Source organism: Rattus norvegicus, chromosome 4 (assembly GCF_021556685.1).
Source record: "Rattus norvegicus strain SHRSP/BbbUtx chromosome 4, alternate assembly SHRSP_T2T, whole genome shotgun sequence".
Taxonomy (NCBI): Eukaryota; Metazoa; Chordata; class Mammalia; order Rodentia; family Muridae; genus Rattus; species Rattus norvegicus.
In genome coordinates this window covers 119,996,402-120,046,902 of record NC_141537.1, presented here as the reverse complement: position 1 = coordinate 120,046,902, position 50,501 = coordinate 119,996,402, and the positions used below count along the sequence as shown (strand labels likewise).

The following is a 50,501-nucleotide window of genomic DNA, read 5'->3' as shown; positions in this document are numbered from 1 at the left end:
GTTCATGTGAAACGACAGCTCACCCAACAACCTTAAAATGATTATTATTTTTGCTAGCAATCAGGTTCTCCACAAATACTCATGGCTCTGTCACTTGCCCAGATGTACCAGCCTGCCAGGGGGTGGCATGGGAAAGACAACCCACGGCAGGGAGCAGCCGTGTGGATTTATTTTCCATGCTGGCAGGTGGACTGCTTCGAGTCACAGCCGACTGTCCCGATGACGGGCCTCACCTGCTCGCTCTGTGACACATTCTTTCCACTTGGATCATAGAACGCTGTTGGGTCTCCACCAGCTCAGAGTCCACTTACCAGCCTCCAGCCCTGACTCACGCAGCCTTTGGTGCTGACAATCTGACTGCTGTAACTAGAATTTTTCTTCTTACCACCTTCAGCTTGAAGCAAGCAGTCTCCCACTCCTCTGCGCCCTGCACAGAGAACACTGGACAGTTGAACAGGGATGCCTTTCTAAGGTGAAACAGTGGAGAGGAATAGAGTGGAGGTATCGAGGCTGGCGTTTGAGGGAGATAAAAACAACGGCAGAGGAAGACAGACAACCTCACCCATCACAGATTGTACATGTCACAATAGCATGTGTAGAGAGAGAACTCCCACCAAATCTCCAAAGGTCAAGGAAGGAGGGGCTACGTAAACGACCTATAAAAGTTGGAGACACAGGCCTTTGAGTCTTGGACTTACCCTGATCATCCACTCCCACTTTTAGAAATGCTTTTTGCTCTATTGTTCTCTGTCCCAATTTCTTCTTTCTCTCTCTCCCTCCCTCCCCTTCTGTGAGTGTGTGTAGACACATATGTGAACTTGCATATATGTGTACATATGCAATTATGCTCATACATACAGGTGCCTGCAGAGGCCAAAGGTGTCAGACCTTCTGGAGCTAGAGTTACAGGTAGTTGTGAACAATAGGACATAGGTGGTGGAACTGAATTCGGGCCCTCTGGAGAAACAGCATTTACTCTTAACCACCGAGCCATCTCGTCAGCCCCCCTTTTATCTTTCTTAATAAATGGTTTCTATTCCTATCACTATCCATTTATCCCTGGTCTAATTTCTTGTTCCTGTTTAGTGGAGCGTAGCTATCTCAGCAGGTGACTGGAGTTTAGTCTGTGCACAGATGGTGCTCTGAAGCCGTGTGTATTCTGATGCTAAATACTGGCTGTCAAAACCCGGCTGCCCCCATGAGTAGGTCCTCATGTAAGGCAAGCTATTCTGTGTAAACCTTGCTCACCCATTTAACTGGTCATGGAAGGCTAGAGCCTGTGATTGGGCAGTAGAGAGAGAAAGGTGGGACTTGGGGATCAATCAAGTGAGGGGTTGCTGGGAGAGAGAGTGAGAGGGAGAGTGAGAGGGAGAGTGAGAGGGAGAGGGAAAGGGAGAGGGAGAGGGGGTGCAGAGAGAGAGAGAGGAGAAGGCATGGCGGTAGAGGAGGCTGCGTGAGAGGAGATGGAGCACGAGCACATGATAATAAGGGACATTATGGCTGGGAAATAGGTCAGAATAACTCCAAACCTGCCCAATCTCAGCTTACAGTTTGTAAATAAAATGCCTGGATTGCTTGTCTTTTATATGGGCTAGCTAGAATTATAAATTCATTTTACACATATATATTCTATGAGGGGGTGGATATTATTCATGGGAAAGAGCTTCTTTTGATTTTTTTTTTTTTTTTTTGAGAGAATTTGGCTCTGTAGCCTAGGCTGGCCTAGAACTGGTGATTATAGCCCGCACACATGTGTGAGTAAAGCCAAAGTCTGAGGACAGTTTTTGGGAGGTGCTTTTCTCCTTCCTTCTGAGGCAGGGTCTTTTTTGTTTCTCCTGCACTGGATACTCTAGCCTAGCTGCCTACCAGCTTCCCGGTGATTCTCCTGTCCCCACTGCCCATTTTGCTATAGGAATGCTGGGCTGCAGGTGTGTGCAGCTAAGTCCAGCTGTTTAAAGTGGGTTCTGGGCCTTGAATTCAGACCATCAGGCTTGTGCTGTGAGCACTTTTACCCATCTCACCAGCCTCTGTTAATTCTTTTTGAGGCAGACTGTGTAGCCCAAGCTGGTCTTGAACTTCTGGTCTTCCAGCCTCTACCTCCTGAGTACTGAGTATTACCGGGATGTGCCACCAAGTTTTATGTCCCCCTGGGACGGAAGCTAGGGCTCTGAGCATGCTAGTCAAGCATTCTACCATCAGAGCGACATCCAACCATGGCTTCCCGTTCTAGTCTCTTCTCTCTCTATACTTCTCGAATTCTGTATCTTGATTGCAGATTGCCTTGTTGAAAAAGACAAATAAGAAACAAAGGAAGAGCCTGACAGATAGTGGGAGGATAATTGCTTTTCACTCTCCTGGTCCTGGACAGATCATCATGGCTACAGTCTCTAGAAAAACAGAAATGAGATGCACCTTTAAAAAGTGATGCGAACCACTGAGACGGCCCAGTGAATTTCAAATCCATGATTCCCATGATTTCTGGGCTAAGGGCTAAAGTGAAGCTTTGGGTCCCAGCCCTCTGATCCTGTAAGTTTGAACAGTGGACGGATAATCTGCATTTCAGCTATGTTCCAAGTGATTCCGAGATAGGAGGCTCAAAGAGAAACGTACCATGAAAATACCTAAGAAGTCCCATTCATGTGACAGAGCTAGCTCGGAGAAGTCCACAGTGCCACCCTCTATAGTCAGAATACATCAGAGCCATAGCAAGCATTGTTATGGGAGTCGCTTTTGCTCTTGTTCTCACAGGCAGATGAACTCCTACCCTCTCCTAGTTGTGGGACAAAGCTGGAGAGCCTCCCTGTGACTGGCTCTTGGGATCTCTGATGGTTAACCTCAATTGTCAGCTTGAAAGGATCTGTAACCACCTAAGAGACAAATCTCTGGATTTGTCCTTAAGGGAGTATCTAGATTAGGTTAACTGAGGTAGGAAGACCCAACCCAGCTGGAGGTGAGCCCACTTGACAGGGAGGATTCCCAGCTTGAATTAAAAAGAAGAAAGCAAGTTGAATGGAACAATGTGACCGGGGGCTGCCTCATGCCTCTGGTGCTAGGCCTCCCCACCATAATGGACGATATCTTTAAACTGTGAGCTGAAATAAATCCTCCCTCCCTCCCTCCTCCTCCCTCCTTCCCTTCATTTTCCCTCCCTCTCTTCCCTCCCTCCTTCCCTCCTTCCCTTCATCTTCCCTCCCTCCTTCCCTCCCTCCTCCCACTCTTCCTTCAGTAGCCTTGGCTATGTGTATTGCTTCAGTATTGAGAAGATTAAGTAATATAGGGTCCTTGGGTTCACAGCCCCTTGGCATACTAAGATAATACCAAGATTAGCCTTAGAGGGGTTGGTTTTTGTAACTTCTGGGATTGTAACAACAATTTCACTTCTCAGAACTCTAAAGTTTTTACATAATTCATAGAAACAAGTACATTTCCTTTTTGTGGGCTGGGCACTGACCTCAGGGTCCTGTGCATGCTGAGTGATTTCTCTACCATGGCTATGCTTAGTCTAACGGGCCCCACTTTTTTTTAAATGTCTCTTTTACAATTTTTATTTATATGACATCTCACTTTTAGTCATTTTACATTAGTTTGTTACCTTTAGTACTCTTTTAGAAATGTTTTAAGTTGGAATAGAATTATATCACTTCCGTTCTTCCTTTCCTCCCTCCAGTCCTCCCTGTTACCCTCCTTCGAACCCTCCATTCTCTCCTAGAGTTGATAACTCCTTTATCTTTGATTATTTGCTCTATATATTACATACATGTATACATATATCAGGACCTGCTGTGTTTGTTTTTGTTGTTTGTGTGTATATGGTTTCCAGGCTGACCACCCTGCATTGGACAATCAATTAAAGGGCTCATCCCTGGGAGATGCTAACTCTCCCCCCCCACCCCCCCCCCCCCCGCGCCGGCTGTCAATGCTTGCCTGCTGCTTTTTGTCCAGGAGACACCATACGATTTTCCACGTTAACAGGCTCACTGATGTTGCTGTTATTCTGGTCTTGTTTCTGTAGTCATTTTTAGGAGAGACTCTTTCACAGCAGATTTCCTGGTATTTTGACTTAGAATTTTTCCACTCCCTTTCCTACCATGTTCCCTGAACTATAAATCCTGGAGCTGTGATGCAGATGTAAATGTTGGGGCGTGGCTTCCCACGATCCATTGATCTCTGCACTCTGTTGAGTTGTGGTTTTCTGTGGTGGGCTCTGTTTGTTGTAAAGAGAAGCTTTTCTAATGAGAGATGGTGGCTACATTTACCTGTGGTGTAAGACTAGGATTTAGAGCCAGGCATGGTGGCTGCCATTCTTTTTTAAAAAAAGGAAGTGAGAAACAATTATAAATTTAATAAATGTGACCGATAAGTTATAGCAGCAGCTCTGAGACCAAAGTTGTCTCAAGAAGCAAGGGTTGTGAAAGACTTCAAGCTGCTGCTGGAGAGGAAGCTCTGAGTCCACAATTGTGAAAGACTGTGAAGGCCGTCAGGGCAAGAGTGGAGGCCAGGCTAAGGGTCATAGGCCATGGGCATACAGCAAACTACAGTGTGAGGCTAAGTCAATGAGGGCTGCTGGTGCTGGTGCTCCCACTATGAGTTCCTCAGTCCAAACTGGCTATGAGTAGGAGCAGCTCACAAAAGGCACTGCCGTTGAGGCCTTTCAGACCCAACTTGCTCTTGACAAGGGCACTACTGCTCTTGAGTTGTTTGAAGCAGACTTGGTACTTGTGCAGCCTCTCCTCTTGGCTGGTGTCCACACCTACAGAGGGCGGGACTGCCAAAATGCCAGTGATAGGGCCAGAAACGGCTGCAGAATCAGTTTCAGGGAGGTGCACCCAGTCTGGACATACGCTCATACTTAATCTGTAGAAGTTTCTCCATCTGTGGAAGCAAGGCGGTGCACAGGTCCAGCTTCCACAGGGAAGCTTTCTTTTGACAATGTACAGGAGATCCACCACCACAGATGGGTCATTGATGGCTACTGGAGTCCACTGATGTCCTCTGATATCTTTTTTTTGTTGTTTTCTTTTTTTCGGAGCTGGGGACCGAACCCAGGACCTTGCGCTTCCTAGGTAAGCGCTCTACCACTGAGCTAAATCCCCAGCCCCTGTCCTCTGATATCTTGATACATCCTGTGGTGCACATGGCATATATAGTGTTCAGATCCTTGTGGTGGCCGGTGAGCAGCACAGAGATGGTATCATGGCCTCTACCTACCTGTGACGTGTCATTCTCATCTACTAGCTCTGCCTGCTGGGGAACCTTCACAGCAGGCAAGAAGTCAGATTAGGCCAATGGGCTCATTCTGAATGGCAGGGATAGTGATGGCTCACTCTTAGGTGCAGGAATGGAAGTCATGACTGGAGGTCAGGCTGGGACCTCGAGATCTGGCCCCAGCAACTGCACATCCATGCCTGGGCTGGGTTTTGAGGCCTCCTTTGCTGTGACTGTGTCATTGTCTGGGAATACTGGGAAGGGCTCACTTCTCCAGTGTGGTGTCCGACTGATGCTGTCCTTGGGCTGGAAGAGCTCGTTGTAGTCCTCAGTATTCTGGATCCCGGCCTGGGACTCATGCTTGTCCCTGTCGTCTTCATTGTTGGTGCTGTGCTGCTCACTCTCTGAGCTGCGATCTACCCTCTGAGGCTTGCTGCAGGTCATGATGGGCCACCCACAGATGTGGTGGAGGGACACACCGGGGTTTAGGGTCAGCCGTTTCTGTTGTTTCCCTCCCAAACTTCCCCAACAGCACGGCCCCTTTATGCTTTCCTGGTTTCCGAGGTCATTCCATGTTTATTAATTTGCATCATGATTACATTTTTCTTTACAGACGAATAGCATTATTCCACAGTGTACATGTACCACGTTTTCACTGTCCGTTCATCCGTTGAAGGACATTCTATTTCTTAGATAGTATAAATAGGGGAGGAGGAAGCATTGCTTAGCAAGGGCCTAGGGAGTAGGACGTCCAGTGTTTTGGGCAGATGCCCAGGAGTGGCACAGCCCGATCATACGATGGTTTGACGTGGATTCTTTACAGTGATTTCCAGAGTAGTTGGACCAATTACATTCCTGTCGACAGTTGACCAGGGTCCGTCTTCTTTCTCCACAACCCAGCAGCATTTGCTGTCAGTTGTTTTGCTGATCTGATGGGGGTGAGACAAGATCTCAGAGTTGTTTTAATGCACATTTCCCTGCTCACTCAGGATGATGAACAGGTTTGATGTACCTCTTAGCCATTTTTATTTCTTCTGTTGAGAACTCTCTATTCAGATTCCTAGCCTACTTCTTTTTTTTCCCCTTTTTTTCTTTATTAACTTGAGTATTTCTTATTTACATTTCGAATGTTATTCCCTTTCCCGGTTTCCGGGCCCAACATCCCCCTAACCCCTCCCCCTCCCCTTCTATATGGGTGTTCCCCTCCCCATCCTCCCCCCATTACCGCCCTCCCCCAACAATCACATTCACTGGGGGTTCGGTCTTAGCAGGACCCAGGGCTTCCCCTTCCACTGGTACTCTTACTAGGATATTCATTGCTACCTATGAGGTCAGAGTCCAGGGTCAGTCCATGTATAGTCTTTAGGTAGTGGCTTAGTCCCTGGAAGCTCTGGTTGGTTGGCATTGTTGTACATATGGGGTCTCGAGCCCATTCAAGCTCTTCTAGTCCTTTCTCTGATTCCTTCAACGGGGGTCCCATTCTCAGTTCAGTGGTTTGCTGCTGGCATTCGCCTATGTATTTGCTGTATTCTGGCTGTGTCTCTCAGGAGCAATCTACATCCGGTTCCTGTCAGCCTGCACTTCTTTGCTTCATCCATCTTGTCTAATTGGGTGACTGTATATGTATGGGCCACATGTGGGGCAGGCCCTGAATGGGTGTTCCTTCTGCCTCTGTTTTAATCTTTGCCTCCCTATTCCCTGCCAAGGGTATTCTTGTTCCCCTTTTAAAGAAGGAGTGAAGCATTCGCATTTTGATCATCGGTCTTGAGTTTCAAGTGTTCTGTCCTAGCCTACTTCTTAAGTGGGTGGGTTTCACCAATGGTTTCGGGACTCATGCACGGAAGCAAATGTTGATTGACAGTCTCTCAGTATCACCTCGATCACTCCATTTTCATCCCATTCTTCTCCCTTCCGCTTCCCCTCGAGGCACACAGAGAACTGGTTTCACGGTCGCTGTTCTCAGTGCTGGTTGCTGCACGCCAGATCTCCTCTGCGGGCTGAGCAGACGGCTCGGCAGTTACCTGCACAAACTGCTCTTGCAGAGGACCCGAGGTCAGTTCCCACCACCCACAGAGGATGGCTCACAACTGCCTGTACCTGCAGCTCCAGGGTATCCAACACTCCCTTCTCACCTCTCTGGACACCCACACAAATGTTCACCTACACACAGATACACACACATGCACTTAAATCAAAAACCCAAAACAAAACATCTTGGTCTACAGATAAGTTACCCCGAGTGTATCCAAACTTGTTTGACTTTAGAAGCTAAGCAGGGTCAGGCCTGGTTAGTACTTGGGTAGATGAAAAACAAACAAACAAACAAACAAACAAAAAAACCAAAACCTCACAGTGTAGCAGCTCACGGGCTGGGAAGATGGCACAGTTGGTAAAGCGCTTGCTACACAAACTCGAGGAGGTTCTGAGTTTGAGTTCCGAGTGTAGCTGAAAGCGATGGTCACTGTGATGCGCATGTGTGCTCTTTGTTCTGGACAGACAGAGACCAGCAGGTCCCTGAGGCCTGATAGCCACAAGGCCTAGCCAAACCGGTGACTCTGCAGGTCCCAGTAAGAGACCCAGTCTCAAGAAAAAAAAAGGCTAAGGAGTCACTGAGGAATAATACCTTTGTCTGACCTCTGGCCTTTCGATGTACCACACAGACACAGACACAGAAACAGACACAAGCATAGACATACCCACCCACCCACCCACATACATTAATACTTTAAACAGTAATTTTATTGTCTTTCATGTTTTCCGTGGGGCAGGACTTTGAAAAGGACTCAGTTGGACTGTTCTGATGGTCTCTTCACTTTAGTAAGTAAACTGGGGCTGCCCCAGAATGGCCTGAATTGTCTTGTCTCTCTCCACTGGCATTTTCTGCAGGCTTTGTGCATGGTTGCATTCCTCACAGAATGCCAGCCTAAGGGCGCTGCCACTGCTGAAGCTGTGACAGGGCCCCAAGAACCCAGCAAAAGTTAGCTAAGCTTTGGAAGTCACATAGCATCGCTTCCACCATGACCTCAAACCTATCAGACAAGAGGAAGCAACTGCATCTCACAGTGGATGGATGACACAGCACTGTTGTGAGCTGAAGGCTAGGATGGGGGAGAGCCCCACCCACCGAGGGCAGCAGTGTGTTTGAAAGACATTCCTCAAGAGGGCACTGTTGTCCCAAGACAATCAATCATTCTAGCTCAGGAGACTGGCAGAGAGGAAGCTGGACTTGGCCTTGGTCATCTTTCCTGTTCCGTGTAGCCTATGGTGACAGGAACAACTTATGTGGCCATGTGTGTGTCCTGATGGAAGAGAACTCAGCCAGCAAGTAGCATGCATGTAAGGGGACTCTTCACAAAGATCTACTTTGAAAGCTAGGCAAGTGGTGCCTGTTGGTCCCAGGCAGAGGCCCAAGCTTTGGGTAGGATGTACTAGTATTTTTGCAGAAGCCACAATCCGTAGCACCATCGCTGGAAAGGACGGCTTGGAAGACTGGTGGAGACAGTGAGTGGATGAGGTTGTCTACTGAGGGTCTAAAGTCAGAAGGAAAAGGGCCACAGAGAGAAAGCCAGAGGCCATTAATGTTTGTAGAGAAGAGCTGGAAAGGAAGACTTAAACTTAAGAGGGTGTTGTCAGAGAAGTGGAAGGAAGCCACCATGTGATCAGTGACTAGGGCTGAGTCAGTTTCTGGGAAGAGGGGGTGGTCCTCACGGTCAAGGCAGTGTGGCTCAGTGGGTAGAGTTCTTGTCTCACATGCACAGAGCCATGGATTAAATTTGTAGTACCTCATAGTAAACCAGGTACGATGGTGTAGTGCTGGTATACCCTCCCCCAAGAAGATAGAGGCAGGAGGATCAGAAGTTCATGGTTGTCCTTGGCCTTGTATTTGTTTGGAGGCCAAACCTGGGCTGCACCAGATCCAGGCTCAGAAGAACAGCAGAAGATCTGAAAACAAGGAGGTCACTGATGACTTCGATGATGACATTTGTAGGAAACCAGGCAGGTAGTCATTAGCCAGACTATAGGGAAGGATGGTAGGGAAGGAAGGAGGGTCAAGGTCTATGGGCTATTATCGCTTTTTTGTTTGTTTACTTTTTTTTTTTTTTTTTGAGAGAGATTCTCTGCAATGCTGGCTGACCTAGAACTTGCTATGTAAATCACGAGGGCCTCAAAGTCACAGTAATCCTCCTGCTTCAGCTTTCCAAGTGCTAGGATCACAGGCACGAACCATCACATCAGACACAAAAGATGACTGTTTTAAAGTCTTGGGTAAGAGCTGATGAGATGGCCCAGTGGATGAAGTGCTCATTGCCAATACTGACTAATTGAGTTCCGTCTCCAGAACTCACATGGTGGGAGGAAAGACTCAGTCCTCACAGGCTGCCCTCTGACCTCCATATGTGCACACCCCCACCCCATAAACAAATAAATGTAACTAAAATGTATTTAAACATAAAACAAAGGTTTGGGTAACACTGAGCTTCGGTACAGGCAAGGGAAGGGTCAGGGCGAGAAGTCAAGGCTGGAAGAGGAACATTTGAGGTGCTTTGGCCTGGGAAGAAGTGGAGTCTAATATCAGGTGAAGGCCTGAGCCTTAGGAGGGTTGAATGGTCCTCCTTCAAGGAGCTGCAGCCTGGGAATAGTTGGAGATGTGTGAGTGTGTGCGTGTGTGTGTGAGTGTGTGTGTATGTGAGTGTGTGAGTATGTGTGAGTGTGTGTATGTGAGTGTGTGAGCGTGTGAGTATGTGTGAGTGTGTGTATGTGAGTGTGTGAGCATGTGAGTGTGTGAGTGTGTGAGTGTGCATGTGTGTGAGTGTGCATGTGTGAGTGTGTGTGAGAGTGTGTGAGTGTGTGTGAATGTGCGTGTGAGTGTGTATGAATGTGCGTGTGAGTGTGTATGTGGGTGTGTGAGTGTGTGTATGTGAATGTGTGAGTGTGTGAGTGTGTGAGTGTGCATGTGTGTGTGAGTGTGCATGTGTGAGAGTGTGTGAGTGTGTGTGAGAGTGTGTGAGTGTGTGTGAATGTGCGTGTGAGTGTGTGAGTGTGTGAGTGTGCATGTGTGTGTGAGTGTGCATGAGAGTGTGTGAGTGTGTGTGACTGTGTGTGAATGTGCGTGTGAGTGTGTGTATGTGGGTGTGTGAGTGTGTGTATGTGAATGTGTGAGTGTGTGAGTGTGTGAGTGTGTGAGTGTGTGCGTGTGTGTGGCGGGGTGGGGGCAGGCAGTTTGCTGAGCCAGCTCAAGTGTGCATGGTGAGCAGTGCAGGGAGGGCATGGGTGCTGAAGGAAAATGTCCCTCCCAGGACATGCGCAGGTTCGGTCCACACCGGCTCTGTATACTTTGCTAATGCTTATTCCATTGTGGTTCCACACAAATTATTTTCTCCTAACAACAATATGGAGACGAGAAGGCAGGGCTATCTGAGGCCCTGGCCACTTTCTGGTTGAGGTCCTTGCTTCACAGAGGCATGAAAAGAATGTGTTTGTGAGGGAAGGGGAGACATTCCGGGTCAGTCCTGCAGCTCAGAGCATCACGGGGCTGGAGCTTTGCTGAGTCACGGTGCCTAGGCAAAGGGAAATAGCAGCTGTGGCGCTGCATGTCTGGGAGGAGAGGCTGGTGTGAAGAGTGTGTCCTGATGAGTGTTGCCCTGGGAATAGCGGAGGGAGGAGGGAAGGATGGTGGGAGCTGGGTAGTTGTATGTGGGGATTGAGGAGGTCCACTGGGGCTGGATGGTGCAGTGGAATGATATGGCTTGTGTGTTTGTGTGTGTGTAAATGTGCATGCATGTTATCCAAGCGTGTGTGTGTGTGAATGTATGTTATCCAAGCATGTGTGTGTATGTGTGTGTGTTTGCATGTGTGTGGGACACGTGTGTGGAAGTGTGGTCACATGGATGGGTTTGGAGGCACAGGTTGCTGCTGGGATTATTCTTTTTTTTTTTGGTTCTTTTTTTCGGAGCTGGGGACCGAACCCAGGGCCTTGCGCTTCCTAGGCAAGCGCTCTACCACTGAGCTAAATCTCCAGCCCCGCTGCTGGGATTATTCTTAATAATCCTCCTATTTTATTCACAGAGACAGGGTGTCAAGTCACACCCAGAAATTACTGATACAGTCCTCTTAGCCCGCTTGCACTAGGGATCCCTGTCTGCAACTTCCTGGCTGAAATGACAGGTGGGTCACAATGCCCGTGCAGACTTTACTGAGATCTGGGGATCTGAACTTTGGTCCTCACGTTTGTGTAGAAAGTGCTTTAACTGCTCTGGCATTGCCTCTGGCTGGCCTTTGGTTCTTATTAGCTTTGTGCTCTTGGACGTGACACTTAACACTGAACCTAGGATGCTTTCGTAAAGCCTTGAGGGTTTTATTGAACTCGTGCAGCTGTGGAATACAGGGGGACTTAGGTGTGGGTTATAAGCATGTTTGGGCACACATGCTCATCCATCTGACTGAAGGCTGGATCCAATCCCTTAGGTGCTGACTGGATTGGACGTCTGATGCCGTGGTTAGTGTCTTTCATGCTCACGGGTAACAGACTCTGAACCCGCTCCTTCCTGCTGAGCAGTTCTGATGCTGGGCAGTCTGGTGGGAAGGAACACAAAGCAGATGCTTAGCCAATCAGGACGCTGCACTCATTTGCCCACAGTAAGGAGTGGGCTGGAGGTGAGTGTGTGATCTAAACAGGGCCAAGCAGAATCCTTCCTTGGATCTTCTATGCAGAAGCAGGTCTGAGGAGCTCGGGAGGTGGTGGTAACTCAACCAGCTTCAACACCTGCTGTGAGAACTGGGAAACCCTGGTCTTAGTCATCGTTCTCTTGCTGGATAGAGACACCATGACCACGCTAACTCTTATAAAAGAACTAATTGGGATTGGCTTATAGTTTCAGAGGGTTGGTCCATTTTCTCATGGTGGGGAGCATGGCTATACACAGGTAGACGCGCTGTGGGAGAAGGAGCTGAGAATTCTACATTGGGATCTACGGGCAGCAGGTTAAGGGAGAGACACTGGGCCTGGCTTCGCCTTTCGAAAATCTCAAAGCCCACCTCCAGTGATACACTTTCTCCACCAAGGCCACAACCCCTGATCCTTTCAAATAGTGTCACTACTCCCTGGTGACCAAGCATTCAAATCTATGAGCCTATGGGGGCTCATCCTTATTCAAACCACCAAAACCCCCTTCACCAGGAGGAAGGGAAAAGACCTCAGGCGGCTCAGTTGGCAAAGGCTGACTGACTTTTACAACAGCCCTAGCTGGTGTTATTTCCCTCAGCTCTCCCTTTTAATAAGAAGGCACTAAGAAAAACCTGAGAAGCCACTGACGGCTTGCTGCCAGCCGGCAGAGAAAGGGTTAAGCCGAGGCAGTAGTCTCTAGAAGCCTTGTCATAACGTTATATTACCCTTCCACAGATGGCACAGTCATGGAGGCTCCAACAGCCTCTCGATGGTACCCTTCACCTGTCAGGTGAACGACCACCACCGTTTTGAGCCATGACTGCTCTCTGGGGTGAGCATTTTGCCGGAGGGTTAAAGAGTGGGTGTGTTCTCAGCTCACAGATGAACACTGGCAAAGCCCACCTGATGGCCACAGTATACATCGTGCTGAAGGTGGGCAGGCTCTTTCAGAAGCCTGAGGCTTCAGACCCAAGAGGCCTGGCAGAAAAATGCCTCGGCTCTGGAGGGCATGTGGGAATAGCACGCCTCAGGGGATGGTGGGCAGCACTTTTTCCATTAAGTTGTCTCTCCTCCTTTAATTACCTTCCTCTGGGAGGCTGGAAAGGTCAGGCAGCAGGGACTGCATCCCCCTCGCACACCCCCTACCCCAGCACAGGACCTCAGCTCAGGCTTCTCGGCTCGGAGATGAAATTTATCTTTCTTCCTCTTCTCAGAGAAGGATGAGCTCACTAGTGACAAGAGTGGCCTTCTTTCCTTCCTTTTCCCCAAATACTGAGAGAAGTGGGAGGCCAGCCTGCAAATGTCACAGAAGCCTATAAAATGCTGAGCTCAGACGGATGCCAGGCATAGCTGGGGTTGCTGGGCTGATGAGATGGGCGACTCCATCATCTGCTAAGAATCCATTGTTCTGCAGCGGCTTGGACACAATGGTGAGGCTGAGGCAGGGGAGACAGAGGGGGGCAGGGTGGGTACAGTGACTAGGCGTTTCTCTTCGAACCCCGGCTTTTCGTGGGGGGGTGTGTGTGTAGAGGGGCAGGGCAGGGTTAGTCAACAGGCAGTCAGTCCATGGGTGGGATGAGAACACCCCAAACCAGGGCCACAAATTCCCCACCTTACAAAGCAGAGCAAAACAAAACAAAACAAAACAACCAACACCCAAACAAAGAAAGGGAGGCGGGAGGCATCTCTTTGGAAAGATTTTGATGTTCTTTGCTTAAAAGGAAACTTCGAAGTCTCTAAGGGCAAATCTAGAATTTTCCTCAGTGTTTCATGTTTGGAGTTCCAGATGGTAGGTGGGCTTCATGAACTCCACAGGGCGAAGGCACGTTGTGGATTATGAGTGCGTGCAGTCAAGGAAGACCTTGAAATTCTGCTGGGATTACAGTGGTGCACCTCCATGTCCGGTTCATGCTGCACTGGGGATGGAGCCCAGGACTTTGTACATGCTAGACAAGTGCTCCACCAACGGTCACATCCCCAGCCCTGGGCTAGGACTGCTACTGGGTTTACTGGTGCTGGGATTCCCTTGTGGGCAGGAGATGGTTTGACAAGCAGGCTGTGAGTGGCCCTAACAGACATACCCCCTCCCCCCCGGATGGGTAGAGATTTTATCTTTAATTTTTTTTTTTTTTAAATTTTTTTTTTTTAGATTTATTTATTTATTATATATAAGTACACTGTAGCTGTCTTCAGATACACCAGAAGAGGGCATCGGATCTCTTTACAGATGGTTGTGAGCCACCATGTGGTTGCTGGGAATTGAACTCATGACCTCTGTAAGAGCAGTCGGGTGCTCTTAACCGCTGAGCCATCTCTCCAGCCCTTATCTTTAATTTTAATCATTTTTATGATTTATTTTACTTATATGACTGTTTAGACTGCATACATGTATTTATACCACATGCGTGCCCAGTGCTGGATAAAATCAAAAGGTCAAAAGGTCAAAATGAGGCCTTGGATTCCTTAGAATTGGAGTTACAGATGGTTGTGAGGAACCATGTGGGTCCTGGGAATGGAGCACAGGTCCTCCACACGAACCCTTAAGTGCTCAGCCCTCTCCAGCCCTGGAACACACGTTTGATCCTCTCCAAAGGGCTGGCACTTCAGGCAGGATTGGATGCTGCTTTGTTCTTTTTTACTTCGGTGTGCTTTTTTTTTCCCAGAAGTTTTGCATATACATTTATCAATGTTAAATTATATAATATGTGGTTATATTCTTCTTATGCAAGGAACCGAGGAGATGGCTGTGAGTGAAGAGCTTACCACACAAGCATGAGGCTCTGAGCTGGACTCCTAGAGCCCATATTAAAAAGCTGGAGGGTGTTTCATGTTTGTAAGCCTTGTGCCAGGGAGGTGGGAACAGGCAGGTACCTGGAACTCACTGGCTGACCAGCCAGCCTAGTCTGGTCATAGTGTCCCAGAGATCTCAAACCTTCTATCTCCCTTCCCCCCAAAATAGAGATGCTGGAGAGACGACTTAGGGTGAAGCACGCTGGCTGCTCTTGCAGAGGACACACGTTTGGCTCCCTGCAACTGCAGGGTGGCTCACAACCATCTTGTTTGCTTGGCTTGCCATATTCCAATTTGCTTGTTTTTTATTGCTCTTATATTATTACTATAATTATTCCTTAGATGTGTGTATGGATGTGTACCACATGCGTGTATGGATGTGCACCACATGCGTGTATGGATGTGCACCACACGCATGCCTGATGCCACAGAGGTCAGAAGATGGTGCTGGATCCCTTACAGTCTCATTGATTTTCTCAAAGAACCAACTTTTCGTTACATGGATTCTTTGACTTCTTGTTTGTTTGTTTCCATTTTATTAATTTCAGTCCCGAGTTTGGTTATCTCTTGCCATATATGATTGTTGGGTGTTATTTCTTCTTTCTATTCTAGAACTTTCCTGTGTGTTGTTGCTAATATGAGACACAGGGGTGGGTAATGAGGGAGGCTGTGGAGATCTGTGTGAACTGCTAGATGGGGCCAGAGAGGAAGGGGAAGCCTCATCAGGTGGCCGGCTTCAGAGCTGGGAAGGAGTCTGGGGGATTGATCTGGAGGAGAGGAAAGAGAGAGGGGAAGATCTGCAGTTAGCCTATCCGCTTCAGCCCTTGTGGCTGATGGGTTCCCAGGGAATGCCTGTGGGGGCTAATGACTGGGACAAAGGGATGTGTGGAGAGGAAGCTCTGGGAGATCCACACAGTACTGGAAATGGGGACAGAGAGGGCAAAATAAGTAATCTTAAAGAAAACAAAACATGGCAGAAGGCTTCTAGGAAACAACACACAAGGCGGACCTCTGACCTCCATACGCACATGGGTGCACAGGCATCCACACAGACAGAGACACCCGTGGACGTTGACAGATCATTTTTTTTTCTAATTTATGGTAAGAGTAAACAGCCACTCTCCTGTCACATTTTTGTGCGCCTTTTCTGTGCACTAACATATATCCCTAGAGAACATGTTTCGGTTCTGGAGAGACAGCTCCATGGTTAGGAGAATTTATCAGTTTTGCAGAGGACCTGGGTTCAGTTCCCAGCACCCACATGGTAGCTCACAACTGTCTGTGATGTCAGTTCAAGGGGATTGCTTTTCTTTCTTTCATTCTTTTTCTCAACCTTTTATTGATTCTTTGTGATCATGCACCCCAATCCCACTCATCTTCCCATCTCTCCTCTGCCATTTACCCTTTTACCCCTTCCGAGGAAAACAAACAAACAAACAAACAAACAAACAAACAAACTTTTCCCATGAAAGCTGCGGTGTGCACCCCTTTATCCAAACAGCTTTACTTGCAAATGTTCATTGCAGTGAGTCATTGGTCTGGTATGAGGCTTCTGTGACAGCATCAATCCTGGATTCTTACTGGGACTCCTTTCAGATATCCTGTTGCTGTCCTCTGTCATGGAGATTCTGCAGCTTTGAATCTACAGGACTGGCCCCCTTCACACACTCCAGCAGTTGATTGATGGGGTAGATGTTGGGGTGGGCCAACTCAAAGTCCTGGATGGGGACCTGGGTGGTAGCTGAGTTGGTCAGCCGGCCAGCTCCCCTGTGCCCACACCACCAGGGCCAGCTCCCCTGTGCCCACACCACCCAGCTCTCCTGTGCCCACACCACCCAGCTCCCCTGTGCCCATACCACCCAGCTCCCCTGTGCCCACACCACCAGGGCCAGCTCTCCTGTGCCCACACCACCCAGCTCTCCTGTGCTCGCACCCAGGGCCAGCTCTCTCACTTTACTCAGGCGACAGGTAGAACCAACTCTCCTGCCCATGGCAATGAAGGAATAATCAAAAACAGAAACAGAAGATGTAATACAACAAGAGGGAGCATGTTCCAGATCCAGCAAGCAGCAGAACTTGGCAACTTCAGCCATGTGACTCTGGCTTTAGAGTCCAGAAGAGATGGGGTAACTGGGACAATTGATGCTGGCTAGTTGGAGCTAAGAAATTAGTGATGATTAAGAAGAGACCAGCATCACTGAGGTGAAATCCTCTGTAAGTGTTTTCTGAGAGCACAAAGAAACTATTCCAGAGGCAGCCAAGATCGTACCTTATGCTGCAGCTGGACTAGGTAATCACCCAAGTAGTACTTGGTTTGAAGGCATGAAATGGTCATAAAGAGCAGCTGAGCACTGTGAGAGGCCATGTGAGGCTATTGGTGAAGGTGCAGCCTCAATGGCAGTTGAAGGCCTGGAATTGGGGGGCGGGGGTCATGCACAGAAGTTGAGGCTGGGCACCAAGAAGAGAGCCTATGCGAGGCCATTGGTGAAAGTGCAGCCCAGTTGCAGTGGAAGACCCCAGGGCATTGGAGATGCCAGTGCCATGGGACGACCACCAAGAACAGCAGCAACAGTGGAGTGGAGTCAGCCAGAGCCTAGAAGAGCTACAGAGAGCAGAGCTGAGAAATGACCCAAGTCCTCTGGAGGAGCTTGGAAGATCATGTGTGGATCCCGGACATTGGAACAAGAAGCTGTGAAGTTGCAGGTGCCTGGAGACCCAAAGATGTTAGAGATGCCAGAGCTGTGGGATACCTCCTGAGGAAAGCTGCTAACAGGGAGTGGCAACAGCCTAAGGAAAAGAATCGTGTTGCAGTCAACAAAACTGAAAGGAGTTGGACATCAGATGTGGAGATACAAAGTTTGGAGTTTGCCCAGCTGGATTCTGGTCTTGCTTTGGTCCAGTATTTCCTCACTAGGAGGTTTTAGATGGTAATGTATGTCCTGTGGTGTTGGAAATATGTAATGTGCTTTTTGGTTTTGATTTTATAGGGATTACAGTTAAGAGATTTCATGAATCTCAGAAAAGACTTCGAACTTTGGACTTTTAAACATTGTTCAGACTGTGATAGACTATGGGGACTTTGGGAGTTGGGCTAAGTGCATTTTTAATTATGCTATAGTTACAAGCCTATGGGGGCCAGGTAGTGGAATGTGATGGTTTGAATGGGTTTGGCCCCCATAGATTCATGTGTTTGAATGCTTGGCTATAGGGAGTGGTACTATTTTTTTAAAGATTTATTTATTTACTACATATAGGTACACTGTAGCTGTCTTCAGACGCACCAGAAGAAGGCATCAGATCTCATTACAGATAGTTGTGAGCCACCATGTGGTTGCTGGGATTTGAACTCAGGACCTCTGGAAGAGCAGTCAGTGCTCTTAACCATTGAGCCATCTCTCCAGCTCCGGGAGTGGTACTATTAGGCGTGGCCTTATTTGAAGAGGTGTGGCTTCATTGGAAGAAGTGTGCTTCTGTGTGTGGGGTTTGAGGTCTCCTATGCCCAGGTTCTGTGCAGCATGTAAGAGATCTTTCTCCTGGCTGCCTTTGGATCAAGATGTGGAACTCTCAGCTCTTCCTGCAGCACCATGACTGCCTGGATGCTGCCACACTTTCCACCATGGTGATACTGGACTAAACCTCTGAACTGTAAGCCAGCCCCAATTAAATGTTTGCCTTTATAAGAGTTGCCTTGTTCGTGGTGTCTCTTCACAGCAACGAAACCCTAAGACAGGATCCATGGCCAGTTAAGGGAGAGACTGGATTCGATGTCCAGATCTGTATGACTTTAGAGAGAGTTACACAAAGCTTTTATTTATTTATTTATTTATTTATTTATTTATTTATTTATTATTTGCTTTGCTGTACCAGGGATGGAATGATGGACTGCATGCTAAGCAAGCACTCTGCCACTGTACCATATCCCACAACTCCAGACGACCACCCTATTGTAGATGGTGCTCCATCTGACCCAAGGTGTGAAATTCATTGGCTAACATTTTTATGGGACATTACAATGTAACAAAGTTATTTTCATATATAACATTTTTTTTTTGCCAAAAGAAAAAGCAAATTGGTTTTTGGAATACATCTCAGAAAGTTTATTGAGATGTAATTAGGCGGTGGCTTGGTTTTGGTTTTGGTATTTCACAGTGATCACATTTGACAGGACAGGTATTTGTTCAAGGAAAATCAAGCTCTCAGATCTTTTTCTGTAGGACAGTGCCTCAGAAGCAGACTGACAGCTCTCAGGGGCACTTTGTACCTCACGCCCCTTCTCTCTGCTCTGCCTGATACCAGGCCCCATCTGAGAGACTCTGGGGGAGATGCTGAAACATTGTGTGCTTTGGTCAAGTCATGCTGAACTCAACTTTGCCTGTGTGTCTCATCACATTGTGAGACCTGGATGGGCTGGAGCCATTCCTACTGAGTCCTTCCTTCCTACCTTCTCTTTCTCTGATACTGAAAAGCTTGGAGGTTCAAAGACAAATATAATTCATTTCAGGTCCTGGAGAAGCTCACAGCTGTGAAGACAGGCAGCTAATGTATAATTACATTACAAACAGTGGATCTTCAGGGTATGGCCAAAAGCTATCAAGACAAGAAGATGCACTGGGGAAAAGGTGGGGACATGAACTGAGTGGGACACTGTAAGGTGGGTAGACACTGGAGACCAGTTCATGAGACTGATGGGCAAATTAAGGCATGGCTGAGTTGGGTGGTAAACTTCGAGGTGACTCAGGTAGAAGCTGACCAATAAGTAGATTTCCCAAGTTAGGAAGTAGGTGATGTTCACGGCATTCAGCTAAGAGGGCAGCTGGCCTTGCTGTTCCTGGTGACAAGTCCATGGTGGCAGGCTTGCCAAGGGACAAGCTCGTGGGTCTGACGTGTGTTCTGAGACAGTTTGTCTTATCAAAGCAAAGTCACGAGTAGATAAGGTATCCTGGGCTGGGGAATGGGGCAAGGGAGGAGCCAGGGCTGAACAGGTGAGTGAGAGCTAGAGATGATTTTAATTATTTATTGTTGCAGAATAAACTACCCCAAAGCTGAACATCTTCACACAGCCACCATTACTGCTTTCTTTTTTGGTGTATACATGTATACATGTGCACATGCATGGTAAAGCCTGAGGTTGATGTTAGAGTCTTCTGTGATCACTCTCTCCCATAATATATAATAGATATAATATATACTATTATATATAATATATACTATGTATTTTAAATGCGTGTGTGTGCGTGTGTGTGTGCTTGTGTGTGCGTGTGCATGTGTGCATGCGTGTGTGTGTGCATGTGTGTGTGTGTGTGTGGCCAGACTTCTGGCTACTTTGTGGGTTCCCTCCATTCCCTTTTTCTACCACTGTCCTCCACCCCTCAACACCAAGTAGGAGGGAAACCAGGTTATCAAAGAAAGAGGGTGTTGATATTGTTAGACTACTTCCTGCTAATTAGGGTGTTGAGTTCCTTGGATCAAGTTTGATCTTTGCAGTCAGGATATCTTCAGCCAGCAATGAGCAACCAGTAATGAGTACCAGCACCCAGCAGCAGCAGCCTCCACCATGGCACCCCTCTTGGGGCTTTAGCACTTTTACACCCTCTCAAGAGTTCTCTGAATTTCAAACATCATATAAATTATCTACCGCTGACAAAATCACACCTCTGCCAGAGCACGAGGCAAATCATAGTCAGTTGCTATGGACAGTCTGAAGCAGCCCCATATCTCACACTTGGGATTAAAACAAAAACATTCCCATAACATTTTTGTGTTTTTAAAGATACCAAAATTCTCACTCTGTGTGTGTGTGTGTGTGTGTGTGTGTACATATCTATCTGTCTGTCTATCTATCTACCTACATATCTATTTTTTCTTTTTAAAAAAGAGTATTTTAATTAGGAGGCTGGAGGGATGGATCAGTGGTTAAAAGCACTTCTACTCTATCACGAGGACCAGAGTGCAGTACCCAGCATCTATATTAGGTGGTGCACACCTTTAATCTCAGCGCTTGGGAGTAAGTGTAGATCTCTGAGTTCAAGGCTAATCTAGTCTACAGAGTGAGCCCCAGGACAGCCAGGTCTATGAAAAAAAGAAAGAAAGAAAGAAAGAAAAAAAAAAAAGAAAACATCATTATCAAATTGGAAAAATAAAATAAAAAGAGGCCACCAAAGCATCCAGTCAACAGCCAAAACCATTTCCAGATGTGGGGACAGCACCAGGTTGTCTCTAACAGCTATTGCAGCCACCATCTGTTTATATTAGTGACCCTGTACATTCAGATCACTCAAAAACTGCATGGTAACAGAAAAAACCTTAAGTAAGGGTGCTGGAGACGTTCCCAGAGAGATCCTCAGAAGCCAGAAGAGGGTGTTGGAACCCCTGGAGCTAGAGTTACAATTGCTCTTTACCTTAATTAAAAAAAAAAGGATTTATTTATTTTTATTTTGTGTATATGGGTGTTTGGGTTGCGTTATGCCATGTGCTTGCAGTGCCCACAGAACCCAGAAGAGGGCACCAGATCCCACAGAAACGGAAGTTACAGTTTTAAGCTGCTATATGGGTACTGGGAACTGATCCTGGGTCTTCTGCAAGAGCAATAACCATTCTTAACTATGGAGGCATCCCTCTAACCCCTCCACTTTAATTTTTGAGACAGTTTCTCGCTGAAACTGGAGATCGCTGATTAGGCTCCATTGGCTGGGCAATAGCTTCAGTGATCCTACCTGTCCCCAGCCCAGGGGTTATAGGTATGTGCCGGCTTTTCACATGGAGCTGGGGATACAGCTCAGGTCCTCATGCTTGAGAGGCACATTCTTTACTGGCTGAGCAATCTCCCCCTCCCCCACCCCTCTTAATGTGGATTTTAAACTTTCATAGTCCCTGCGGCAGGGCCTGTCACCCCATCAGTAGTCACAGTGGACCCATGCTGCTTGCTGGGCCTTCCTTGCAGAGGGCCATTTTCTATTTTAGCCCAGAGGTCTTAGCCTTCCACTTAGCAAACATGACCCAAGGTTTGCCAAACTCTAGAGAGAGAAAAGTTATTAGTAAGGGCTGCTCCCCTGCCTCCTCCATGGATTGCCTTATTCTACCACGTGGTCCCTTCTATCCAAAGGAGGGGCAGAGAAAGCAGTGCTTATCTGAAAATATGCCCAGTACAGAATGGTACAAACTACAGTAAAACCTCATCCATATGTCTCACTTTCTACTGATGAGTCCATTTTGTGTTTTATCTTTATTTATTTTTTACCTTTAGAATTCTGTGTAGGTGTGTACATATGTGAGTATACATGCACGCGAGTGCAGGTGTCCTTGGAGGCCAGAAGAGGCTGTCCGCTCACCCAGACCTGAAGCTGTAGATGATTGTGAGCTGAGAACTGTGTGCTGGGAACTGAACTCAGGTTCCCTGGAAGGCTACCAAATCCTCTTAACCACAGAGCCAATTCCTCATACCCAGAAATACATATATTAAAAAACCCTAAACTAAGAAATAAACTGTAGAAGTTACGTCTGGTCTTACCTCCCAGTCCCATGCTCCCAGATATAAGACTCAGACTCATTATGTATTTACAAATACCTTGGCCATATAGCTAAGCTCTTCTCTGACTAGATCATAACTTAAAACCCATTTATTCTTAACCTACGTTCTGCCATGTGTCTGGTTACTTGCGCTCAGGTACCATGCATCCATCTCGTCATGTCTTCCCAGGAGAATCTCCCGTGCTTGGCTCTATCCCAGGATCCTTTCTGCCTCCTGGATGTTCCACCTCCTATTTCCTGCCTAAGCCATAGGCCATCAGATTTATGATTGACAGGTGCATCATCCATACAGACATAAGATATTCTCTCTACAATAAACAGCAACAACCCCGTGAATCTTAGAATTCAGAAAATATATTTGCCTTTGGTTGATAGTGAAAAAAACAATTAGAACATAACCTTCTTCTATCTCATAAAAGGGATTTGATGGCACAAATAATTTCTTTTTCCTGATCGCAACAGCAGTATTCGTTGGAATCAACTCAAGTGGTTGGCAGCCAGTGAAGGGATAGGCAGCACATGACATAGCCACAAACATGGAGACATGCCACATGTTACAGTAAATATGGACGAACCTAGAAAACATGATTTCTACATGGGAGAAACCAGTCACAAAAGACCATGTATTCTACAAACCCATTTATATAAGACTTAAATCCAGAATAGGCAAATCCATAGAGAAGAGAGGGCAGGTCAGTTGTCAGGGGCAGGGGAGGAATGGTGGGAGAGTAGCTTCCTTTTGGGTGGCAGGAATGTTTTGCAGCAGAATAAGGTGATGAGTGTGAGTGTCCTGGGTTTGTGTGATTGGAAATGATTGAAGTGGTAACTTTTCTATTGTATGTGTTTTTACCACAATAAGAATAAGTGAATGATCCAAATAATACTGGTTGAAAAATTAAAACAGGCTGGGATGGTGGTATACACCTTTAATCCCAGCACTGGGGAGGCAGAGGCAGAAAGGCAGAGGGACAGAGGGACAGAGACAGAGAGGCACAAAGAGAGGCACAGAGAGAGGCAAAGAGGCAGAGAGAGAGAGAGAGAGAGAGAGAGAGAGAGAGAGAGAGAGAGAGAGGCAGAGAGGCAGAGAGGCAGAGAGAGGCAGAGAGGCAGAGAGAGGCAGAGAGGCAGAGGCAGAGAGGCAGAGAGGCAGAGAGGCAGAGAGAGAGGCAGAGAGGCAGAGGGACAGAAGGACAGAGGTGGAGAGGCAGACAGGCAGACAGGCAGAGAGGGGGAAAGAGAGACAGAGAGGCAGAGAGGCAGAGAGACAGAGGGGCAATGGCAGAGGCAGAGGCAGAGGCAGAGGCAGAGGCAGAGGCAGAGGCAGAGGCAGAGGCAGAGGCAGAGGCAGAGGCAGAGGCAGAGGCAGAGGCAGAGGCAGGCCCATCAATTCAAGGTTACTCTGGTTTACAGAGTGAGTTCAAAGACAGCTGGGACTATACAGAGAAACCCCTGTTTCAAAAAACGAAAAGAAAAAGAAAATGAAAAAAGAAAAGAAAACATTAAAATAAATTCTAATGGTAAGGAAGTGAAAGTAGGGTTAGAGAGATGGGTCAGTGGGTTATGACACTGGCTGCCAAGCCTGACAACATGAGTTCCGTGTCTGGGATGCACATGGCAGAAGGTGAGAACAGACGCACAGAAGTGGTCCTCTGACTTCCACACTTGTACCATGACAACGTGTCTTTGCCAGACTCTTTGCCAGATAAATAAATGTAAAGAGGGCAGGTGAAGGAGAACAAAAGCAGCCTTGCCCATGGTGTACTGGGCTTCCCGGTGTTCACACAGATCACTTCTGTCTGAATGAAGTAAAGAGAGAGGTCTACCCCAACCAGATTCCCAGTCCTGTGGCCTCATCTTACAGTCACACACACACCCATCCTCTGATCTCTGTCTGATGCAGTAGAAGCAGTGGACGGGGCATTCCAGCTCTCCTGGATGTTCTGATGCAGCCCCCAGGAATATCAGAGGTCATCTGTCCTACTCCTTCACCCTCTTCCTGTCTCAGGCAACACAACAGTGTCTGTGATTGGTAGACAAAGACTTGGACCTGCCCAGCTTCTCCAGGAAGGCTCAGGGGAGTGGGGGCACTTGTTTCCTGACTGAGTTGTTGGCAGGAGAGAAGAGACAGCCACTCAGAGATAGTAAGACACACAAAGGTATGCCCGTTAACCCCAGTTCTTGGGAGTTGGAAGCAGGAGGATAAGGAGTTCAAGGCCAACTATATAGCACTATAACTATATAGCATTAGTTATAGTTATAGTTAAACACTAGGTAGACTTAAACACTAAGAACCATTACTTTCTGGAACTTTCTCATGATCCACTCGGGAAGCAGTAGTCCGCTTTTTAGTAATTTTGTACTCATCGATAGTGGAGGCAGCATAGGGCTGGGGCTACAGGGCAGCTGAATAAGGCCAGGAGGCAGCGTTATGAGAGGGGCACTGAAGGGGCTTCAGACTGCTGGTGCGGGGGACTCCGAGGGCCTGGGAAGAGGTTTTGGCTGAGGCTGGGTTCATGGAGGGGATTTGGCCCAAAACTGTGTGATGCTTTTCCTGTAATCCTAGCACACAGGAGCAATGTTTCAAAACAGAATCTAAATGGTTCTGTCCTTTCACGTGTTTGTGGGATTTTGGAATCAAACTCAAGTGATCAGATTTGCACAGCAACCATCTTTAAGTTATTTGCTGGTCCTTAAATAAATTTTCTTTCTGGCACAATAGTTTTTTCCCTTAAATTTTTATTTGTTTTTGTTTTGCCTTTTTGTTTGTTTGTTTGAAGACAGGGTTTCTCTGTGTACCCTGGCTGTCCTGGAACTCGCTTTGTAGACCAGGATGGCCTCAAACTCAGAGAATTGCCTGTTTCTGCCTCCTGAGATTAAAGGCATGTACCACCATTTCCCAGCTTTAAAAAAATTAATTTAATGTCTATGGATGTTTTGCCCGCATATATGTCCATGTACTCCATGTGTGCTTCTGTCCAGGAAGGTCAGCAGAGGGCAGCAGATACCCTGGAACTTAAGTCACAGATGGTTGTGAGCTACTATGTGGTTGCTGGGAGTCAAATCCAGGTCCTCTGGAAGAGCAGCCAGTGCTCTTAATTGCTTAACCATCTCTCCAGTCCAGATAAGTATGTGTGCCTTGAAACACAAATATATTGTACACACACACACACACACACACACACACACGCAGGTGCGCATGCACACACACACACACCTCAAGCTAACTGTTATCTTTGTCCATCTTTAGCATTTATTATTTATTTGTTGTAATAACAATTAAAATCATCTCTTCCAGCTATTTGAAGTACACAGTGCAGTAGAGTCCAAGAACTTACTCCCCATGTCTAAATGGAGCATGGTAGATGCTGAGCGACCTTTCCCATCTCCATCTCCCGCTATTCTAAGCCACCTCATGTGGGTGACTTCATGCTTGCCGTTCTTTGCCTGGCTTATCTCACTTGACATAATGTCTTTGAGGTTCATCCTTGCTGCCATAAGTGACAGGATTATGCCTTTTCTGTGGATGCCTAGCAGTCCATTGTATAAGTAGTGGGTTGGCCTGAGGTTGCTTGGATTCTAATGTTAATTTGAGCCCCCCAAATGGATCGCCCCAGAGACAAGAGAGTCTCAAATTATATGCTAGCTAAGTGACCCTGCCCTCCATGAATTGTAATTGGTAAATAAAGATGCCAACAGCCAATATCTGGGTAGAAGAGACATTGGTGGGGTTTAGGTAATCTGTTCTTGGGACCAAGAAGAAGAAGAAGATGTGTGGAAGAGGAGGCAGGAGAAGCCGCCATGGGTTCAAGGTCTAGAGAACATGGCCCTGAGGGCTGCCCAATTGGAGTTAAGAGCAGCCCCGATAGAACAGAGTAAATAGTAAGCAATCACTTGGGGTTCTGCAGTGTTTTATTGACCTATGTGATGATTAGGGGTGATGTCAACTCGATGGGATTGCCTAGGAGACACAGCACGGGGTGAGTCTTCGAGGGTGTTTCTAGCGAGTTTAACTGAAGTGGAAAGATCATCCCATGGGCTGGGGGCCCAGACTGACTCACAAGGAAAAAGCAAGGTGAGCCGCAGTGTTCAACTCTCTGCCTCCTGATTGTAGGTCCAGTGTGATCGGCTGCCCCAAGCCCCTCGCTATGTTTTCTCCACCACGACGGGCCATAGCTTCAAACCATGAGTCGGAATGCGAGTCCTTCCTTGGGCTGCTTCTGTAGAGAAATGAAACTAACGTCTTTGCTCTTCTAGTCATGGGGCATCTGGGTTGACTCCACACCTTGGCTGTTGTGAGCAATGGGTGCAGGCGTCTCTTGTCCCACAGATCTCCTTTTCTTTGGCTCTGCATCTGCAGTGTGATTGTTGTGATTCTATTTAAAAATTGTTATGGATGTTGAGCCATCTGGACGGAGCTGTTTTTCTTAGAGAGGATAATCCTTTCGACGTGTTCCTGAATTGAGTTTGCAAATATTTTGTTGAGGATTTTTGTGTTCATGGTCATCAGTTGTGAGCCTAATAATTTCCTTTTGTTTGGGGTCCTCTGTATGGTTTTGGAACCAGTATTGCCTTCATGAAAGAGCTGGGCGGGGCTGGAGAGATGTCTTAGCGAATGAGAGCACTGGCTACTCCTCCGGACGACTTGGGTCCAATTCCCAGCATCTACATAGCAGCTCACCACTGTTGCTATCCTTTGGCCTCCTTGTGCACAAAGCACAAAGGTAATACACAGATAAGCATGCAGACAAAATGACCATACACATGATGTTTTTTTTAATTAAAATTATTTATGTAATTTGGGCTAGCTTTAGAAGGCCATATATTACTCTGCTTAATGGGCACAATACTAAAGTAACTTGGAATGACTCATCCATGTACCCATGGGCTAGTGCAGCCCTCAGCGCTCATTGGAGATGCTTCCTTAGGAGTAGATGATGATTAATACAGAGCTTGTTGAGGTGCAGAGAGCAAGGGCCTTTGGTGGCATGCTCAGTCCCAAAAGGAACATCCACATCACACCTTCTCCAAGGCTCAGACCTCATTGTAGAACTGGGATCGGAAAGACTGTAAGACCAGAGGCTATGGACAGCTACGAGGAAGCTGTGCTTTCTAAATCCAGCAGGACAGGCACAGATGGACTCCAGTGGTTGGGACAGCATGCACAAGACCTGTGCAAGTTCAAGCCAGACACAATTCCAGCATGGGGAGGGGAGGCAGGTTTGAAGTTTGTCTCTCTACCACTGAGGAACTATTGGCATTGGATACCTGAAGGGAGAGGGACAGTCAGTCTTCTTCTTCTTCTTCTTCTTCTTCTTCTTCTTCTTCTTCTTCTTCTTCTTCTTCTTCTTCTTCTTCTTCTTCTTCTTCTTCTTCTCCTTCTCCTTCTCCTTCTCCTTCTCCTTCTTCTCCTTCTCCTCCTCCTCCTTCTTCCTCCTCCTCCTCCTCTTTCTCCTCCTCTTCCTCCTCCTCCTCTTTCTCCTCCTCTTCCTCCTCCTCTTCCTCCTCCTCTTCCTCCTCCTCTTCCTCCTCCTCTTCCTCCTCTTCTTCTTCTTCCTTCTTCTCTTCCTCTTCCTTCTCCTCCTCTTCCTCTTCTTCCCCTTCTTTCTCTTTTCTTCTTTCTCCTCTTCCTTCTCCTTCTTCTGCAGCACCATATCTGACTAGAGAGCCAGTCTTTCTAAAAGTGGAACCAATGGAAAGTTGCCTGCACATCAGTGGAAGGCCTTACATCCAATAGTACACGGGCAGCACACGGTATACTTAATTGGTTTTAAAAAAGTAGAGAGGAGAGACCCAAAGGTGAGTGGGTAAGGAAATGGATCTGAGGGGATTGGGAGATGGGTATGAATATAATTAAAAGATGCTGTGTGGGGGCTGGGGATTTAGCTCAGTGGTAGAGCGCTTACCTAGGAAGTGCAAGGCCCTGGGTTCGGTCCCCAGCTCCGAAAAAAAGAACCAAAAAAAAAAAAAAAGATGCTGTGTGAAATTATCAAGGACTAATATAAAATGAGAAAAACAAAAGCCCAAACAGGCATTGTTATTCCATGTAGATTTGAGAATTTTGCTGTGATTCTAAGACTACTCTGAATTTTTGCTGTGTGGATTCTGAGTGTTTGTAAATGTTCTCATCTTTGTACTGACTTTTCTTCTGACCTAGATTTCAATATAGTATTTGGAGTAAACATTTTAACACACATGCATATGATGCACAAGAAGTAGCCGTCGATGGAGCAAATATATTATTTTTATTTATGTGTATGTCTGTGTCCTGTACTACACACAGGCTACAGGTCTCATGTGGAAGGTTTTATCAGTAGAGACGGCCTCTGAGAGGGTGAGAGGGGAGAAGAGAAGGAAAAATGGGCTATGGATCAGGGTATGCTTCTTTTATCAGGGCCTTGATGTATGTGAGGCATGCACAAAAGGGATGTGTGACGGGTGCTATGGCAACGGACATGGGGGCAGCGTTGTCGCCTAGAGATGACGAGTATCGTAGCCATGGCAACTGGAACTGTTTGTACACAGATGCGCCCGAGGCTAACAGTGTGCCTTTGGATGGGTGTGTGCACAAAGAATGCAGTGCCCGCAAACGCCAGAAGAGGGCATCGGCTCTCCTGGAATTGGAGTTAAAGGTGATTGGGAGCCACCCAATGTCCCTTTGGAAGAACAGTAGATGATCTTAACCACTGAGCCCTCTCTCCGGTTCCTTAATTTTATATTTTTGAGAACTTCTGTACTATTTTCCATAATGGCCACATCGATTAAGATTATTTTTATCTCATCTCACAACTAAGGTCTTGAGGAAACTAGGCATTTTTTATAGAAAAGGAAAAAAACCTATAAATTAACTTTCTGGGAGGATATCTCTCTGGGAGAGCATTGTACCCTCATGAAAAGAGGCAGGTGACAGGATGTAATAGAGGTAGTGACTCGGTCCTGTGGACTCTGGAAGAGCCAAAGCTGGGCTTTGCTGGCTATGCCATGGAGAAGGCAGGTCAGGAGAAGCAGTAGCTGGGCTGGAATAGCTCTGCATGGGTGTCAAGAAGGCAGGTCAGGAGAAGCAGTAGCTGGGCTGGAATAGCTCTGCATGGGTGTCAAGAAGGCAGGTCAGGAGAAGCAGTAGCTGGGCTGGAATAGCTCTGCATGGGTGTCAAGAAGGCAGGTCAGGAGAAGCAGTAGCTGGGCTGGAATAGCTCTGCATGGACGTCAGGAAGAACATGCCCACAAAGGTGGGAGACACGCTGCTGGTACAGTCTGCAGCTAAGAGCTTACTTAGAAGTTGGGAAAGCTACTGGGTTCTTTGTTATATCCATTCTGTATCTGTGAAATGGGTTTGACAAGAGGAAAAAGACCACATGCTGCATGTTGGTTCTTCTTTTTAAAATTAGCGAGTTTTAAATTGAAAATTTTATTTGATTGGTGTGTGTGTGTGTGTGTGTGTGTGTGTGTGTGTGTGTGTGCGCATTTGTGTGTATGTAAATTTCTGTGTGCCATGGCACTTGTGTGGGGGTCAGAGGATGACCTTTAGGAGTGAATTCTCCCCTCCACCTTGTTGAAGAAGGCTCTCTCTTGTGCCAACCTGAGTGAAGACTGAAGCCTGTGAGTTTCTGGCTCTATTTTCCTGCCTTTGCTTCCTGTCTCTCAGGATTGTTGGGATTATAAGATAGGCATCTGAGTTTTATTGGTTGTTTTTGTTTTGAGAAAAATCTATGTTGCCTTGGCTGACCTGAAATTCAATATGTAGCCCAGACTGGTCTCGGATTCACAGAGATCCGCCTGACTCTGCCTCCTGAGTGCTGGGATTAAAGGTGCGTGCCACTCACTATGTCTGGCTGCATCTGCTTGTTTGTTTGTTTTTGGGTTCTGGGGATTGAACTCAGTTCGTCAGGTTTGTGGGGCAAATATTTTCAGCTGCTGAGTCATTCTCTGGGCTCCATGCTAGGTTCTTCAAGAAAAACCCAATTTATACTTTTCATTCAATAGGAAAACTTTTCACCCCCTGCTCAATCCACCTCAGCCTAGAGTTCTTGGATATAAAGATCCAAGACCCAAGTGTTACACCACACTATGTAAATCTAAAAAAGACATGGCCGTTTTAACCTCAGGTAGAGGGAAGGGGTCCTTGCAAAGATGGTCCACTTGGAAAGTAGATATGAGGAGCAGGCGGGAGGAGCAACCTCTCCAGCTTGCCAGGGTGAGATACAGAGCTTCAAACTTCACTGTAAGGGCTCCTTGTCAGAAGGAGGAGTCAGGGCTCAGGCAGGAGAGCTGGGAAAGGGGCGGAGTGGTGCCAAAGAGAAAAGGTGAAGGCCAAGTGTGGGTGTGCTAGGAGTAGCCTGAGATGACCAAACTGAGCCTCCTTTCTTGGAAACCTGGCTGTTGGGTGGTGGATGTTTTTCTAAACTCCTAACTCCCGTGACTCAGTGTGGTGGTTTTAGCAATGATCAAAGCAGAACTTTGCCCATGCACATAAACGGCCAATTACCTCAAACTGTCGAAAGGCCCCAGAAATCTCAAGCCAGGATCAGTTCCCCCAAAGCCAGAGAACGGACACATTCTAGGCATGGATCTGAAGGCAGCTTGGCACTGTGAGGTGTGTATCAGGGGGCATGGTGTCTTTTGAAAAGAGCAGTATGGTTGGGGTGGCGTTCACACACGGTATAATTCACCCAATGGAAACATTCAGTTCACTGGTCTTTAGTATATGACAGAGTTATATACTCATCCTCATAGTCGATTCAAAATCTAAAAGAATTTGAAGACTCTATTTAAAATAAAAAGACCTTTTTTTTTTCTTCTTTTTTTTTTCTTTTTTTCCGGAGCTGGGGACCGAACCCAGGGCCTCGTGCTTGCTAGGCAAGTGCTCTACCACTGAGCTAAATTCCCAACCCCATAAAAAGACTTTTTAATTTTATGTGTATGAGTGTTTTCCTGGCACGTGTGTGTGTGTGTGTGTGAGTGTGTGTGTGTGTGTGTGTCTGTCTGTCTGTGTCCGTGGTTCACAGAGGCCAGAAGAGGGCACTAGATTCCCTGAAACTGGAGTAACTGATGGTTTTAAGTTGCCATGGGTTGTCTGTAAGAGCAACAAATGTTCTTAACCACTTTGTCATCTCTCTAGGCCATGATTAAAAATCAGTTAACTATGTGTATTATTGTGAGTGGGGTTGTACACCTGAGTGAGGTGCCTGAGGAAGCCAAAAGAGGGTGTCAGGTCCCCCAGTGCTGGACTCACAGGTGGTTGTGGGTCACCAGATGTGGGTGTTGGAACTGAATAGATACGATCTGCTGAGCTGTTTCCAGCCCCAACCCCAGTCAATTTAGAATACTGTTACATCAGAAAGAAATCCCACCACCCCAACACCAACCCTAAACAACTACGAATCTACAGATTCTCCTGACCTGGGCTTACACAGGGACAGACCTGTACAGCACAGGCTTCTGCACATGGCTCTTGTTACTCAGAGTAGAGTTCCCAGGGATGGCCCTGCAGCAGTGTCTGTAAGGGTGTCACCCCTGCATCCGTAAGCACGTCTCTCCTTCGTGCCTCACTGCCATTTCCTTCTTTTAAATACTTTTTAAGTTTATTTTGATTTCATGTACATTGGTGTTTTGTTTGCATGCGCGCGCGCGTGTGTGTGTGTAAGGATGTTGGATCCTCTGGAACTGTAGGTACAGTCAGCTGGGAGCTGCCATGTGGATGCTGGGAATTGAACCCGGATCTCCTGGGAGAGCAGTCAGTGCTCTTACTCACTGACCTTTCTCTCCAGCTCTGCTATTTCTTTTTTGAGTGCTATGATTTGTTCACCAAGTTGCCTGTTGGACATCCAGCTTGTCTCTAACACTTGTCTGCTGAATAATGTTGGCTGTGCACATTCTTTTGCCCCAGGAGAGGCATGCTTCATTTCTCTTGGATTGTTTGGTAACTCCATGTGGAGTTGTGTGCAGAATGGCCAGGCTGTTTTCCCAGCACCTGTTCCACTGAATGTTTCCAGTAGCAACACATTGTGTGAGGGTTAATATTGCCAACTCGGCGAGATCGAGCCACCTAGGGGACCATCCTCTGGGAGGAAGCATCCGGATTGGGTTAAGTGAGGTAAGAAGGCTTATTTCAATATGGGTGGTACCAGTCCACAGGCTTGGGTCCTGCGCTAAATTAAAAAGAAAAGAACATCAGCTCCATGGCTCTCTGCTTGACTGAAGATGTAGTGTGATCAACTGTCTCCTGGCAGGCCTTTCTGCAGTGATGGACAGAACCCTCAAATTGTGAGGCAAAAACTCACCCTTTTTATTTTTTTTTTTAATTTTATTTCTTTTATCAGATACTTTAACATAGCAATGACAAAACCAATACAGAATATTGGTACCGAGGACTGGCTGATAAAATAAATCTGAGCATGTGTTGCGGTAAATATTAAATATGGGTAACCTTTTATCCCTTGCTAGTGCCCGCACTGTAGGGCCACATGGCACTGCGGGATCTTTATCTCAGCGGCTCCACGCTGCCCCGGAGTACTCTCTGACCCAGGCGGTCCGTAGCCGTTCCAGTGTGGCCCCTTCCCATGCTGCTCCCTAGAGTTAGTTCCGGCACCTGAGGGCCCGGAACTAACCTAAAACCATGGCTCTAGAAATCGAGCAGCGGCTGGCCTAGCACAGCTCCCTGCCACGGACTCGGCCCACACTCCCAGCAACCGCCCCCTGGTAGTTAAGGTATAAACTCCCAACCGCCCCGCAAAATAAGGACTCAATAAACTGTAATTTAACAATCAGAGTTATGTGTTAAATTCTCAATCCACGATACAGCCACATAGTAAACTCACCATCAACGGATAAAGATATAAGCTGCCCACCTAGATAAGATAAATTGGCCTATAGAAATCCATCCGGTAAGAAATAAACCTAGGGCCATTGGGGACCACCCGGATCTGGGTCGTCCTTCTCCTCTCCATCTTGGTCTTCCACTTTCCCTTCTCTCTTGCCCTACAAAAACTTTGTCCCTGCCTTACTTTTTTATTGTCCAATCATGGCCTTGACCTAACCTGTGCCAGCCCTCACCTGCATAGACCTCAACCTACAAGCATGCGCTGCATAGGCTCTAGGAACTGACTTGGGGAAGGAATGTGCCCAGGTTTGGAGCCGTGGGCTAGAAGCACCCTACGATGCTATAAGCAGAGGTCGACAGAGCATTCCTTGAAAGTGTGAAGACCGGAATACTGAGGGAAGGGCTCATGAGGTTTAGAAGGGAAGAAGACCAGGTGATGCAGGGCGAGTCCCCATTCAGATTCTAGTTTAGCAAAGAAAAGAACGCGATTGAGGCAGAATTTGAAAACGATGCACTCATTTCTTTGGTAGAGGAAATGCCAAGACAGGATGCCATTCAGATCATGGCATGATTACTCAAGTTCTTACTCTACAGCCGTGGTTCTCAACCTTCCCAATGCTGGGGTCCTTTAATACAGTTCCTCATGTTGTGATGACCCCCAACCATAAAATTATTTCCACCGCTACTTCGCTACTGTAATATTGCTACTGTTACAAATTGTAATGTAAAGACCTGATGGCTAGGGGGTTGGGGATTAACTCAGTGGTAGAGCGCTTGCCTAGCAAGCGCGAGGCCCTGGGTTCGGTCCCCAGCTCCGAAAAAAAGAAAAAAAAAAAAAAAAAAAGACCTGATGGCTGGGATATCTGCTAATGGGTGTCTGTGAAAGGGTTGGTTGTTTGACTATCATAGGGGTCGTGACCCACAGGTTGAGAACCACAACTCTACAGCGAGCAAACTGAGAGCCGAGAGCTGAGGTGTGAAGTTTGGGGCTGGAGACTTGGCTCAGTGGTTCTGAGTACAGTCCTCTGAGATGAGTCCTTGGCCGACTGCCCTGGGGAAGCAAGGAGTCCTTCCGTGTCAAGGAGCCTGGTTTCCAGCGTGAGGAAGACTGAGTCAGGCTCTCCATCCCACCTGTCTGTAGGAGGTTGTAATGAGTCACCCTTAAGTGGCAGGAGGCTTTGGACCATCTCAAAGGTTTAGCTCTCCTTTCCTGAGTGTGCGAGTTTAGAGGACGATGATGCCTTTGCGTTTCATCGAGTGCCAAGTGCTCATCCACAGGGGGATGGGGGATCCAGGGAGACTCGAAGGGTATCCGCCTTCATGGTTTCTGGAGTCTGCCACGATGTAGAAAACGGCTACCAACCCTCGGGATGAATCTTTGGAGGTGATTTTGTTTTACAAAGATCTTTTTCTACCCTGTTCCTCTTCCCATATGTCTTCTTCTTGGCTCCTGGTTCTCCCTGTTCTAGGCAGTTACTGCTTTCTCTGTATTTCTGGCTTGTGCAGTCAGGTCTTCCTCATATGACGGCTTTCTGACAGGCTTCACTAGGTGGGGCAATGGCTCAGCCACCCACCTCATCTATACACAGAGGCCTGGGGCTGGGGCTGGGGCTGGGGCTGAGCATAGCAAGAAGTCTGGGCTTGGGAGAATGTTCTCTTTACCTGTTCTCTTGTAGGGTTGGGACTTCTGCCCAGGACTGGGCCACTTCCTCAGTTTCTCATCCCAGCAAGTCAGGCTGATTCATCCAGTCCTGCTCATTCCTTAGGGCTATCATGCACTGGGTCTGGGCTTTTATCCCAGGTAGGATAATAACACCCCGAGTTTGGCTGGTGTGCGGCTTTTCTTTAATGAATGAAAAATGAACCGGAGGTAACCGCAGAGGAGGCTTTGCCCATCATCTCCCCTTCTCCAAGCCCATGGTGTTTCAGGGTTCTGAAAGCCAGTCATGTCACTGGGATGTCAGCCCTGTTTAGGAATCCTTTCCTTTTGATTACATGGGGTGGAAAATGAGCCTTTTGATTAAACCCTTGTGGATATTAAATATTATCCTTGGCCTTCTGGCAGAGGAGACCACATTCAAGGGGGGGGGGGTACAGCCACCTGCAGTCCCCTGGTCAGTGTGGAACAGCCTGGTGAAAGCCCTCTGCAAGGGACATTGTGGAGCTCCCCTGTTCCTGAGAACTCGGAAACAGAGCGGCACACTGCGTATTGTCACATGTTCAGACCACACTGCTTTCTACACACGGAATTTCATATTCTCACACTGTGTGTGTGTGTGTGTGTGTGTGTGTGTGTGTGTGCGCCTACACCATGGTACACTCGTGGAGGTCAGGATAACTTTGTAGAGTCAGTTCCTCCCTCTACCTTTACCTGGCTCCCAGGGATTGAACTCAGGTTGTCAGGCTTGCTCAGCCAATGCCCTGACTCATGGAGGCATCCGGCCCAACCTTGGTTGGTTTTTTTTTTTTAGTTTTTAAAAATTTTTTAATTTTAGATTTTTATTTATTTATATATTTTTTGGAGATAGGATCTGTCACTAATCTGAAATTCTCCAGGGACCTTCCTGTCTCTGCTTCCCCAGCGCTGGGATTACAAGTGTGTCTTACCTTGTCCCCTTCTTTCTTTTTTAAATGAAAAAGTTTGTTTTGAACATGGGTTCTGAGGATTGAAGTCAAATCCTCACACCTGCACAGCAAACACTTTACTGACTGAACCTTTCCTCCAGCCCCGCACTGCCCATCTCTCAGTCCCTGGACAGCACTGATTTGGTTAACCGGCCCTATTCTGAGTGCGTGTGCCGTTGGACGTTGAGGGGGGTGTGCGTCGCCGTAGCTAGGTCACGCTCCCGGGCTCAGTCTCCCGTCTGAAGCTGCCACACTTTCCACTGGGCAATGCTGTGAAGGCCCTGGGGCTGGATCAGGCTGTTGCCTCAGCAGGAAGCAAAGGTACCTTTATGTCCAGGTTTGGGGAGTCACCTTCCATACCTGCTCTACTGACTTTGCAAAGGAAAGCCCCTGTGGGAGGAAGTGGAGGTTGAATGAGAAAGGAGTGGGCAGTGTTTTGCTCCCTGGTCCCATGAAACCCAGGCCTTCTGACAAATGCGGACCATGAGACTATCTGACCTGAGAGTCAGCGAGCGACCAAAGTTCCGCCCTGTTTACAGAGCTGTGCAGGGGGGTGGGTGGGGAGACCGGCTCGCTCATTAACATGAGGTCTCGGGCGTTTCTGATGTTCCCTCCATGCTCTGGTATTTTACGTGTATGTATCTGTGTCTGTGTGTGCATTTGTGTTTATGTGTGGTGCCCAGGGAGGCCAGAAGAGGGTACTGGATTTCCTGGAGCTGGCGCTCGCTATAGGCAATGAGAACTGGGTGCTGAGAGCTGAATCTGTGCCCTCTGAGGGCGGTGCACACTCAACCTCCGAGCATCTCTTCTGCCCTGGGGTTGGTTTTTTTTGTTTTGTTCTTTGTTTTGTTTTGTTTTGTTTTGTTTGTTTTTTGATCTGTTTTGGTTTTGCTTATCCATTGCTCTTCCCCCAACTTCATAATACATCCTACTCTGTCTATTTTGAAAAACAGCACACACTTGGCTCTGTGTAGTAGGACTCACATTCTGTCTTTATGATTAAAAGAAAAGAAAAGAAAAACCAATCAGAAGATGGTTTCCCAGATCTGGAACAGCGGGATTCTGTGATTGCTCTGCTTCCAAATGCAGGCAGGCAGTGGCAGATTTCTGTCTGCAGGAAGCTGCTTTAGCCATGTGAAGAATCTGAGGAAAGTGTGAAGCAGAAGGAGGAACCCTCCTCCTGCTTGTCTCCAGTGTAGGCCGGTGCCTGGGCTGGTGGCAGCCTTAGAGGCCTCAGGTCTTTAGGGACCAGTGGAAGAGCCTTCCTTTCTCTTTCACCAGGCTGGCCGTGGATTCCATGTGTACCTGAGGCTGACCTTGAACTTTTTTTTTTGGTTCTTTTTTTCGGAGCTGGGGACCGAACCCAGGGCCTTGCGCTTCCTAGGTAAGCGCTCTACCACTGAGCTAAATCCCCAGCCCCGACCTTGAACTTCTGATCCTTCTGCCTCCATTTTCTCAGGGTTGGGATTAAAGGGATACACCACTGTATCCAGTATGCACAGCTCTGGAACCAAGAACTTGTGTATAATAGGTGAGTTAGCCCCCCTCTTTTTTTTAAACTTAAAAGACAGAGCCTCATGTTAGCCCAGAACAGCCTTCAATCCTCTGTGTAGTCACGGATAACCCTGAACTTCTGAACCTTCTGCGAGATCCCACCACATCCAATTAGCTGCCCTTCACTCTTTAACCCAGAAGTGTAATTCCATGTCCACAGATACAGATGAATCTCTGTTTCTTCTAGAAAGTTCTCTACTTATTCTGTACTTGCACAGGAAGCTGGGTGGAGCACCTTGAGAGGATGTGACAAGGGCATTAGATCAGTCCAGGGCAGTTCCTCCTGAGTGCTAGGTGGTGATCCTCAAGGCTGTGTCCTGTTATGACTATCAGACTTTGGGGACCCTCACCTTCAAAGTAACTTCTAGATCAATGTTCAAACACACTAGCCACATACCCTTGAGAGAGGGGCAACGTTTTGACAACTCCTACCAGTATATTCAGGGGAAGACATGACTGGGTGCTCTGGGCCAAACTGTGTCCTCTCCAAAGTCCTATGTTGAAGTGGGGACACTGGACCCTCCAGATCTGGAGACTTTGAAAAGACAATTGAGTGACCTGATACTGTTAGCATGACTCCCTGTGGCATGTGACTGCTGTCTTTGTAGGACATGCCCACAGAGGGAAGAGTGTGTAAAACAAGCATTTGGAAGAAAGGCTTCAGGTAAAGGCAGCCATGCTGACACTTGGGCCTTTGCCTCCCAGCCTCTAGAACTTTCAATACGAGGGTCTCTTTACAGTTGACTGAGCCCCATGATGTGCCTGTAGCAGCCTGGGCAAGCAATGTGACTCTGATGAACACTCCATGTACTCATGAACTCCTCCACCAATCTGCCTGATTTGTAGAAAGTTCCTTCTATAAGTCATAGTGAGCCTGCAAAGGGATATTGTCCCGGGGGCTGGGGGCATGTTTCAGTTGGAGGAATGCTTGCCTTGCAAGCCTGAGGACCCAAGTTGACCCCAGAATCCATGGGAAAAAAAGAAAAGGGAAAAAGCTAAGCACGGTGACCCAGGTTTGAAACCCCAGCAGTGAAGAGCAGAGACAGATGGATCCTTGGGGCTTGGCAGCTACTTGGCAAACTCCAGGCCAGTGAGAGATCCTGTCTCAAAAAAATGGGTGGATAGACTGTATAAGCCAGTGTTCTCTAGAGGAAAAGAACTGATAGAATGAACACACACACACACACACACACACACACACACACACACACACACGGGATTATTAGAAAAGCTTATAAGTTGTGTCCAGCCAGTCTACCAAGACTCCAGTAGTTGTTCAGTACACAAGGCTGTGTGTTTTGACTGGTCTTCAGTGTACACCGGAATCCCCCAAAAGTGGGCTCTAACGCCAGTGAAAGGATGGACCGACTTGTCGGCAAGAGCAACAGCAAGCCTGCAAAGAGAGCGAGCTTCCTCTCCCATGTCCATCATACTGGCTGCCAGCAGAAGGTGTGGCCCAGATTAAAGGTGGAGCTTCCCACCTCAAAAGGTCAGGATTAAAAGTGGGTCTTCCCATGTTAAATGATTCAATTAGGAAAGCAACTTCCTCAGAGGTGTGCCCAGCTCTTTGGGTTTTAGTTAATTCTAGAAGTAGTCATGTAGATACCCAAGAATAGCTATCACATGGCTCTTGAGAAATGCCACTTGAGGTTGACCCCTGGCCTCCAAACACACGCATACACATGTGTATACACACCTACACACATGTGCACACCCACACAGGGATCTTGTCCTGTTCCCTCATCAAGTTTTACTGCAGTGTTTATATTTCACTTTTTAAAGTTCTTCTCTTTTGACCGGGTTCCACTATGTAGCACACTGGCCTCGAACTTGTGATCTTTCCTGGACCTTCCCGCTTAGTGCTGGCATGTGCCATGGCACCTGTACTTTTTGCCTTCTTTGCTTTGGGGAGAGCTGGAGGTGGCGGTGGGAGCCTGAGGCATTGCTGCTGCTGCTGCTGTGCCATTGGGAAGTCACGCAGCTCCCAGGCCCTTGGGTTCCTGAGCTGTTGGCAGCAGGCGAGTGGGCTTGCTGTGCATTAATGAGTAGCCGTTCTCGGGAGCCAGGCCCTGCCCTAGTAAGGCCTGAGCCTAGCTCAGTGTGTGAGTTGGTGTTGTATCTTCATCCAAGCAGCCCGGAGGCTATCCTCTTCTTCCTCCCTGAGCATGCAGACAGCCCGAGTCAGCTATCCAGTGCAGCATCTGCATAGCTGCTGTAACAGGCACTAGCCTGTGTGTGATTCGTCATACACTGTGGGCCTGTCTATTGTGACTCACCTGACATTGGAATCCACCGTCCGTTTTCCCAGCCAGAGCTGGGTGGCCTCATGCTTTGCTGTTGTCTGTCTTTAATCCTGTTCCGCTCAGTGCAGCTCCAAAAACCTAAGCAGTTCCTAAGAATTCAGAACCACAGGATACTCAAAATATATACTGCCCAGGCCTGGGCTCCAGGGGGCTCACAGTTTCCCCAGGAACACAAACAAGATCCCTCCACGAAACAAGCTGGACATACACAAGACAGATGAGTCATGGTTCCTGGTAGGTGGAACAGAAGTTCCCAGGTCAAAAGGACGATGACTTCTCCAAAGGTCAGTCTTCATTGTGGGCCTGACTAGACTTAGAATCACCTAGGAGATACAGCTCTGAGCCAGTGTGTCTGTAAGGGCATTTCTACAGAGGTGTAACTGAGGAGGAAGATGTACTGTCAGTGTGGGTGGCAACATCCCGTGGACTGGGGTCCCGGATTGGATAACAAGGAGTTGGAGAGATGCCGCAACAGTTGAAACGTTTCCCATACACGTGGGGCCCCATGTTCAGAGACACAGAGACCCAGAAGGCAGAGATAGGGGATTATTCCCCAGAGCAGGCTGACTGGCAGGACGAGCCGCATCAGTGAACTCTGGATTTGATTGAGAGACCCTGCCTCAGTGAACAAGGTGGAAGAGTTATGGTGGATGATTCCTCACCTCTACATCCAGCCTTCAAACGCACAGCTTTCACATGCACACAAATTCAAGCACACATGTGTGTCCACACACATGCCAAAAAATGCATCTGCACAAGCACACCACACACAGACATACATAAAAATGAATAAAGAAAGAACGTGAGTGGCACACCTGCATTCTTCTCACTGCTTCCTGACCTGCCAAGATGTGAGCAAGCAGCCTTGCACTCACTCTCGCACGAGTCTTGCTCCCATGCCTTCTCTACCATGACGGACTGTATCCCTCACACCATGGAGCCAGAAGACATCCTTCCTCCTTGGTTTCTCAGCTATTTTGTCACAGTGTCAGGGAAGTAATCAGTTAAGCTGCAGGGTTTGAGCCCCAGGAATGGGGTAGAGGAGGAGAGGGCGGAAGAAGAGAGGGAGGAAGAGGAGAGGGAGGAGGAGAGGGAGGAGGAGAGGAAGGAGGAGGAGGAGGGCAAGGAAAGGGGGAGGAGGAGGAAGAGGAGTAGGAGGATGAGGAAGAGGAAGTCACCAGAGAGGTTTCGAGTTCTGGGAAAGATCAAAGAGGAGAAATGGATCTTGACCTGTCCTTGGTGTCTGAAAGCAGCCTTGGTGACAATGTTTCTATAGGAAATTAAGATCCTAAAGATCATGGAGAATTCTTTGTTCCCATGGAGAAGGGGTGCACTGTGTGAAGGGAGAAAGCTCTTAGGCAGGGTAAGAATTAGTAGAGAGAGGATCAGAGGTGGAAATTGGACTTGAGCAAATGGTCTGTTTAATTTGGATGGTGTGATGTAGTTTCTACATAAGCCTCCCTCCCCTCTCTTTAACCCATGCCATCTTTGATTTCCAGACCCGATGCCATGACTGGACCTAGGTGCAGTTATAAGCCTTCTCCTTTCAAACTAACAGTCCCTTCTGCCCCACCCCCACCCCACCCCAGTCAAACGACTACTTCCTTGGCACCCAAGCTGGAGTACTCTGCCAATGGAGCCAAAGTGAGATTGATTTTGGAGGTCGGCCCTGCTGGAGATCTAAGTGTGATCACATGGCCTCCTCTCTGAGGAGGTCACTAGGAATAGTATGCAGAGGCTCCCCTGGGAGAGAGAGTAGAACCCCAGAAGGCCACATAACCCTTCTCTGGAAAACACTCTTCCTAAACTAGGAAACCCTTCTGAGTCAGACTGTGACCGGCTTTAGTTTGCTCCACAGTACTGGTGCATTAGAAACTCGGTCCCGGTGTGGCCATGCTAAGAGGTAGTGAGACCTTTCACAGATGGGGTGTTGAGTATAGAACAAAGGGGCATGGCTCCCCCTGCCACTTCTGTCTTCCTGTCTCACCATGCAATCTTGCCTCCAGCAGGTACTCTTGTGACGATGCCATGAAGTGACGTAGCCAAGGGGTCCTCACTGTTCCCTGACCTCATTTCTCCAGGTGATCAGAGATGTTGAGCTATTGGGATGGTTGGCTCATTGAGGTTTTAGGGTTTGTGGTAGAGAGGGATGCTGTTTGAAGAAGTATTCAAGCTCTTATGTGGGAGCATAAATCTAATAGGAAAGGATTCTCCCAAAAGACTGTCCTCAGAGGGTCCCAGGAGCCCGCAGGAACGTTTACCTTCTGTTGCCTCATAAGAGGTTTTCGCCGCTCTCACAATTCTGAAGGCTAAAGGCTTAAGACTGGGTGACCTTACCTGGAATCCGGTGAGGACCCCTTGGCTACGTCACTTCATGGCATTGCTGTAAGAGTACCTCCTGGAGGCACAGATTGCATGGGTGAGACACAGAGACAAAGGAAGTGGAGAGGGGCAGCCATGTTTCTTTCCCCCATACCCAGTGCCCCATCTCTGAAAAGTCCCACCACCTCTTAGCATTGCCACACTGAGGCCAAGTTTCTAACACATGAGTACTAGGGGGCAAACTAATCCATTGTCTTGGGTAGGGTTTCGTTGCTGTGAAGAGAGACCATGACCACGACAATTCTTATAAAAGTGAACATTGAATTGGGGCTGTCTTACAGCTTCAGAGGTTTAATCCATTATCATCACTGTGAGAAGCATGGCAGCTTGCAGGCAAACATGGTGCTGGAGAGCCAAAGTTCTACATCTTGATCCATGGGCAGCAGAAGCAGAAGAGGACTGGATGTGTTTCTTATTGGGCATAGCTTGGGCATTTAAGATCCTAAAGCCCCACCTCCACAATGACTGACTTCCTCTAACAAGGCCACACCTCCCCCAATAAGGCCATACCTCCTAATAGTGCCACTCCCTATGGCCAAGCATTCAAACACCATACTTATTCAAACAATGTCCATCCCAGCAGTGCCCACAGCATCACTATTACTTAAAATGTCACCAGAGAGTATCCATCTTTTCTAGGATTAGATTTAATGAGGGACACACTAAGATGCTTAAGCTTGGAGAGTCTTGGAATTGGTGCCTTGTGATTACAGCTCTGAACACTTTTCTAAAAGAGAAGAGGAAAGACCTACCAAGGGAAGGTCATATATTAATTAAAACGCTGGATATTTTCAGCAGCCTTCATCCTCTTCTTCCTGGGCAGGCAAGGGCTGCTTTAGCCATTCTCCCTCTTAGGCTTGGACCTGCTTCTCTTGAGGGAGGGGTGAGTGCCATTGACAGCTCACTAGCAGAGGGCTGAATAACCCAGAGTCTTCTGAGAGAACTTGCGGAGTTTCGGGGGGGGGGAGAGGCGCGGGTGGATATCTAGGTAAAGTTTTGTAGCATCTCTAAGTTCCAATTTCTTTTTATTTCTTTTTATTTTTTCCTACATTTCTATGTATGTGGTGTATATGTACATGCATGTGGAGGCTTAAGGTTGATGTCATTCTCCATCGCTGTCCCACCTTATTCATTAAGGCAGGGTCTTTAATCAAATGCAGAGTTGACTGATATTGGTAGCCTAGCTAGTCAGCTTGATAAGGAGATCCTTTGTTTCTGCCTTCCAAATGTCCATCCAAAACTTTTTTTGAGACAGGATCTCTCTGTGTATCCTTGTCTTTCCCCACTTTATAAAACCAGGTTGACCTCAAACTCATAAGCTAGACCAGTCATTTATGTAGGTCCTGGTGTTGAACACCCATCTCCATAACTCACACAGAAAATACATTAAGCTCTGAGCCAGCTCCCCGATCCCGATGCAAGCCTCAGCTCTTCCTCAGTAACACAGAGGTCATAACACAAATCTAAGAGTTGTTTAAAGAACTCAGTGAGATATTATAAACAGGACAATGTGGTGTTTGAATGTACTTGGCTCAGGGGTGGCTCTATTATGAGGTGTGGCCTTGTTGGAGTGGGTCTGGCCTTGTTGGAGGAAGTGTGTTACTGTGGGGCTGGGCTTTGAGATTCTCTTCCTTGCTGCCTGGAAGACAGTAGTTTTTGCCTCTTTGCCTTAGGAACAAAAATGTAGAACTCTTTGGTTTTGGCTTCTTCTCCAGCACCATGTCTGCCTGGACAATCTTTGGATCAAGAAGCAGAACTCTTGTTCTTTTTCTCCAACATCATGCTTGCCTGGATGCTGCTAGGCCCCCACCTTGATGATAATGGACTGAACCTCTGAACCTGTAAGCCAGGTTCGATTAAATGTTGTCCTTATAAGAGTTGCCTTGGTCATGGTGCCTTTTCTCGGCAATGGAAACCCTAAGACAGGCACATAACCAACTGGGATGTAGGGAAAAGATATGAATTTGTTATTTAAAGCAGACAAGCATCAAATATGAGTAGAGAAGATAATGTTAACCACACCGGGCTGTAGGCTTAAAGCCTGTGGGCAGAGGCAATACACGACTATTTGTCTTGATCATGTATCACTAGAGAATATTAACTGGTCTCTGCTCTGTGCTAGACACTGGTAGAGGAACTGAAGTTTTAGCAGTCAGTAGGCAATGCCTTTGACCTCTTGGAACAAACACAGAGTGATTGATGTGCAGCATTTAAACCAACAAAGTCATTTCTGGTGGTAATGATGGCTCTGGGAACATTTCCCCCTCTTGCAGAATACAGCTGCCAAGCTCTTGGGGGCCAAGGCCACCATGCCTGCTTGTGCACACACAGGGCTCTTGGGCCAACCTTCTGGCTGATCACAACCCTTAGCCTTCAGGTCCTATGGGAGACAGAGTGCCTCTGAGTGTGGGAGAGCCTTGGAAGGTATCACTTCCGTCCCGCTGGGATCATGCTAGCAACACTTAACATTTTGAAGGACCTCTTTGCCATAAAATTCAGGTGTTTCCGCCCCACTCAATGCTTTCCTGTGTCTCCCACCTGGGCTGGCCTCTGTGCTATTTGGAGGCAATAATCGCTTGCAGAGTCCTTTGGAATCACATATTTATTAGTTAAACAGAAATATGCTAAATCTTTTTTCCCCTCCATGCCGAAAGGAAATATATATTACCATCCAATGCCAAGTGCCTGGGGGTCAGGAGCAGCACCTCCTGCCAGGTCTGTCAAGCATGATTCTCAGCATCCAATCCTGGCTTGCCCAAGCTTTGGATCTGTGGCACAGGAAGCTGAGTGTATCCTGAGGTCAGGGAGCCTGCTCTCTCTGGAAGCTGCCAGTTATATGACAGTGGTCAAGTCACTACCACCCAAGGCTCAGTTTCCTCAGCTGGGAAATGGGATGTTTTGAAAGTTATTGTGGAGGGAAAACAAGGGGAGGTCATCCTTCTGTATAACTTTTAAAAAATTGTCTCTACTTTTTTTCTCCATCTTTATTAAATTGGGTATTTCTTATTTACATTTCAAATGTTATTCTCTTTCCCAGTTTCCAGGCCAACATCCCCCTAACCCCTCCTCATCCCCTTCTATATGGGTGCTCCCCTCCCCACCCTCCCCCCATTACCGCCCTCCCCCAACAATCCCGTTCACTGGGGGGTCCAGCCTTGGCAGGACCAAGGGCTTCCCCTTCCACTGGTGCCCTTACTAGGCTATTCATTGCTACCTATGAGGTTGGAGCCCAGGGTCAGTCCATGTATAGTCTTTGGGTAGTGGCTTAGCCCCTGGAAGCTCTGGTTGGTTGGCATTGTTGTTCATGTGGGGTCTCAAGCCCCTTCAGCTCTTTCAGTCCTTCCTCTGATTCCTTCAATGGAGGTCCCATTCTCAGTTCAGTGGTTTGTTGCTGGCATTTGCCTAAGTATTTGCCATATTCTGGCTGTGTCTCTCAGGAGAGATATACATCTGGTACCTGTCAGCCTGCACCTTTTTGCTTCATCCATCTTATCTAGTTTGGTGACTGTATATGTATGGGCCACATGTGGGGCAGGCTCTGAATGAATATTCCTTTAGTCTCTGTTCTAAACTTTGCCTCCCTATCCCCTCCTAAGGGTATTCTCATTTCCCTTTTAAAGAAGGAGTGAAGCATCTGCATTTTCGTCATCCTACTTGAGTTTCATGTGTTCTGTGCATCTTGGGTAATTCGAGCATTTGGGCTAATAGCCACTTATCAATGAGTACATACCATGTGTGTTTTTCTGTGATTGGGTTACCTCATTCAGGATGATTTTTCCAGTTCCATCCATTTGCCTATGAATTTCATAAAGTCATTGTTTTTGATAGCTGAGTAATATTCCATTGTGTAGATGTACCACATTTTCTGTATCCATCCCTCTGTTGAAGGGCATCTGGGTTCTTTCCAGTTTCTGACTATTATACATAAGGCTGCAATGAACATAGTGGAGCATGTGTCTTTGTTGCATGTTGGGGCATCTTTTGGGTATATGCCCAAGAGAGGTATAGCTGGGTCCTCAGGTAGTGCAATGTCCAATTTTCTGAGGAACCTCCAGACTGATTTCCAGAATGGTTGTACCAGTCTGCAATCCCACCAACAATGGAGGAGTGTTCCTCTTTCTCCACATCCTCACCAGCATCTGCTGTCACCTGAGTTTTTGATCTTAGCCATTCTCATTGGAGTGAGGTGAAATCTAAGGGTTGTTTTGATTTGCATTTCCCTTATTACTAAAGATGTTGAACATTTCTTTAGGTGTTTCTCAGCCATTTGGCATTCCTCAGCTGTGAATTCTTTGTTTAGCTCTGAACCCCATTTTTTTAATAGGGCTATTTGTCTCCCTGCTGTCTAACTTCTTGAGTTCTTTGTATATTTTGGATATAAGCCCTCTATCAGTTGTAGGATTGGTAAAGATCTTTTCCCAATTTGTTGGTTGTCGCTTTGTCCTAACAACAGTGTCCTTTGCCTTACAGAAGCTTTGCAGTTTTATGAGATCCCATTTGTCAATTCTTGATCTTAGAGCATAAGCCATTGGTGTTTTGTTCAGGAAATTTTCTCCAGTGCCCATGTGTTCGAGATGCTTTCCCACTTTTTCTTCTATTAGTTTGAGTGTATCTGGTTTGATGTGGAGGTCCTTGATCCACTTGGACTTAAGCTTTGTACAGGGTGATAAGCATGGATCGATCTGCATTCTTCTACACGCTGACCTCCAGTTGAACCAGCACCATTTGCTGAAAATGCTCTTTTCTCCATTGGATGGTTTTGGCTCCTTTGTCAAAAATCAAGTGACCATAGGTGTGTGGGTTCATTTCTGGGTCTTCAATTCTATTCCACTGGTCTATCTGTCTGTCTCTGTACCAATACCATGCAGTTTTTAATCACTATTGCTCTGTAATACTGCTTGAGTTCAGGGATAGTGATTCCCCCGGAAGTCCTTTTATTGTTGAGGATAGTTTTAGCTATCCTGGGTTTTTTGTTATTCCAGATGAATTTGCAAATTGTTCTGTCTAACTCTCTGAAGAATTGGATTGGTATTTTGATGGGAATTGCCTTGAATCTGTAGATCGCTTTTGGTAAAATGGCCATTTTTACTATAGTAATCCTGCCAATCCATGAGCATGGGAGATCTTTCCATCTTCTGAGGTCTTCTTCAATTTCTTTCTTCAGAGTCTTGAAGTTCTTATCATATAGATCTTTTACTTGCTTGGTTAAAGTCACACCGAGGTATTTTATATTATTTGGGACTATTATGAAGGGTGTCATTTCCCTAATTTCTTTCTCGGCTTGTTTCTCTTTTATGTAGAGGAAGGCTACTGATTTATTTGAGTTAATTTTATACCCAGTCACTTCGCTGAAGGTGTTTATCAGGTTTAGTAGTTCTTTGGTGGGACTTTTGGGATCACTTAAATATACTGTCATATCATCTGCAAATAGTGAGATTTTGACTTCTTCTTTTCCAATCTGTATCCCTTTGATCTCCTTTTGTTGTCCGATTGCTCTGGCTAGAACTTCAAGAACTATATTGAATAAGTAGGGAGAGAGTGGGCAGCCTTGTCTAGTCCCTGATTTTAGTGGGATTGCTTCAAGTTTCTCTCCATTTGGTTTAATGTTAGCTACTGGTTTTCTGTATATGGCTTTTACTATGTTTAGGTATGGGCCTTGAATTCCTATTCTTTCCAGGACTTTTATCATGAAGGGGTGTTGAATTTTGTCAAATGCGTTCTCAGCACCTAATGAAATGATCATGTGGTTTTGTTCTTTCAGTTTGTTATATAATGGATTACGTTGATGGTTTTCCATATATTAAACCATCCCTGCATGCCTGGGATGAAGCCTACTTGATCATGGTGGATGATTGTTTTGATGTGTTCTTGAATTCGGTTTGCCAGAATTTTATTGAGTATTTTTGCGTCGATATTCATAAGGGAAATTGGTCTGAAGTTCTCTTTCTTTGTTGGGTCTTTGTGTGGTTTAGGTAATTACAAGAGTAATTGTGGCTTCATAGAAGGAATTCGGTAGCACTCCGTCTGTTTCAATTTTGTGGAATAGTTTGGATAGTATTGGTATGAGGTCTTCTATGAAGGTCTGATAGAATTCTGCACTGAACCCATCTGGACCTGGGCTCTTTTTGGTTGAGAGACCTTTAATGACTGCTTCTATTTCATTAGGAGTTACGGTGTTGTTTAAGTCGTTTATCTGTTCCTGATTTAACTTCGGTACCTGGTATCTGTCTAGGAAATTGTCCATTTCCTGCAGGTTTTCAAGTTTTGTTGAATATAGGCTTTTGTAGTAGGATCTGATGATTTTTTTGAATTTCCTCTGATTCTGTAGTTATGTCTCCCTTTTCATTTCTGATTTTGTTAATTTGGACACACTCTCTGTGTCCTCTGGTTAGTCTGGCTAAGGGTTTATCTATCTTGTTGATTTTCTCAAAGAACCAGCTTTTGGTTCTGTTGATTCTTTGTATGGTCCTTTTTGTTTCTACTTGGTTGATTTCAGCTCTGAGTTTGATTATTTCCTGCCTTCTACTCCTCCTGGGTGTATTTGCTTCTTTTTGTTCTAGAGCTTTTAGGTGTGCTGTCAAGCTGCTGATATATGCTCTCTCCTGTTTCTTTCTGTAGGCACTCAGAGCTATGAGTTTTCCTCTTAGCACAACTTTCATTGTGTCCAATAAGTTTGGGTATGTTGTACCTTCATTTTCATTAATTTCTAAGAAGTCTTTAATTTCTTTCTTTATTTCTTCCTTGACCAGGTTATCGTTGAGTAGAGCGTTGTTCAACTTCCATGTATATGTGGGTGTCCTTCCCTTATTGTTATTGAAGACCAGCTTTAGCCCGTGGTGGTCTGATAGCACACATGGGATTATTTCTATCTTTCTGTATCTGTTGAGGCCTGTTTTATGACCAATTATATGGTCAATTTTGGAGAAAGTACCATGAGGTGGTGAGAAGAAGGTATATTCTTTTGTTTTAGGATAGAATGTTCTATAAATATCTGTTAAGTCCATTTGGTTCATGACTTCTCTTAGTCTGTCTATATCTCTGTTTAATTTCTGTTTCCATGATCTGTCCATTGATGAGAGTGGGGTGTTGAAATCTCCTACTATTATTGTGTGAGGTGCAATGTGTGCTTTGAGCTTTAGTAAGGTTTCTTTTATGTATGTAGGTGCCCTTGTATTTGGGGCATAGATGTTTAGGATTGAGAGTTCATCTTGGTGGATTTTTCCTTTGATGAATATGAAGTGTCCTTCCTTATTTTTTTTGATGACTTTTAGTTGAAAATCGATTTTATTCGATGGCTACTCCAGCTTGCTTCTTCAGACCATTTACTTGGAAAGTTGTTTTCCAGCCTTTCACTCTGAGGTAGTGTCTGTCTTAGTCTCTGAGGTGTGTTTCCTGTAGGCAGCAGAATGCAGGGTCCTCATTGTGTATCCAGTTTGTTAATCTATGTCTTTTTATTTGGGAGTTGAGGCCATTGATGTTGAGAGATATTAAGGAATAGTGATTATTGCTTTCTGTTATATTCATATTTGGATGTGAGGTTATGTTTGTGTGCTTTTCTTCTCTTTGTTTTGTTGCCAAGACGATTAGTTTCTTGCTTTTTCTAGGGTGTAGCTTGCCTCCTTATGTTGGGCTTTACCATTTATTATCCTTTGTAGCGCTGGATTTGTAGAAAGATATTGTGTAAATTTGGTTTTGTCATGGAATATCTTGGTTTCTCCATCTACATTAATTGAGAGTTTTGGAGGATACAGTAACCTGGGCTGGCATTTGTGTTCTCTTAGGGTCTGTATGACATCTGTCCAGGATCTTCTGGCCTTCATAGTTTCTGGCGAAAAGTCTGGTGTGATTCTGATAGGTCTGTCTTTATATGTTACTTCACCTTTCTCCCTTACTGCTTTCAATATTCTTTCTTTATTTTGTGCGTTTGGTGTTTTGACTATTATGTGACAGGAGGAGTTTCTTTTCTGGTCCAATCTATTTGGAGTTCTGTAGGCTTCTTGTATGTTTATGGGCATCTCTTTCTTTAGATTACGGAAATTTTCTTCTATGATTTTGTTGAAGATATTTACTGGTCCTTTGAGCTGGAAGTCTTCACTCTCTTCTATACCTATTATCCTTAGGTTTGATCTTCTCATTGAGTCCTGGATTTCCTGTATGTTTTGGACCAGTAGCTTTTTCTGTTTTACATTATCTTTGACAGTTGTGTCAATGATTTCTATGGAATCTTCTGCTCCTCTTGTATTCTGTTGGTGATGCTTGTATCCGAGGCTTCTTGTCTCTTCCTTTGGTTTTCTATATCCAGGATTGTCTCCCTTTGTGCTTTCTTTATTGCTTCTATTTCCCTTTTTAATTCCTTCACCTGTTTGTGTTTTCCTGGAATTCTTTCAGGTGTTTTTGTGATTCCTCTCTATAGGCTTCTACTTGTTTATTTATGTTTTCCTGCATTTCTCTAAGGGAGTTCTTCATGTCTTTCTTGAAGTCCTCCAGCATCATGATCAAATGTGATTTTAAATCTAGATCTTGCTTTTCTGGTGTGTTTGGATATTCAGTGTTTGCTTTGGTGGGAGAATTGGGCTCTGATGATGCCATGTAGTCTTGGTTTCTGTTGCTTGGGTTCCTGCGCTTGACTCTCGCC

General features: G+C 46.6%; 1 long non-coding RNA gene across 4 annotated transcripts; it reads left to right on the top strand.

The window, feature by feature from the left end:
• The first annotated feature begins 4,808 nt into the window (after positions 1 to 4,808).
• On the top strand, positions 4,809 to 18,341 carry LOC108350725 (uncharacterized). 4 transcript variants are annotated; one of them, XR_015686059.1, is made up of 9 exons: positions 4,809 to 5,063; positions 7,132 to 7,257; positions 7,974 to 8,022; positions 9,315 to 9,471; positions 11,272 to 11,370; positions 11,671 to 11,859; positions 12,605 to 12,701; positions 13,084 to 13,299; positions 17,914 to 18,341. It is a non-coding gene; the product is annotated as an uncharacterized LOC108350725 (long non-coding RNA). The 4 variants fall into 4 exon arrangements; XR_015686058.1 differs by lacking the exon at positions 9,315 to 9,471; XR_015686060.1 differs by lacking the exon at positions 9,315 to 9,471 and having other exon boundaries at positions 16,256 to 18,341.
• Positions 18,342 to 50,501: the final 32,160 nt, after the last annotated feature.